Source organism: Schistocerca piceifrons, chromosome 3, assembly GCF_021461385.2.
Source record: "Schistocerca piceifrons isolate TAMUIC-IGC-003096 chromosome 3, iqSchPice1.1, whole genome shotgun sequence".
NCBI classification, from domain to species: domain Eukaryota; kingdom Metazoa; phylum Arthropoda; class Insecta; order Orthoptera; family Acrididae; genus Schistocerca; species Schistocerca piceifrons.
This window is the reverse complement of record NC_060140.1, coordinates 431,847,202-431,919,290: the sequence shown is the minus strand read 5'-3', so window position 1 is coordinate 431,919,290 and position 72,089 is coordinate 431,847,202.

Sequence of the window (72,089 nt, the reverse complement as noted above, 5' to 3'; positions counted from 1 at the left end):
ACATTCTCCAGATCTCTCACCAATTGAAAACGTCTGGTCAATGGTGGCCGAGCAACTGGCTCGTCACATTAGGCCAGTCACTACTCTTGATGAACTGTGGTATCGTGTTGAAGCTGCATGGGCAGCTGTACCCGTACACGCCATCCAAGCTCTGTTTGACTGAATGCCCAGGCGTATCAAGGCCGTTATTACGGCCAGAGGTGGTTGTTCTGAGTACTGATTTCTCAGGATCTATGCACCCAAATTGCGTGAAAATGCAATCACATGTCAGTTCTAGTATAATATATTTGTCCAATGAATACCCGTTTTATCATCTGCATTTCTTCTTGGTGTAGCAATTTTAATGGCCAGTAGTGTAATTTCCAATCGTATATCTGGCCTTTCCCAGTGAAGTCGGACATTCGTTGCTGATCGGCCTGCCCAGAAACAGAACCCCCATCCTGACCTTCGTTCTCCTGCCAACTGAGCAAGCTACTCTCGAGTTGCAAGAAGATGCTCTTATCACGCAGTTCTTCAATTGCATCCTTCTGTTTAGGGTCTGTATTTATTAATGTGTAATCTTGCACTCGATTACCTAAATAATTGAGCTGAAACTGGATTCTGCACAACTGAGCACTGGTGGGGACACTACGCTGCAAGGAGGCTGCCACAAACTTAACAGTTGTCACCTTCCTCGCTCTCACTATTACGTGTAACAATAAGACTGCAACCCAGCGTGCCTCGCAAGTGCCGTCCCAGCACTGCAACACTGCTCTCTGTTTCCTCGCCGCAGATAGCCAGCTCATACGGTGGGTAGGCTTTCGTGAGGTACAATATCCCCAAAACATCTTGTAATACGCCCGCGAAGAAAGGGGGTAGATATGCAGTACTAATAAGAGCTAGTCTTTAGCACTCGAGACTGTACAACATTATCGAGACACAGGAACTATGGTGGATATTTAACTACCGAGTGTCTAAACCCATGTACCTGGTCCTTCCTGCGGCAGTTGATCTGCTGCTCTCTGCAATGCTTGCTATGATGTGCCCTGTAATAACTACTGTCTAGCAGGGAGAGGAGCCAATCGCACCAACAATACCAAGTTGTTCTGGCAGAATTCACTGTATTCTGTTAAACATTCGCCCAGGGTGGATCTGCACTGTTCACAATTAACATTATTGCACAATGGACGTGATGAGTTTTGTACTCCAAGTAAGTGTTCGTTGTGACGTATAAGGTTACTGTCTAAATGATGGCATCCAATGCAAAAACACGGTGCATAGAATACAAAATAATCACTGTTTCACTCCCTGACAAAACATTTGGGGCCTAAGTTTACATGAACTTTTCTCTTTAGTTTTACTTGTAGAATAACATATTAAAATATTTGCATACCTTCTTGAGTCGCCGTCTATAATATACCCTATGGGAAGACATACACCACTATATGGCAGTTAACCACTATAAACAGGATCGCAGGAAATGTCAGCAGTTTAATTGCCTTAGTGTTTTATAATGAAGTGGACAAATACCCAAAATCATACTATTTAGAGTCATTTGTAAGCCACCGAATTGCGCCCTATTGAATATTCCAGAGTCCCATCGTCTTAGCAGCGTGCATTCTGGCTTTCCTTGAGTGGTGAGAGCAGTAACTGGTTCCTGTAGAACTCCAACACACTTGTCCCCCATTATTTTTTCTCACAGAGATCGTACCAAATCTCTGGGATGCTGCTACACGTTCGTCAGACGTATAATAGGTCCACCATTATCCTTTTCTTCCACGAGATAGCACTGTATATATGGGCTCATCTGAGTGGCCCTTTAAGGTAGCGGCCCTGGATATTTTCCTACGGATTCAGAAAGAGTCCATATCATAGATATGAATGGTGATTGTTCTGTCCCACATATCCAATAAAACAAGCACCACTCATAACTATAATTCTGTGGGCGCAATGGCTGTATGATGTACAGCCAACGTCCGAAATCCTACGGGAATAAGAAATCGGAGAAGAGAATAGTTGCACCAGTGGTCTAGGGGTAGCCTTTTTGGAACATAATCAAAACGTCTTCGGTCCCGGGTTCGAATCACGCAGTTGATTGAATTTTGATAAGTAATCAGCATTAATGGCCGAAGACTTCCGGCATAAGAAGTCACCTTCATTCTGCCAACGGCCTTGTCAAAGAGGGCGGAGGAGCGGACAGAGGTTCAGAGAACTCTTGTCCTTGGGGTGGGAAACTGCCCATAAAGGCAAAAGAATCAGCAATGATCAACGGCATGAGGATGCAGAAGGCAAAGGAAACCACTGCATTAAAGACACGTAACGTGTATCCACAGGACATGTGGGCTGGAACTAAAGAAGTGCCATGGTGATCTCTTCATTGGCAAAAGATTCCGGAATAGTCCCCCATTCGGATCTCCGGGAGGGGACTGCTAAGAGGGAGGTTACCATGAGAAAAAGGATGAATAATCAACGCAAGGATAACGTTCTATGTGTCGGGGCGTGTAATGTCAGAAGCTTGAACGTGGTACGGAAACTAGAAAATCTGAAAAGGGAGACACAAAGGCTCAATCCAGTATAGTAGGGGCTAGTGAAGTTAACTGCAAAGAAGACAAGGATTTCTGGTCAGACGAGTATAGGATAATATCAACAGCAGCAGTAAATGGTATACCGGGAGTAGGATTAGTAATGAATAGGAAGGTAGGGCAGAGAGAGTGTTACTGTGAACAGTTCAGTGATAGGGTTATTTTTATCAGAATCGACAGCAAACCAACACCGACAACGATAGTTCACGTATACATGCCGACGTCGCAAGCTGAAGATGAAGAGGCAGAGACAGTGTATGAGGACATTGAAAGGGTAATACAGAATGTAAAGGGGGATGAAAATCTAATAGTCATGGGGAATGGAATGCAGTTGTAGGGGAAGGAGCAGAAGAAAAGGTTACAGGAGAATATGGGCTTGGGACAAGAAATGAGACAGGAGAAATACTATTTGAGTTCTGTAACAAGTTTCAGCTAGTAACACCGAATACCCAGTTCAAGAATAACAAGAGGAGGAGGTATACTTGCAAAAGGCCAGGAGATACGGGAAGACTTCAGTTAGATTACGTCACGGTCAGACAGAGATTCCGAAATCAGATACTGGATTCTAAGACGTACCCAGGAGTAGCTGTAGGCTCAGATCACAGTATAGTAGTGATGAAGAGTAGGCTGAAGTTTAAGAAATAAGTCAGGAAGAATCAATATGCAAAGAAGTGGGATACGGAAGTACTAAGGAACAATGAGGTACGCTTGAAGTTCTCTAAGGCTATAGATACAGCAATAACTAATAGCTCAGTAGGTAGTACAGTTGAAGAGGAATGGACATCTTCAAAAATTATCATCACAGTTGTTGAGAAGGAAAACATAGGTACAAGGAAGGTAACTATGAAGAAATCATGGGTAACAGAAGAAATACTTCAGTTGATTGATGAATGGAGGAAGCACAAAAATGTTTCGAGAAACTCAGGAATAGAGAAATACAAGCCGCTGAGAAATGAAAATAAATAGGAAGTGCAGGGAAGCTAAGAGGAAATGGCTGCGGGAAAAGTGTGAAGACATCGAAAAATAAATGGATTGTCGGAAGGACGGAATCAGCAAACAGGAAAGTCAAAACAACCTTCGGTGACTTTAAAAGCAAGGGCGGTAACAATAAGAATGCAACTGGAGTTCCACTTTTAAATGCAGAGGAGAGAGTGGATAGGTGGAAAGATTACATTGAAAGCCTCTATGGGGGGGAAGATTTGTCTGATGTGATAGAAGCAGAAACAGGAGTCGATTTAGAATCAGAATTTAAAAGAGCTTTGGAGGACTTAAGGTCAAATAAGGCAGAAGGGATAGATAACATTCCATCAGAATTTTTAAAATCATTGGGGGAAGTGGCAACGAAAGGACTATTCACGTTGGTGTGTAGAATATCTGAGTCTGGCAACGTACCATCTGACTTTCGGAAAGCATCATCCACACAATTGCGAAGACGGCAAGAGCTGACAATTGCGAGCATTATCGCATAATCAGCTTAACAGGTCAAGCATCAAGTTGCTTACAAGAATAATAATACAGAAGAATGAAAAAGAAAATTAAGGATGCGTTAGGCGACGATCAGTTTGGCTTTAGGAAAAGTAAAGGCACGAGAGAGGCAATTCTGATATTGCATTTAATAATGGAAGCAAGACTAAAGAAAAATCAAGCAACGTTCATATGATTTGTCGACCTGGAAAAAGCGTTCGACAAAGTAAAATGGTGCAAGATGTTCGAAATTCTGAAAAAAAAGTAGGTGTAAGGTATAGGGAGAGACGGGTTATATACAATATGTACAACAACCAAGAGGGAATAATAAGAGTGGACGATCAAGAACGAAGTGCTTGTATTAAAAAGGGTGTAAGACAAGGACGTAGCCTTTCGCCATTGCTGTTCAATCTCTGTGTCGAGGAAGCAATGATGGAAATAAAAGAAAGCTTCAGGAGTGGAACTAAAATTCAAGGTGAAAGGATATCAGTGATACGATTCGCTGATGACATTGCTATCCTGAGTGAAAGTGCATAAGAATTACATGATCTGCTGAACGAAAAGAACAGTCTAATGAGTACACAGTATGGATTGAGAGTAAATCTAGGAAATATGGTAATGCGAAGTAGTAGAAGTGAGAACAGCGAGAAATTTAACATCAGGATTGATGGTCACGAAGTCGATGAAGTTAAGAAATTCTGCTACCTAGACAGTAAAATAACCAATGACGGACGGAGCAAGGAGGACATCAAAAGCAGACTAGCTATGGCAAAAAAGGCATTCCTGGCCAATAAAAGACTACTAATATCAAATATCGGCCTTAATTTGAGGAACAAATTTCTGAGAATGAACGTCTGGAGTACAGCATTGTTTGGTAGTGAAATATGGACTGTGGGGAAACCGGAACAGAAGAGAATCGAAGCATTTGAGATGTGGTGCTACAGACGAATGTTGAAAATAAGGTAAGGAAGGAGGAGGTTCTACGCAGAATCGGAGAGGAAAGGAACATGTGGAAAATACTGATAAGCAGAAGGGACAGGATGATAGGACATCTGTTAAGACAAGAGGGAATGGCTTTCATGGTACTAGAGGGAGCTGTAGAGGGCAAAAACTGTAGAGGAAGACAGAGATTGGAATGCATCCAACAAATAATTGAGGACGTAGGTTGCAAGTGCTGCTCTGAGATGAAGAAATTAAAAAAAAATACAAAAAACAAAAAAAGGGGATTAATGGGTGGGAGTCGTTGCGGTGCGACAAGCGGGAATTCAGGTCTGAAGGAAACTGTATCCGAATGGCATTGCCGCTTCACGCTGCTGTCGTTGAGCTGCGAGAGTTGCCTTGTTGCCCCTCAGTGTCATGTGAGTACTCGTGTGCGTCGCATCGTTGTTTGTCCCTCGGCGTGACTCAGTTTTGACGCGGCGTTGTGTTGCGCCGTGATGTCGTCCATTGTTCCCAGGAACATTCCGTGCATAGATACCGCCAGTTTTAGTTTCGACTTGTCCACACGGCATGTGCGGCTAAGTTCGTTAGAAATTCATGATTGGCTTGTAGTTACAATCAGGGCTACTTCAGAAAAGGTTCATACTGTTTCCTTCCCTCGACGCGGAATCGTATAAGTTTTATGTTAAATTTCTACATCCGCTTCAGACTGACACAGTCCTTTTGTTGCATGAACAGTAAGTCTCTTTCACTCATTGTGATGGTTCTAATGTTGTTGTTGTGGTCTTCAGTCCTGAGACTGGTTTGATGCAGCTCTCCATGCTACTCTATCCTGCGCAAGCTTCTTCATCTCCCAGTACCTACTGCAACCTACATCCTTCTGAATCTGCTTAGTGTATTCATCTCTTGGTCTCCCTCTACGATTTTTACCCTCCACGCTGCCCTCCAATGCTAAATTTGTGATCCCTTGATGCCTCAAAACATGCCCTACCAACCGATCCCTTCTTCTAGTCAAGTTGTGCCACAAACTTCTCTTCTCCCCAATCCTATTCAATACCTCCTCATTAGTTACGTGATCCACCCACCTTATCTTCAGCATTCTTCTGTAGCACCACATTTCGAAAGCTTCTATTCTCTTCTTGTCCAAACTAGTTATCGTCCATGTTTCACTTCCATACATGGCTACACTCCATACAAACACTTTCAGAAACGACTTCCTGACACTTAAATCTATACTCGATGTTAACAAATTTCTCTTCTTCAGAAACGATTTCCTTGCCATTGCCAGTCTACATTTTATATCCTCTCTACTTCGACCATCATCAGTTATTTTACTCCCTAAATAGCAAAACTCCTTTAATACTTTAAGTGTCTCATTTCCTAATCTAATTCCCTCAGCATCACCCGATTTAATTTGACTACATTCCATTATCCTCGTTTTGCTTTTGTTGATATTCATCTTATATCCTCCTTTCAAGACACTGTCCATTCCGTTCAACTGCTCTTCCAAGTCCTTTGCTGTCCCTGACAGAATTACAGTGTCATCGCGAACCTCCAAGTTTTTACTTCTTCTCCATGAATTTTAATACCTACTCCGAATTTTTCTTTTGTTTCCTTTACTGCTTGCTCAATATACAGATTGAATAACATCGGGGAGAGGCTAAAACCCTGTCTCACTCCTTTCCCAACCACTGCTCCCCTTTCATGCCGTTGGTGGGGAGGCTTGCGTGCCTCAGCGATACAGATGGCCGTACCGTAGGTGCAACCACAACGGAGGGGTATCTGTTGAGAGGCCAGACAAACATGTGGTTCCTGAAGAGGGGCAGCAGCCTTTTCAGTAGTTGCAGGGGCAACAGTCTGGATGATTGACTGATCTGGCCTTGTAACATTAACCAAAACGGCCTTGCTGTGCTGGTACTGCGAACGGCTGAAAGCAAGGGGAAACTACAGCCGTATTTTTTCCCGAGGACATGCAGCTTTACTGTATGATTAAATGATGATGGCGTCCTCTTGGGTAAAATAGTCCCCCATTCGGATCTCCGGGCAGGGACTACTCAAGAGGACGTCGTTATCAGGAGAAAGAAAACTGGCGTTCTACGGATCGGAGCGTGGAATGTCAGATCCCTTAATCGGGCAGGTAGGTTAGAAAATTTAAAAAGGGAAATGGATAGGTTGAAGTTATATATAGTGGGAATTAGTGAAGTTCGGTGGCAGGAGGAACAAGACTTTTGGTCAGGTGAATACAGGGTTATAAATACAAAATCAAATAGGGGTAATGCAGGAGTAGGTTTAATAATGAATAAAAAAATAGGAGTGCGGGTTAGCTACTACAAACAGCATAGTGAACGCATTATTGTGGCCAAGATAGACACAAAGCCCATGCCTACTACAGTAGTACAAGTTTATATGCCAACTAGCTCTGCAGATGATGAAGAAATAGGTGAAATGTATGACGAGATAAAAGAAATTATTCAGGTAGTGAAGGGAGACGAAAATTTAATAGTCATGGGTGACTGGAATTCGTCAGTAGGAAAAGGGAGAGAAGGAAACATAGTAGGTGAATATGGATTGGGGGGAAGAAATGAAAGAGGAAGCCGCCTTGTAGAATTTTGCACAGAGCATAACTTAATCATAGCTAACACTTGGTTCAAGAATCATAAAAGAAGGTTGTATACCTGGAAGAATCCTGGCGATACTAAAAGGTATCAGATAGATTATATAATGGTAAGACAGAGATTTAGGAACCAGGTTTTAAACTGTAAGACATTTCCAGGGGCAGATGTGGATTCTGACCACAATCTATTGGTTATGAACTGCAGATTGAAACTGAAGAAACTGCAAAAAGGTGGGAATCTAAGGAGATGGGACCTGGATAAACTGAAAGAACCAGAGGTTGTAGAGAGTTTCAGGGAGAGCATAAGGGAACAACTGACAGGAATGGGGGAAAGAAATACAGTAGAAGAAGAATGGGTAGCTTTGAGGGATGAAGTAGTAAAGGCAGCAGAGGATCAAATAGGTAAAAAGACGAGGGCTAGTAGAAATCATTGGGTAACAGAAGAAATATTGAATTTAATTGATGAAAGGAGAAAATATAAAAATGCAGTAAATGAAGCAGGCAAAAAGGAATACAAACGTCTCAAAAATGAGATCGACAGGAAGTGCAAAATGGCTAAGCAGGGATGGCTGGAGTACAAATGTAAGGATGTAGAGGCTTGTCTCACTAGGGGTAAGATAGATACTGCCTACAGGAAAATTAAAGAGACCTTTGGAGAGAAGAGAACCACTTGTACGAATATCAAGAGCTCAGATGGCAACCCAGTTCTAAGAAAGAAGGGAAGGCAGAAAGGTGGAAGGAGTATATAGAGGGTTTATACAAGAGCGATGTACTTGAGGTCAATATTATGGAAATGGAAGAGGATGTAGATGAAGACGAAATGGGAGATAAGATACTGCGTGAAGAGTCTGACAGAGCACTGAAAGACCTGAGTCGAAACAAGGCCCCGGGAGTAGACAACATTCCATTAGAACTACAGATGGCCTTGGGAGAGCCAGTCATGACAAAACTCTACCATCTGGTGAGCAAGATGTATGAGACAGGCGAAATACCCTCAGACTTCAAGAAGAATATAATAATTCCAATCCCAAAGAAAGGAGGTGCTGACAGATGTGAAAATTACCGAACTATCAGTTTAATAAGTCACAGCTGCAAAATACTAACACGAATTCTTTACAGACGAACGGAAAAACTGGTAGAAGCGGACCTCGGGGAAGATCAGTTTGGATTCCGTAGAAATGTTGGAACACGTGAGGCAATACTAACCTTACGACTTATCTTAGAAGAAAGTTAAGAAAAGGCAAACCTACGTTTCTAGCATTTGTAGACTTAGAGAAAGCTTTTAACAATGTTAACTGGAATACTCTCTTTCAAATTCTGAAGGTGGCAGGTATAAAATACAGGGAGCGAAAGGCTATTTACAATTTGTACAGTAATCAGATGGCAAATGGTTCTAATAAGATGGTAATTCTGGTGAATGTGGTGGTGGAATATACGAATGGTAGGGTGTTTAACCTTTCGCCCGAAGCTGATGACAGTTTGCTCAAGACCGTCCTGCTTCCATTTGAGGACATGAGGAATATGCGGCGGGAACGCTGGTCCACTCAACTTTGTTTGCAGGTTTGGTAAAACGGAGTTGACCTCTCATTTGCACGTGTGTGGATACTGGGTACGTACAATTTACACGGGATAAGAAGGGACCTGTTTCACATGTAATGAGAGTGATCACCTCCATGAAAATTGCACGGGTCGTGTCACGGTCAAAAAAATCCACTTACGAACAACATAAAAAGCGAAGCTGGTTCCCCAAGTGACAGACATTGTGTCTACCGAAGTTACAGCGGGGCAGCACGAGCCATTACCTGATGGTCCTAGCGCATTTCCGTTAACCTCGCGTAGGGACTTTCCCATGTAGCTATCGCCCCGTCGCCACCTCCACTTCAGAACAAACATAGATGGACCCAAGATAGTGAGCAGTCAGATGATTCCTCTTCTCTTCTCCACTCTACTGAATAGGTTTAGTTGGAGGAGGCCTCACCCCTCCCCAGGATGATACCAGAAGCTGTTCGAAGTTCGAAAGCCGCCATCACCCGTCCGAAGTATCTCCCGAGACCTGGACCGCCTCTTCGGAATTGTGTGAGGATAAACCTGTTTCAGAGCTCCATTCTGTATCGAGTGGAACACGTGGTGATGGTAAACGACGAACCGTCAGTGTGTTGCCTCCTGTCGCCTTCCCGCAAAGCCGCAACAAACAGCATTTCAACCTGAGCGTGCAACATCGCGAAAAAAGAAAAAAAAAACCATAAGAGTGTGGAAGAAAGGTATCCTATCCTTTACATTCGGATTTATCAATTAACTCTGTTATGGACTGTGATGGACAAGTCATTTTGATTCAAATGGTTCAAATGGCTCTGAGCACTATGGGACTTAACATCTTAGGTCATCAGTCCCCTAGAACTTAGAACTACTTAAACCTAACTAACCTAAGGACATCACACACATCCATGCCCGAGGCAGGATTCGAACCTGCGACCGTAGCAGTCCTGCGGTTCCGGACTGAAGCGCCTAGAACCGTACGGCCACCGCGGCCGGCAAGTCATTTTGATTTATGTAAGTTATCGAAGTGCTCGTCAGAGAGAGAGAGAGAGAGAGAGAGAGAGAGAGAGAGAGCAAGTTATTCTTGTGTTAAACTTTGGTCTTGCCGTGGCACAGTCTTTGCCTCTGCGCAGTCTGATAGACTCTTAATTGAAGTGTGGTAGATGATGGATGTATTTAGTAGTGTTGAGTTGATTTGTGGTCGTATTTGGTAGCTGAAGAAGGATTTATTGTAAAGGGCACTAAAGATGAATAAGATGAATGTATTGGAAAGCGAAGAGAATATAAATTTTGTTTAATGTTATTATTTCTGACGGGAAGAAGTTTGAGGTAAGATTGCAGCACTGCGCTGCAAATTTTTAAAATAATTAATGTTAGGTAGTTAACTTGCTTAGAGAAAGACCATCTCACTTCGCTGAGTCGTGCATTAAGACATCAAATATTAAGCTGAGTGGTTTTTATAGAAATTTTCTGTTCACGTTGTATCCTTTTTAAATTATCATTCACTTTGTTAAGCATAGTATTGTTCATATCGATGTTATATGTCAAGATCACGTGTAATTGTACTCAGTCGTTTTTAATACATACTTCACTCTAAAGTCGTTGTCTTTGAATATCGTTCCACAGGGACAGATAGTCTCCCCACCTAGCTTTTTACCATTACGCATTACCACATTGCACAATGTGGTAAGCAACAGTTTGAATATTTATTTAGCAATAAAAATCCATCTTAGTCGCTGCCTGCTTGCTGTTTACTGTTGTGCTTTCGAGAAGCGTGCAATAATGTTGTCAAGACGTGAGGTAAGTGGAAATTCTGATTAGGGTCAGATACTTGTTTTAATTCAATTTCTCATTTAATATAAAGACAAATTGTATTCAGACTAGTTACAGTTCATTTCAAACTAGGTTCTGTTTAGCCAAAAGTTTGTGTACGAGTCTAATATGGATAACAGTTTGTAGATGCATAGCTTTGGTAATAAGTAGAATTTTATAGAATGGCAGGTAATGTTAGGCTAAATTTCATACAGAAACGCATAGTGAGCAGGTTTCAACACGACTTTAAAGGTCACTTGCGAGTTTGGTAGTAACTCGCAGCACGCGTACCCTGTTGCGACGGCCTAGCGCCGAACCAAGTCGGGCGGGTTGCGTCACCGACTCGCTAGGCGCTCAGTGGGCAGTGTGGCACTACGTTTTCGAATTTTTTCACACTGTTGCATCCTTGAGCTTTCTTTCATTGAATGTGAAAAAAATTATCTCCGATGTTAGACTTGCGGCGCTGTGACAGTTTATTTACGATTCATGTGCAGACGTGATATTTTTACAGGGAGTGTTGTTTGACTGGCCTTTCTACTTTTTTATTGTGACCCGTGAATTATCTACTTGTACTGCGTTATATTACGGAGAAGGTATACCTCTGGTTGATTTCGAAGTTTTTTATAATGGACGTGAGATAGGCTGCACTTCTTATGACCTTACTTTAATTCTTCTTTACGCCCCTTCAGGATCTGCCCGTTCCTCAGTTCGAGCGCGCTTTTACGAAGAGGATATAGTTATTTATTTCGTCAAACTCGGCAGAAACTTCAGTTAGGCGGATATTTTATCGCATCCTGTGGCTCAGTCCCCCTTCCCAGTTTTTCAGTAAGGAACTAGACGATGTGGTGCGCTCTTTGCAAATACGCGATGCATGGATCTCACACTATCCCACTCTCTTCAGGTATACGCGTTTGACAGCTATTTTCAGCAGCAGATTCGATCGTTTTTATCCTTCTGACTCTTTATGTCGACGACTCTTAATGATACACGTGCTATCCTCTTGTTTCACTAATCACTGTGCCCAGCTGTGTTCTTAAACCATATGCCACAACCTTGACAACTGCATCGCCTCCCCTGGATGTTGAACACATCTCACTTAAAGCAACCTTCCCTAAAGATTATCGTTACAGAGATTTGGGCCTGTAGTTTGCGTTTGCACCCTCTTTATCCTTCTCTTGTGGAATGATTGTCAGGGCATGCAAAACCATTGATCCGGAAAGCTTGAATGGATTACGGCGCTGAGAGGGCGAGAGATCTCCAGCAGAGCCAGGAATTTTATTATTCCATCTTGAGACAACTTTATGCATGTGCCAGACAAGCTCGCTTATGGTTAATGGATTCTTCAGTCGAAGAGACAACAAATGGAAGAACTCAGGCTACTATCAAAATCCTGCGCCTTCCTACATGATTAACTGATCTCCTTGTATCACCTGATCTGGTTGCGGGCCCGTAGAGCGTGTATCGCGTCCCTGACTCACAACGATTGCCATATGCTGATGTCCCTACGTGACATCTTCAGAGCGATCTGTAATTACTTTACCGACCATTATGACATTCGTGTTACAGATACAACTGTAAATGATGCATTTACTACTCTCCAGGATTGCGTAGTTACTCCTGGAAAGTTGCACAAGTCACACCAATATTAAAGGGAGGTAGTAGGAGTAATCCACTAAATTATAGGCCGATATCATTAATGCAGGTACGCAGCAGGATTTTGGTGCATATATTGTGCTAAAAAATTAGGAATTACCTCGAAGAGAACGGTCTATTGACACACGGTTGTAAGACGTGTATATTTCTATTGTCTATTGTCAAACCACAATTTATGAAAGATGTTTACATTTTATTAATAGGATTAATATTTGTCGTTTTGGAAATAATTGTGGTAGCAGGGAATGTCTGCACCAAAGAATTGTTGGCGGGAGAGACCGCACATTGATATAATTTTAAAAAGGGAGGGAGAGACCGCGTATGGATACATTTTAAGAAGATTGCGGGAAAGACCGCACATTGATACATTTTGTAGTGGTAGCAGGGATTGTTTGCACCTTAAAGTATTTTTGGCGGGAGAGACCGCACTTTAGCGTTCGTAGGAAGTCAGTAGTAAGCGAGATATGAAGCGAGTCGGTAGCATGTCTGAAGCGAGAGATTGAGAGGAGCGGTGTGCCTGCCAGCCACTAGCTATGATTTACAAGAGATTATAAACGGATGTACAGAGACATCAGCTAACTATTATCATAAGAGCAACTAATATTATTATTGAACTCACGACTACTGAAGGTATGTTTGCGCAATGCTAGTTGTAAGGTTATTGTAAAAAGTAAGTCCCATTCGAACGTTTGTAAAATCATTTCATTACCAAAAGTAAATATTTGAAGAATCGTTTTCAGAATATAATTAACTTTTGCCAGCAGTATTGCATACTGATTATAATCCATTCCAAAAACCATCAACGTAAAACTTTGCAAAATTTTATTGTTGTCAAGAAAAAGTTTAACTATGACTTACGTAACTTCAGTCAAATTAATTAAAGAATAACGTCAGCTTTGCTATTAAAGAATAACGTCAGCTTTGGTAATAAATTCAGCCACTTATTATGACAGCCCACCAGCAGCTAATAGACTATAGTAAAACAGAGTAAGTATATTCATGTCGCATTTCGATGTAGTAGTCAGATGGCGATCCAGTAACAGTAAAAAAGGTAAGGAACAGTTTTGAGTTATCGCAAGTAACGACTGAGGGCCACGACGACGACACATTCTATGTTTCGTCGAAATAATCAGCAAATTACTTTTAATAAGCAGCATTTAAATTTGTATGCGAAGATTGCACTTATTATAATTGAGAAAGAGAATTAATTTCAAAGGGAAGATTTCATTTGTCATTACTAAGCAAGAAATAGAAATTCTAAGGGAAGGTCTCATAGGTTATTGTAGAAGGGAAGGTTGCGTAACAATATAGAGGAGACGGGAAGGTTTCACGGTCAACACGGATTTAGAAAACATCGTTCCTGTGAACCACAATTATCCCTTTATTCACATGAAGTTTGAGTGCTATTGACAAGGGATTTCAAATTGATTCCGTATTTCTTGATTTCCAGAAGGCCTTGACACTGTACCACACAAGCGGCTTGTAGTGAAATTGTGTGCTTATAGAATATCTTCTCAGTTATGTGAATAGATTCGTGATTTCGTGTCAGAGATGTCACAGTTCGTAGTAATTCACGGAAGTCATCGAGTTCCCTAAGGTAGTGTTATAGGCCCTTTACTGTTCCTTATCTACATAAACGATTTAGGAGACAATCTGAGCAGCCGTCTTAGGTTGTTTGCAGATGCTGCTGTCGTTTATCGATTAGTAAAGTCACCAGAAGATCAAAACAAATTGTAAAATGATTTAGAATAGATATTTCCATGGAATAAAAATTAGCAATTGACCATAAATAACGAAAAGTGTGAGGTCATCCACATGAGTGCTAAAAGGAATCCATTAAAATTCGATTACACTACAAATCAGTCAAATCTGAAGGCCATCAATTCAGCTAAATACCTACTAATTACAATTACGAACAACTTAAATTGGAAGGAATACAAAGAAAATATTGAGGGGAACGCTACGACTGCGTCTAATTGGCATGGCACTTAGAAAATGTAGCAGAGCTACTAAAGAGACTGCCTACACTACGCTTGTCCGTCCTCTTGTAGAATGCTGCTGTGCAGTGTGTGATCCTTACCAGATAGGATTGACTGAGTACATCGAGAAAGTTCAAAGGAGGCAGCACGTTTTGTATTATCGCGAAATTGGGGAGAGTGTCACTGAAATGATACGGGTTTGGGGTGGACATCATTAAAATAAGGGCGTTCTTCGTTGGGGCAGAATCTTCTCACTAAATTTCAATCAGAAATGTTCTCCTCCGAACGTGAAAATATTTTGTTGACAACGAGCTACGTAGGGAGAAACGATCATCATAGTAAAAAAAGGGAAATCAGAGCTCACACTGAAATATATAGGTGTACGTTTTCTCCGCTCGCTCTACGAGATTGGAATAACAGAGAGTTATTGTGAAGGTGGTTCTATGAACCCTCTGCCAGGCACTTAAAAGTGATTTAAATAGTATCCAGATAGATGCAGACATTAAATGGTGAATTTCTAAGCGGCTTTACGATAAATGATACATATCGCCTTATGGTTGGTTCACCATTTCAGAAATTCCTAAGGGATTTTATGTACATTTTCGGCCTCTCATAGGTGATACAATTACATCACTGGAAGGATTTGTTTACTAACCCTTTCAAGGCTGATGAAGTAGTTTTAATTCCGATGACAACCGGATGTCCAGACTTTGATAAATTCCGACTGGTCACGCTATTTCATTTCGATTACAAAACTATCGTCTGGGCTGTTAGTAGCCGTTTGTCGATATTGCTAGATAAAATTCTTGCTGTTAACCAGAACTGTGTGCGGGAGGAGGGAAGGTTCCTGATTTCTGTACTCGAATGCCGGGACGTCGTCTCGGTGGCTGCAGCGACTTCTTTTTCTGGAGCCTTACTTTTTATTGACCGTAATAAGGCATTTGACCGGGTCAGTCACAGCTTCTTGAGGCGACTTATCTCAGTCATATATAGTGTCACATATTATACAACCTCTTCACTGGTATTCAGGCATCTGTCGTAGTCAATGGACAGCTTATTCAAATGGTTCAAATGGCTCTGAGCACTATGGGACTTAACATCTGAGCTCATCAGTCCCCTGGACTTAGAACTACTTAAACCTAACTAATCTAAGGACATCACACACATCCATGCCCGAGGCAGGATTCGAACCTGCGGCCGTAGCAGCAGCACAGTTCCGGACTCAAGCGCCTAGAACCGCTCGGCCACACTGCTTAGTCCCGAGGTCACCATCCGGCTGGACTTATGGCATGGAAGTCCCCTCTTCATTTCGCTGTTTCTCTTTTCCCTAGAACCTCTGCTTCACCGTATTGATCAGTTAGTGGCTGGAAGATACTGGACAGACGCTTCTCGGTACGAGCGTACATGGATGACGTTATGGTATTGCTACGTCATATCCGTGATACAGTCTTGCTCAAGGATATACTCGATTTCTTTGGTCCTCTCTCTGGAACCTGCATTAATTAACGGAAGTGTACCCTGTATAATAGCGGGGTTTGCATCAAATTATCATTACATGGGCAACGATGGTTGATTGCCACAAATCGTTGGGGATTACCGTGGACAGATGTCCAATGAAAATGGCTGCACTCAACTGGCGAGAGGTGACCGTTCGAATTCAAGAGCCAGTTCGTGAACAGGAATACCGTTTCCTTAGCCTTCTTCACGGAGTACGGATCGCAGATTTCTACATTTTCAGTAAGGTGCACTATGTTGCAGAATATTCTCGTTCCCCGTGATGATGGTGCGCAAACTGATGCAATTATCCGGTCGTTTACTTGCGAAAAGTAATATTTTTCGACTTAGGTATGAAGTGGTAGCGAGGACCCACCTCCTTAGAGGGCTGGGACTTTTCAATATCAATGTCTTGTTTATGCTGCACCACGTTTTAACATGCACTAGAGATTCTCATTCCATTACATCTCGCTTATTTACTTGTTCTCGTCCTGCCGATGTTGGCCAGGTCAACTCTATAAATTGCGGTAAATACGTGAATTTTGTTATAAATTTCTTGGAAGCCGAAAATTTGTCACTGACACACGTTACCATCAGATCTTTGCTTTTTCTTTGGGGAGTAAAATCATCCCTCTCCGCATCGGAAATGGCCGCCACGTTGATATCTTGAAAAATATGATGTTTTCACGTTAGTCTTCCTATCCTCCCGATGGAAGTCGCCTCATCGTGGTCTAGGGTCATTCATAATCTGATCCCGACCAACGAACACCACCATCTCACTGGTCTTAGTCCTGCTGGTGTTTGCGACACATGTCATCGACATGTCAGGAATACCGATACTGTATTCGCCGACAACTGGCTTTCCTTATCCGATCAGCTGAAGTTTCTTTCTCGGTTTTCCTTCGGATAATGATTAATTCGATCTTATGGCTCCTCCGATACTACGGCCACTTCGGAGTCGGGTGTGACAACGATCCCTAGCCCCGTGCTTTTGCGGATATACGATGAACGCACATTGCAAGTGGCAGAAGCTTCCACGCTGTGGTGCTTTAATTGCAACTGTGTTGCACCTTATCTTTAATCGTGAAGGTATTGGATAAATATGTTGGTTTTTTGTCCTCGTTCTGGAGCTTTGTCTCACTGTACTCTTCCTAGAGAAATCTGTTTTCTTTTGAGTCCCGGAATTGTGGTATTTATGTCTAGAATTTAAAAAATAAGTATAAAAAAAATCAACCCAGTAGGCCCTACCATGTCTGTTGTGACGGACCAGCATAGTGACTGGCTGGGGGGGTGGGGGGAGGGGTGGAGGTATCACGACCAAGCCTTGGGGATTGACGCCTGCCCACCTTGTCTCCACCCAGCCTGAAGCTGTCTGTGTCCGTATTTTTACCGTAATGAAAATAAAAAGCCTGAGACGGTTAAGGCAGCAGCCGTTCTAGAGATGCGGAGGATCAGAGTTCGGATTCCGGTCCAGGACAAATTTTCAACTCTCGCCATTGCATTGCCGCAGTGTCCTGTGTATCGTCACCTGGAAAAATTATGTCAAAAGTATGTCCTATGAACAAAGCGTAAGAACGAAAGAGGAGAAAAACTGCGTGTCAATTTTAAAACACCGATTAGTCACAGTTGTGAATAAATATAAAGCTGCGGAAAGAGAAACACTGCTGAAACATAGTTATTGTTGTGCAGGGAAAAATAAATGTAGTTACGTGTTATCTATGTATCGTAATAGTACAAGGAAGCCATATTTAAAAAAAAAAAGTCTTTTATAGTGAGCTATGTCTCTGATGTGAAAAAAGAATGCTTTTACTTTTCTTCTGGAAGCGAAAAGGTACGGTCGTATTTTCTTGCAGAGGGCAATACATGTAAGTGTCTTTTCACAATATATATATATATATATATATATATATATATATATATATATATATATATTGAACGTAACTGTGTGTTCCTCCATTGCATCTCCCTCCATGTGAAATAATTAAGAAAATAATAATATAAGAATCTGGTAGGGAGATTCTTTCGGCACACAGGCGACCATTACTTTAAACTCGGAAACATAAATTATTTATGGGCTTCCCTGTAGCAAAGCGTTAGTGCACCATTACAGTTCTCTCGTGACTGCTGTTAATGCCGTTAAACCCGGGTCACGTGGTGCTGCTGGCTGGTGAACGCACACGATCTACCGGGCTGGAGTTAACTTGATAGTTTCAATCAGTTTCGCGTAATATTTGAAGGTCATTAGATTAAAGTCAGGCTGATTACAATTGCATTTAAGAGGGAATAAATTTCAAAGGTGTGACCTGTATCAATAATAATATCTTTGCTCAACAACAGTGAAATAAAAGCTATCATTAAAAAAGTGAAATTAATACCTAATGAAACACTTAAATGCATTCCACTGTTAAAACCAGGTCGGAACAGGATATTATTGTTATTATCGTTGCCAGAATATTGCTACGCAAGTGATTGTATCGTCGCTCTCCGTACCATTGTTTTGTACTGGGCGTTATTGATACGATTTTTTAATAAGTTACGTGTATCGTATAGCTGAGAGCATATTTGTATTGGGAAACGAAGTTTCACCATGAACTGATTTAATCTGTTTTTACTTACGTAGCGAATTTCATTGCTAGCAGCTAATAAAACCAGCCGTTCAAGCGAACGTGCGGAAACCCATACGGAAACAGCGACACCATTAAAGGAGAGAGGGAGGCTACACCTGTGCGGCAGGAAGTCATTATTTCCATCCTATCTATTTCCCAGCTCGTTTCCTTTCAATTCCTTTCACCCCAATTATTCATGCTTATCACATACGTTTGAAATTAATGACATTTTACACCGCATTAACACGAAGTGAATCGGTAACTTGTCGTCCGCATCTAACGAATCACACGCGGCAAAAGCTTTGCACCCATTGAGAAGTATAGCACCATGCGCGACCTAGAGCTGTAGACGTTGCAGCACGGCACCATCACTACTTCAACATTTACTATTCCAGAGATCGGACTTGCGCAAGAGCGTCCCCTCCAAACAGTGCGTTCCAAGTGCGTGAACTGTCAGGGACGTTCTTTCAGCGGCCTGACTGCAGCTGGAACTGCAACAGACACGGCCGACTTTGCTTGGTGGTGACGAATGTGAAGATCATGGCGGATAATTGTGGGCGGCTGTCGATGGCTTGCAGTGGACGTGCAGTGGCTGACTGCGTGCCAGTTAATTCGCTCTCGGCCTGGCTAGATTCTTTCTGCCAAATGGAAAATGTTGCCATGAAATTATTTCCCCCCTTGTGGACCGAAAGGTGGGAGCTCCCACTCCTGGCATCAATTTGTGAAGGGTCAGAGTGGATCTCGGCTAGGATAGTTAAGGATGTGGACATCAGAAAGGAGTCCTGTAAATATAAGAGTTAATTTGACGTATTCTTTAGACGGAAAACAAACGGACCTGCCCAGATGGCCTATGATGCTGTCTGTCAGTCGGAGGAATTAGAAAAGAGAGGAGATGGTTTATGTCATTGCTCGCTGAAAGCCAATGCCAGAGTGAGTTTTGCATGGATACCAAATGTTCGGTGGCAGCCAGTGGTCAATATGTGGCTTTATACTGGCCACCGACACACATACACTGCTGGCCATTAAAATTGCTACACCACGAAGGTGACGTGCTACAGACACGAAATTTAACCGACAGGAAGAAGATACTGTGATATGTAAATGATTAGCTTTTCAGAGCATTCACACAAGGTTGGTGCCGGTGGCGATGCCTACAACGTGCTGACATGAGGAAAGTTTCCAACCGATTTCTCATACACAAACAGCAGTTGACCGGGCTTGCCTGGTGAAACGTTGTTGTGATGCCTCGTGTAAGGAGGAGAAATGCGTATCATCACGTTTCCGACTTTGATAAAGGTCGGATTGTAGCCAATCGCGGTTGCGGTTTATCGTATCGTTACATTGCTGCTCGCGTTGGTCGAGATCCAATGACTGTTAGCAGAATATGGAATCAGTGGGTTCAGGAGGGTAATATAGAACGCCGTGTTGGATCCCAACAGCCTCGTATCACTATCAGTCGAGATGACAGCCATCTTATCCGCATGGCTGTAACGGATCGTGCAGGCACGTCTCGATCCCTGAGTCAACAGATGGGGACGTTTGCAAGACAACAACCATATGCACGAACAGTTCGACGACGTTTACAGCAGCATGGACTATCAGCTCGGAGACCATGGCTGCGGTCATCCTTGACGCTGCATCACAGACAGGAGCGTCTGCGATGGTGTACTCAACGACGAACCTGGGTGTACGAAGGCAAAACGTCATTTTTTCGGATGTATCCAGGTTCTGTTTACAGCAATATGATGGTCGCATCCGTGTTTGGCGACATCGCGGTGAACGCACATTGGAAGCGTGTATTCATCATCGTCATACTGGCGTATCACCAGGCGTGATGGTATGGGGTGCCATTGGTTACACGTCTCGGTCACCTCTTGTTCGCATTGACGGCACATTGAACGTTACATTTCAGATGTGTTACGACCCGTGGCTCTACCCTTAATTCGATCCCTGCGAAACCCTACATTTCAGCAGGATAATGCACGACCGCATGTTACAGGTCCTGTACGTGCTTTTCTGGATACAGAAAATGTTCGACTGCTGCCCAGACCAGCAAATTCTCCAGTTCTCTCATCAATTGAAAACGTCTGGTCAATGGTGGCCGAGCAACTGGCTCGTCAGAATACGCCAGTCACTGCTCTTGATGAAATGTGGTATCGTGTTGAAGCTGCCTGGGCAGCTGCACCTGTACACGCCATCCAAGCTCTGTTTGACTCAATGCCCAGGCGTATCAAGGCCGTTATTACTGTCACAGGTGGTTGTTCTGGGTACTGATTTCTGAGGATCTATGCACCCAAATTGCATGAAAATGTAATCACATGTCAGTTCTAATATAATATATTTGTCCAATGAATACCCGTTTATCATTCATTTCTTCTTGGTGTAGCGATTTTAATGGCCAGTAGTGTAGTTTATCCGCACGTCCCTTAGAAAGAAAGGAACTTTTGCTGAAGCAGCGATCCTACTTGCCTTATCATTGGATGGAGAAAAATACGGAAACACCATGAGAAGTGCACGCTTGAACGTGAATGCTGATGCTAGGCAAGCCTGGACATTGCGCTGCTGTATCTGACCACGATCGGCACCTGTGCAATATCCTCAATAGATTGCAATATCAGTCGCGGTCAGAATAGTGTTCTGCGTAGCTGTGAGTACATTATCTCGAAGCTGAGGAAATTCGAGTGTGGGAAACTAGTTGGTGCTCTTATGGTGGGTGCCTACACCGCTAAGGTAACCGAAGTGTTTGGTGTTTCAAGCGGCACCCTATCAAAGATTCACACTGCGTGTGGGGAAAGTGGGAAAGCACTTTCGCTAAGACACAATGCAGACTAAAGTGTATGTTTAGTGGTCGTGACAGTCATTAAAGAGCATTGTGTAGAATAATTACTTAACGATGGCTCTAAAAGTCATTGCAGAATTGCGTGCACGCTCGCGAAACCAATTAACACCAAAACACTACGAAAGGAGTTCTATAAAAAGGGAATTGCAGAACGAGCTTGAATTCCAAAACCAGTCATCAGTGACACAAATGCCTATAACAAGGAAATGTGGGACCGAAGCCATAAAACCTGCAATGTGGAGCCATGGGAGAAAGTCGTTTCCTCGGATGAGTTTTGTTGTACACTGTTCCCATATTCTGGCCGAGTATACAGTCAAGGAATGGAACATGGCGGGGGTTTTATGGCGATTTTGCCAGTCATATCGTGGTATTTCATGGTCCCCACGGCTAGATCGCATGGTCATATGCTGCCAAGGATTATCTGACCTTTTTGGCTTATCAGGCCCATTCCATCGTGGAAAGTTTGCTCCCCAATTATGATGCTGTGTTCAAAGAAGGCAGGACCCCTGATCACACAGCTCGCAACGTCCAGGATTGCTTTTGTGAGCACGAGGCTGAGATGTCGCTTCTGCCTGGCCGCCACAGTCACCAGATCTCAGTGTTGTTGACCCTTTGTGGCCTGATTTAGAGAGAACTGTGCATGATCGCTATCCACCTCCACCATCGTTACCTGAACTTGCCATAATTTTGCGGTAAGAATGGTATAAGAATCCCTCGAGAAACACACAGTAACCGTATTTGCCCATTTCGAAACGACTGTGAGCTGTTTGGAATGCCAATGATTTTCTTAGTATCATGAGGTGGGGTAATGTGTTGTGTTTTCGCTGTTTCCTCATTTTTGTCCACCCCCTGCATGCCACACTGAATTGTGCTTGAACATTGCGGACGAAAATTTAAGAGGAAAATTACGAACAAAAATAAAAGTTCATAATACCCCTTAGACTGGCTAGGAGACTTCCGCAAAACGAAAATAAACAATATTGGTCTTTGGATCTACGCATCTATTCTTTCACCCTTTCTGTGGGTAGAATAGACGTTTTCCACTCATGTTGGAGTATTCACAATACGTGCGAGAGTTCTCGACAAATACAGATTACAATAAGGCAGAATTTCATGGAGTATTCGATGAAAATCTCAACGGCAGCTTCGTCAGAGACGTTTTTTTTTTTTTTTGCTTTGAGTAATTAATTGTTTTTTCAATATATGGAGGTCTTAGCACCCTCCAGTATCTCTTATCTAGGTTGTTCACGGATGTCAAACGGTGGTCCGGTAATATTTTCGGAAGTGAATGTCCTTTAAATGCAGAATGTAGTATTTCAATTTGTGTCTATTGTCTTCGCTTACTTACTTCGTCAAATAATTCACGAGAGAGTGGATGACCGTTTTGAATCTGTCGACTGATTACTTTACATACCGCCAGAACCTCCTAGACTTTGCTGACAGATCTGTTGCCTGAATCTGAGCATGGGCGTTATTGAAGACTAACCACATAGTTCTTCTTGTAGGTGCACGTGTCGTGATTATCTTGATCACTTTTCTTGCAATCTCTTTGGTAGTGAGAGTGTAGCAGTCTGTTTTCGCAAAATTCTCTGAATTGTATACCAGTACACCGTTCTGAGTACGTATTTAACTAAATCGCGATGTATTGTGTCTTTGGGCAGAGCAACTCTACAGAGAATGATACCCTTACACGCGCCCACCTTTCCGACGGATGTTTTCTCTTCTTTTTGTGACGCTTCAGGAAAAGGGATGTTTCAGCCCAAGCCAACGTAGTAGTCGAAGAATTAGCTCACAAGCATACCTCCCAATAATCGAACATTTGTAATTTTTGAAATTTAATTCCCCAAACCCGAGGCAGTTTCTACAGAGGATCGCATAGTTGTCTTGTGTCGTCCAATATTTCGCTCCTTCTTACGCTTCACACGACTTTCTAATACACGAATATTTTTTCTAGATGTTATTACTTTTCCTTCAAATGTAGATGTGTTGCAGATTTTTGCCGTCTGTGGCTCGGATTTAGCAACCATTGTGAAATTGGTTTCTCCTGTGTTGGAAAACGGCCTCATTGCTTTTGAGGATTTATTATGCCCTCTGTATGGTTTTCCCTTAGGCTACAGTTGTGGTGGCTTGTTTGATACGTTGAATAAAGTAGGTATTACGTTTGGTAAAGACTGAAGCGCCAAAGAAACTGGTGTAGGCATGCGTATTCAAATACAGAGATGTGTAATCAGGAAGAATACGACACTGCGGTCGGCAACGCCTACATAAGACGACACTAACAAGTGTCTGCCTCAGTTGTTAGATCGGTTATTGCTGCTACAATGACAGTTTATCTGGGTTTAAGTGAGTCTGAACGTGATGTTAATAGTCGGCGCACGAGCGATGGCACTCAGCATCTCCGAGGTAGCGATGAAGTGGGGATTTTTTCACGTACGACCATTTCACGAGTGTACGGTGAATATCAGGAATATGGTAAAACATCAGATCTCCGACATCGCTACGCCGGAAAACGATCCTGCAAGAACGAGACCAACGACTACTGAAGAGAATCGTTCAACTAGACAGAAGTGCGACCCTTCAGCAAATTGCTGCAGATTTCAATGCTGGAACATCGACAAGTGTCAGCGTGCGAACCATTCAACGAAGGCCCACTCGCGTACCATTGATAACTGCACGACACAAAGCTTTACGCCTCGCCTGGGCCTGCCAACACCGACATTGGACTGTTGATGACAGGGAACATGTTGCCTGGTCGGACGAGTCTCGTTTCGGATTTTATCGAGAGGATGGATGTTTACGGGTATGGAGACAACGTCATGAATCCATGGACCCTGCCTATCAGCAGGGGATTTTTCAAGCTGTTGCAGGCACTACAATGGCGTGGCGCGTGTGCAGTTGGAGAGATATGTGACTCCTGATACGTCTAGATTCGACTCGACTCTGAGAGCTGACACATACGTAGGCATCCTGTCTGATCACCTGCATCCATTCATGTCCATTGTGCATTCCGACGGACTTAGGCAATTATAGAATTCCTACAGAGTGGCTCCAGGAACACTGTTCCGAGTTTATTCACTTCCGCTGGCCACCAAAGTCCCCTGACATGAACATTATTGAGCATGTCTGAGATGCTTGCAATGTGCTGTTTAGAAGAGATCACCACCCCTTGGTACTCATACGGATTTATGAACAGCCCTGCAGGATTCATGGTGTCAGTTCCCTCCCGCACTACTTCAGACATTATTCGAGTACGTGCCATGTCGTGTTGCGATACTTCTGAGTGCCCGCGGGGGCGTACCAGTCTCTTTGGCTCTTCAGTGTAGGTTCCACATTTCACTGCTTCGGCTGAAAATGTAGCGAACAAAATTCTGGTTTGTTGAATAGATATACGACGTCTGCATGTAGAAGGTCAGTTCCTCTGGTGTTTACTAAAAATTTTTGTCATTAAAGGGAAAAGACTTTATTCAGTCAACATCTGTACGGTACAGGCGAATCGTAAATAATCGTTCTAACAGGGTGGTTAAGACACTAAGTAATTACGAATTTTTTATTTTATTACTCTCTTTCGTGTAATAAACTAAATTCTGGCATCGGTTATATCGAAGTAGGTGGTTATTTAAGAATTTAAGCAAGTACACCATTACCGTATCACTTTTCAAAGCGTCCTTGCAGCTTCGCGATAGACATTGTCGTTGCACGTAGGACAGTTTGCACTAGCATCAGTATTAGTAAGTGTAAAATTCAGTAAGCATCCAAAAACACTGAATGATCATGAGGAATAACTTGCACACCTACTCCGCTCTTCGTGGTAATAGATATATAATCAACAACTTTATACACTGTAAGGCGCATACGCCTTCTCCTCCTAAAATAACGCGGCATAACTAGTCTGTGTCGATGCTGCTGCACGTGCGGCTGCTCGAAGACTGACGCTGTCTTACCAGAAAGTTTTAACAGCCGTTATTGCTTATCATACATTTCAGACACATGAAGTGTATAACAGAGATCGTGGCTCATCTTACTACATGCCTACAATGCCGTTGGTTCTTAGGACAAGGAATAGTCGCAAAGTAAATGAATCAGAGTCTGTGTCGGTATGGGTTAAAGTTGCACTGAATTGTGCTAACAAGGGAACCTCCCCATCGTACCCCCCTCAGATTTAGTTATAAGTTGGCACAGTGGGTAGGCCTTGAAAAACTGAACACAGATCAATCGAGAAAGCAGGAAGAAATTGTATAGAACTATGAAAAAAATTAGTAAAATATACAAACTGAGTAGTCCATGCGCAAGATACGCAACATCAAGGAGAACGTGAACTCAGGAACGCCGTGGTCCTGTGGTTAGCGTGAGTAGCTGCGGACTGAGAGGTCCTTGGTTCAAGTCCTCCCTGAATTGAAAATTTTACTTTCTTTATTTTCGTAAAGTTATGATCTGTCCGTTCGTTCATTGACGTCTCTGTTCACTGTAATAAGTTTAGTGTCTGTGTTTTGCGACCGCACCGCAAAACCGTGCGATTAGTAGACGAAAGGACGTGCCTCTCCAATGGGAACCGAAAACATTTGATCGCAAGGTCATAGGTCAACCGATTCCTCCATAGGAAAACACATCTGATATATTCTATACCACACTGGTGACGGCATCTGCGTCACATGACAGGAACATGTTGTCGACCCACCTCACTTGTACACTTAGCGAATGGGTAAAAAGATTCTTCTACCTTGCCCGATTTAGGTTTTCTTGTGGATGTGATAATCACTCCCAAAAAAGTGATGAAAACATAAGAGTTTGTCACATATACTGAAAATAAAAAATGGAACTTTTCACTCGAGGGAAGACTTGAACCTAGGACCTTTCGTACCGTAGCTGCTCTCGCTAACCACGGGACCACGGCGCTCCTTGACTCCCATTGTCCTTGATGTTGCCAATCTTGCGCATGTACTACTCAGTTTGTATATTTTGCTTATTTTTTTCATAGTTCCACACAACTTCTTCCTGTTTTCTCGATTGATCTGTGTTCAGTTTTTCAAGGCCTATCCAATGTGGCAACTTATAACTAAATCTGAGGGGGGTACGATGGGGAGGTTCCCTTGTAAGACTAAAGTTGTTGGTGATGTGACACATTACTATAGAAACTGAAATAAACTGACTGCCACAGTTTTCGTATTCCAAGCGGCCTGAATGAAAAGAGCTTGCCCCAGTTAGAGGGCGAGATAAATACTGATAGGCCATTGGGATCTCATGATAGTATTCTACCCAGTAGCAGAACTTGGAAAGATTAAGGACTACAACCCTACCTGCAGGGAGTCACTGATTTGAATCGATACTGAGGGAAGGTGGTGGAAATCGCAGGAGATATATTCTGAAATTAGCACAGAACAACATACTCTTAACCGAGGGCAGCCTGCACTGACATACACACATTCACAGAATGACATGTAGAGGTAGCAGTCACATACAACTACACAAGTTAAACTGAGAAAACTTCGGAGTGTGACTCCTGAACCATGAGAGAACTATGTTTCGGCAACAAAAGGGGGGTGAGAGAATTCGGTGAACCTTACCTTAAAGCTGGCACTGCTGCCCTCCCGTAGTATCTCGAAATATTCGCGATCACCAGACGACCGAAACGAATCCGAGCATCTTTATTAGCTTGATCCTGGAGATACGAGCCATTATCGTAGCTTGGCGGAGCGTACCTAAGGGCAATCGACGGTTGCGGGCGAGACGGCAGCTAGTGGACCTTCAAGAAGACGTTCCAGAAATGGGTGAAGTGGTGGTGCTCAGGGCTTTTGTTAGCTGGTGGGCACCTCACACTTATGTGTCTATGGCTGAAAAAAGTAGTTCCGGTGCCAGCTTCCCAACTTTCTGGGTGTCAAGCACGTAGCTGCCGCCTGCTGGGCCATAGACCTGGCCGCTTCTTATTTACCCCAGGAGTTTCCTAACCTGGCGTAGCCTTGGCCGTTGGGGCGGCGGGATGTTCTGTGTTCATGCACTCCTCAAGACGAAGAAGACGCGTCGTTTAAGATGGAATATTTTTAGCGGCTGCCGTCATTTTGAACAATTTATTAAGTTCTCCCAAAATGACGTCAGTCGAGATTGGTTTACAGATCTTGGTTCCTCTGAACGTAAGAAATTATTGTAACAAGGTTTCTTTCGGTTCTATAATTATTTAGATGCTTTAATTCGCGGTTGGATCTTTAGATAACTCGAAATTAAATTTATGTGCAAATTACGCATAGAACAGCGGTTTGTTCCTGTCAATAGGTCCCTAATCTGTCCCGTGATTTCGTATTAATTAATTACTTCTCGATTCATCTTCAGTTTCCGGCCTTGTGCGGCCATCCACGTACTCGTCACCGCACGTGGCGTTCTTGCAAGGATTCGTAACACGACGTGTTACAGGTCTAGTGAGAGCTGATTCACTTTTCTTCCATGACTACGTCGTTAATGGGCTCATAACTATTTCTCTCAGTGCAAGTAAGTTCGAGCCTCTTCTGGCTACGGAGCGTACGGAAGACATACGGTCTACTCCTGATAGAGGCTATGACATGGGCTCTTATCTGGCGTTTTACCTTCGTACGCACATTATTTGAGCAGAACCTAGTTCCTTCACACACAACATCGCAGCTAACGGTCAGTGTTCATTTGTCACCATTCAGCTTGCAGGCTACGGTACTACTTTGTTCAGTTCACACTTCAATGACTGCCCAGTTGTTTCTTTAAACATATATGCGTTACGTATATAGCAGTCTGTGTAGTCAATATTCTCATTTGATACATGTTTTAAATGCCATCGAAGCTCGATTAGCTTACTATCGCTTATATTTCCTTAACTAGTTTGCACCAGAGAATCTTTATACTTTGAAGAATAATAAATTTCTTCAGCACTTTGTTACTTTGTATTTAAGGAATGTACCCTTGTCTCAAATCTCTCATCGTTTAATTTCAAGGCGTGGGTAGACCATGGAGTGCTTTTTCTTGCTCAGAAAGAGCTGTCTGTACCAAGACTGAAGCTCATGTGAGGAGAATAGTTAACTCAGATTGAAACGTAATCATCAAGACAATCAAGAGGACAACTTGTTCCTCAACTGTTAGTTGTCATACAATGTCTGACAGCTTGATACCATACTATCTCGAGAGCTTGCATGTCATTTGCAGTTAGGCTGTGGGTCACTACTTTCCTCTAATCGTTAATCCCAGTGAAAGGAAATTCTATATATGACCTTGTTTGTGATCAGTACAAACACCTTCACGTATATTTATCATTCGTTTTATTCCATTATACTAACTAGTCCACCCCGATAGCTGAGTGGTCAGCGTGACGAATTGCCGTACTATTCATCCCCATCCGGCGCGCAGGTCGCCCAATGTGGCGTCGACTGTAATAAGACCTGCACCAAGGCGGCCGGACCTGCCCCGCAAGGGGCCTCCCGGCCAATGATGCCAAACGCTCATCTCCATACTAACTAGAAACAGAATGAACAGTTGGCACTGGGCTAGGGTAGTCTGTGGCGCAGTGTTAGCCACAATGACCTGTTGGTGTGGTGGATAGCACATCTACCTAGGGAACAAGCCCTCAAGTCCCGGTCATGGCAAAAATTTTAATTCATTACTTCAGCCTCTTCTTGTTCATTTTGTTCTCTCATTTTTCTCCAGAAGTACATTTCGATGTGTTCCAAGTCTGTCACTTTCGTTTTGGCACATCGTGCAAGTTCCTGAGCCTTAAACAGCGTATTATTTCACAAGGTTACTTTTGTCAAACCAGACTCAAACTTCTTTACGAATGCCGTCTTTGCAATGACACTTTGGTAATAATGTCCTAACTGCTGACATCACTTATCGGTATCCCCTTTTGTATGTTTCAGACGAGATCCTCATTCACCAGTGCTTGACCTTCCATTATATCTGCAGTGTCTGTCACTCACAGATATTCTGAGTAAATTCGATTTTTCCAAGCTGACACATGCTACAACTAGTTTATCTTCTTTGGAGTACTGTAACGTCTTTCAGACGTTCCTCTCCAGCAGCTTTCTGTAAGGTGTGTACTAAATTGTAAAAGTAATTACGTACGTAGCTACGCTTCCATTGGTTGGAAGTATAAGCGGACATGTTGCTTTCTGAATATTTTTCAGCTGGAAAATTCTTTGCTTTACGTGTCGTGCAGAGTCAGGACGCCTTTCAGCGACGAACGTACGCATTAAAAGAAGCACGAATGTAACTTGGTGTCCAGTGGCTTATTTCACACGCTTTTCCCTCCATTTTTCCGCCTGTTTCCACTATTTATTCTGACGCACGACGTGCCGTGGCTGAGGCGTGCATTGGTGTCCTGTATTCCAGGGCAGAGAAGCAAACGGTAGCTGCAATTAAAAATTTAAATTAACAGCGCTCCGGGCTTTTAGCATACCAGAATTGAGGGTGCCTTTACACGTCGTTTTCTATTGTATTTCTTCGGCGTTGAAAAATGAATAAGGTTACTACACGCGAGAGTTATTTGCTCGTACATTCCTTTTCGTACTTCAGCTTAGAGACCTCGTTCACTCATCACATTGATACGAGTATAAGAAATCATACCACATTCATCCCATGTGATTGGGAAGTAATATGAACTACATCATTCTTTCACGACAGAATGTTTTCTGTCCTTCATAGAAAACTACCCAGTGATAAGAAATATTGTCTCGTGTTTGTCGCACTGAAAGTTCTGACATCGGTCATACCTTCCACAAATAGATACGTGTTCATTGATATAACTTTTTGATGATATCTCATCCATTGTGAACTTGGAAGGATATTGCTGTTTATTTTCTTCCTGCTTCGAATAATTAGTGATTTTGATGAAAACATTCTATCACACACTTGTCATTAGTTTTTTTTTGCATCCTTCTCTCAGCTATTCCCACGAACGTACAAATGAGTATTTTCTACACGTGTAAACTTTCTGTTTAATTTATTTGTATATGAAACTCTAAATATTCTTTTTCAAAAACTTTCTCCTCGCGTAACGTATCCTTAAGATATCGTCTTCAACTGTTGTGCAATACTGACTGTTGGTTTGCCCTGTGTTGTGCTTGAGAACAGTGTCGTGAAACAAAACTTTAATCTTAGTGAAATGCTGCATTTTAAATGATGAAAATGAATCTCATTAAATCTCCAAAGAAACTAATTGTGTACTCAGTGAGAACTATTTAACTGAAACTTAATAGTGAAGCACATTATGAAAGTTACGTAACATGTAGTGCAATATCTAAGTTGAAATTTCCGCAAAATAAAAAAATACTCAATTTGAAAGAAAATAACTGCTTAAGAAAACCTTCATAATTCACTGAAAACTAATGTGCTTAGTTAGCACAACATTTGAAAATTCTGACTATTCACTCTTTGTTCTCAAGAATGCAAAGTGCCATCGGGTCACAAAGAAAAGTAACTTACCCCTTGCTCAACATGGTATTTGTCTTTGGTGTACTAACGTTCTCGAAAGCAAATTGAAATCAGCGGAGTAATCTACTCACTATCAAATTTTTCTTTCCTTGTTAGAAACAGTCTGTGGCTGTGTGTGGCGAAAGATGCAATGCACACACGACAAAATATTTAAAACTATACTAATAATGATGGGGGAAGGTTTTACTTTTAAAAAAAAGTGTTCCTGAAAATTTAAACTCTGATTATTTTCAGAGAAAGACTGTACAACGTAAGAACACGCTAACAATTACGAAATTCATTCATTACAGAAGTTGGGCAGACATTTAAACAAATTACGTTATTTGTAGTGGTAAGAAAGAGAACAAATTAACTCGAATCATGACTATTATTAGTTATCTAAGGGACAAAGAGTTCCTTCAGTTAATAGTTCTAACATAGAAACATTTCATTCTTGAGCGTGCATTGGTTACCTTGAAACATTCCTCCAGAAATCTCCAACTCAACTGCTCGCTACTATCCCTCTAATAAGAATCCCCTGGCGCTGCATAACTTACGGGGGACCAGGCGCACCACAGATTACATTAAACAGAGAGTCAAGGCTCTTACCCATTACTCGTGCAGCGCGCTCGTGCGTCTTTGGCTTAGTACAATCAAGGTGAAATATTTATAACGGCAGAAAACATATGAAAACCATACACACGCTTCATGATATTTTCACAATCTTTCTTTCTCTTTATTGGTATCGATTTGCTGTTTTCTGCTGTAGTACGTGGAAGTATTTTTTCCCTATTTCATTATTACTTTATCTGTATCACACCCTCTCTACATTATCGAAGCATCATATACTCCTCCAGATCCTGAATTCTTCTGCAACTCACCTGGGTGCTTGTGTCTCCTGTATTGTTTCCTCAACACACATTTCGGTGCTCAACATCCCTAGTGATTTCTCAGTGTTTAATTATCCCTGGTGCATATTGCCAACGCATGCCAATCACGAGCACCTAAACAATTTCCTTTTTTTCTGGAAAGGGGGGGGGGGGTTGGTAGTGCCACGAAAAATCCTTAATTCCTTCAAGGCTGTAATGTAATAAATATTGACTTTTACAACAACGTTTACTGCTTGATAATACGTAATTAAGTAATTTGTGTCACCTTTTGTGTGCAGTTTACACAAAACCTCAAATTTTTATTTTATTCGAAGCAGTTATTCAGGAAACATATAACAAAGTAGAAATTCTAAGTGATAATTTTACTTTAGCAGTAGATACTAGATAGCAGATGAAGTATATATTAGGGTTATTTAAAGTTCTCTGCCTCGTTTCCTTTGGTGATGTACAAACTATACCTTAGATGGAAAATTAAAGATTTAATCCGTTTTTCGTTACGGGGAACGATAATTACACTAAGATATCAAATGCCTACAACAAATAGCAAACTGCTATTTTCTCTGTGAGCACTTAATAACTTTGGGAGAAAAATATAATTTCGGAAATAAATTTCTTACATTCTCGTTACAGCCCTTGTTTTTTTTTATTGTACACCAGCTTCTACTTTCCGTTTCAAGATTTTCAGTGGCACAAACCACAGCCATTTCCCTTACAGCTCTGACGAAAGTGCGTCATTTATGTCCTTTATAACATTGGGAGTAAGGACTACTACTTTTGGCGCTCGTACCTTTTCTGTAAACGATTCAGTAATCATAATTAGAGAGTCTAAATCAGGAATAAAAAGTTATATTCACACTGGTTAATAAATGTGATCAGATTGAAGCAGTTGTCCCAGCAACTCGTCTGTGTCATAACTTCATAGAGTACTGTATGAGTTTCAGATACAGACAAAAGGGTTGCTGAAGCAACAGTTAGATCTGAAGATGACCCAGAGAGATCGAAGCATGTCATGTAATTAAAAATGTGCAGCTGGGACTGGAATATAAAAGAGAATTTTTTTAAAAAGCAATACAGTTGCCGATTCTCTCGAAGCCAAAATGTCGGTTTTAGTGATCCTCCTATAGTACCAAATCTCAAATGCTTTGGCCTGGATTCACTTCTTTTCTAGTATCCTACTGTCCATGATTCACTACCGTAAGATGCTTTGCTCAGAACGTACAGTCTCAGCAAGTTTGGAAGATTTCTTTTGCGTAGGAATGCCCTCTTTACCTGTTCTAGTCTGCTTTTTATCTGCAGCTTTCATCGTCCATCATGTGTCAGTTTGTTTGCAAGGTAGCACAACTCGTTCACTTTGTCTACTTCGTGGTCCCAACGTTTGATGTTCAGATAATTTCATTTCTGCACTTTTCATTGCTTTTTTTTTTCTTTCTTCAGTTTACTTTCATTCCCTAGTCTTTGCTCATTAGATCTCTGAATCTGTTTAACATGTCCTGTAATTCTCCCTCACATTAACTAAGGGTACCAATCTAATCAATGAATCTTATCCTTTCATCTTGAATTTTAATCCCGCTCCTAAGCATTTCGTTTACGTCCGTCACTGCCTCTTAGATGTATAGATTAATTAGTAACGGAAAAGACTATTTGGAATTTTGTGATAAGGACTATGGGAGCAAACTGCTGAGGTGATCGGTCCCTAGGCTTACATAATACTTAATATAACTTAAACTAACTTACGCAAACGACACAACACACACACACACATGCCAGAGAGAGGACTCGAATCTCCGATGGGGGGAGTCGCGCCAAGTCAACCGTGACAAAGCTTCGCAGACCGCGCGGTTACCCCACGCGGCGGAAAAAAAACTACATCCCAGTCTCACCCCCTTTATAATCCGAGTGCTTAGTTCTTGGACTTCCATTCTTATTTTTTCCTAGTGCTTCTTGTACATATAAACGTCTTTCCTTATAGCTTTCGCCAATTCGCTGAGAACTCTTTTCCTGTGTCAAATATTCCTGTGAACGTTTCTTTATTTTTTTAAGTCTAGTTTCCATTATCGAGCGCAATGTTAGAAGTGCCTTTCTGGTGCGTTAACCTTTCCTAAAGCCACACAGACTCCCATTTAACAAACCGATAATTTTCTTTTCGATTCTTCTGTATATTATTCTTGTCAACATCTTGGCTGCATAAAATCAAAAATAGTTCAAATGGCTCTGAGCACTATGGGACTTAACTTCTGAGGTCATCAGTCCCCTAGAACTTAGAACTACTTAAACCTAACTAACCTAAGGACATCACACACATCCATGCCCGAAGCAGGATTCGAACCTGCGACCGCAGCGGTCGCGCGGTTCCAGACTGTAGCGCCAGAACCGCTCGGCCATCCCGGCCGGCGCATAAAATCTTAAGTTGATTGTGTGATAGTTCTAGCATTTACCTTTTTCTGTTAGCAGAAGAGCCAACACCGTGTTACGAGTGGAGGCCAAAATGCACGCGTTTTAGCTCACGCAGGCTGGCGTGAAGAGGGAAGAACTATACTGACGTGAGGTCTGGAACATGACAAGGAATGAGAATTCAGAAAGCGGACGTAATTAGTTTGATACTTAACTTTAATCCATTAATGATGAACGTCACTCTTGACGGTACATGATTCACAATATTATCTGTTCAGAATACATTCTTGAAGATATTTCTTATAGTAACTGAATATGGCGCCTTGCTAAGTCGTAGCAAATGACGTAGCTGAAGGCTATGCTAAACTGTCGTCTCTGCAAATGAGAGCGTATGTAGACAGTGAACCATCGCTAGCAAAGTCGGCTGTACAACTGGGCGAGTACTAGGGAGTCTCTCTAGACTAGACCTGCCGTGTGGCGGCGCTCGGTCTGCAATCACTGATAGTGGCGACACGCGGGACCGGCGTATACTAACGGACCACGGCCGATTTAAAGGCTACCACCTAGCAAGTGTGGTGTCTGGTGGTGACATCACATACCTGCCATCGGTATTTCGTAAATTTATGGATGATATTTTTCCAGAAGTCAGATGTCTCAGTCTCACAGCTTCTACAGATTAGCTTGAATAATCTTTTGGTCGCCATATCGCCAAATATTTAGAGAAATTCAGTAGGAATGTGATCTTTTCCTTCTGCTTTGCTAGAAAGCAAATTTTCCAGTGTTTCGTGAATCTCTAGTGTTAAATTTATGTCCTCCAAAATAATACCAATTGCTTTTACTGTGACATCTCTGACATAAGCCCCTCTTCGTAAAGGTCAGCGTGTAAACCAGGTTCAGAATGTTGTATGAACACTCAGGTTAGTTTGAAAAGGAGTGGGAGGCTTACAGTGTAGTGATTTAAATTGCAGTTACCAAATTTGTGACTAGATCAAAGAATAAAGAGATCTGTGATATTTTCAAGTGCCACGTTTTTTTCTTTTTTTAAAGTAAAACTCAGGGCAGTGGTATAGATTGGAGTACAACTTCCTAACACAAATGTGGAAACCATGTTTCTAGCACATATTTGACATACTCCTTGATACGGTGAAATTTGCTGAAGACGGCTCCGTAAACGTTTCCTGCTTTATAAGAAGCAAAGTGGATAACAGGGAGAAGAACAAAATAAATGTCTTTAAAAACTGAAACAAGTGGTGCATCAGCTGGAACACAAGCGAAGAATGAAGATATCGGCAAAAGGAGTTTGGAGAGCTAATGTTAGGAAACAAGGTAATTTCTTTTCTGTAGAAGAAATGTATAGTAAGTATAACTGTGTAAGCTCCAAAGACACAAACTAACAACATGAAGAGAGAAGTATGGTTGTAAGTAGGACGTGAGGACCAAGAAGAAGAGACAAAAGAGAATACTTAACTTTCATTTTGGTAAAGGTTGGCAGGACGTGGACTTTCGTTGGCTGGCGAGCAACACGTAGGGTCAAAAATCGATGATTCGCTGCTGTCCAGCGGAGGCGTGGCAGGTAATTAATGACGTCAGAGCGGGCAGTAATCCTTAGAGGGCACCTGTCTTGTCCGAGCTATGCTGTTAATTAACGTCGCGCTACTTAGCGCCGCTCGCGTTTAATTGCAGGACTTGTTAGAACGATAATGCCATTGGTTTCCGGTCCTCGTCTTGCAGAGTCGGAGTCACCGTAGTTTCCGTTGGTAGTCTTGAGTGACGAGGAGACTAATTCTCGTTACATTCCGAGCAATAACCCTATACGTAAAAACAATTATTTTTAATATTATTCCTAAATATGTATTAATTAAAAATATGTGTTATGTTAGAATAGATAATAGACTACCTGAGTGAATATATTCAACCATGAAACTAATCATCGTGGGGTGAGCGGGCACGATGCGACAGCAACACAGCAGTACTTTCTGTCAGGATAAGACACCAAGACACCAAGCAGGGCCGTCCAATTCTTAAGGCAGTGGCTACACATCTGGAAGAAGCGAGATTAAGATCCAGGTATGGGCTTCGAGATTCAGAATTTTCGTGACTCTCCAAAAAGATATTAAGCGGATGCTGTGGTGCTTTCAATGAAGCACTGACGATTTGCGTTGCTGTATCTTCCACTGTAAGCGCTGTAACTGCGGAATAGAAACACCAGAAAAGTGTCAAACACGATCTCCGATACATCTAACACATAGACTGACAGACTGCTCAACTCTGAAGCAAACTGTACATCAGATACGTGAGCTTTTGCAAAGAACTCCCGCTGCAACTAAGATTCGGGGTCAGATGAAGAAGACCAATCAGTGGAAATACAAATGCAATGCAGGTTTTCACGACCGGTATTGTCTTCACTTAAAACTTCGGGGATGATAGGCCGTGGTCAGTGTATAAAACTCTTCTCTGACGTTTCGTCTCCTCCGGGGTAAAGCGGCGAACTGCAAAGAGAACTCGAGGAAGCGCTGATTATATAGGCAGTACAGAGGGCGCCACTGTCCATCACGTGGCGTCGGCTATGAGATTGTCCTTGGTAATGCCAACATTCTCGACTGAAAGTAATCGATCGTCGCGCTTGCGGTGCAACGCTGACATCCAAATTTTGTCCAGTTTAACACCTTCGTCTTTCCTGTTAAAATTATTACGGTGTTTATCAATCTCGATAGCCTCTCTATACATGCGAGCATAATATGCGAGGTTTCAGATATGACGCTCGTCTCGCTGAATTTTATTTCATGATCGCCTTCCTAGTAAACAGTTTCTGTTACGGCCGATTTATCTGTGTGACCCAGGCAGCAATTCCCCTTGTGTTCGACAAGACAGGTGTTCACACTTCTCTTTGTGGTACCAATATAAACCTCTTCACAACTGCAAGGAATTTTATATACCCCCCCGTGTACCCAAAGGGTGTCGTGCATCTTTTGCCTTTCTATACACCTTATGGCACAACGTTCCGTCCCGTCGTTTAATCACATTCACATAGTAAATTGGATTTTCGGATTAATGCTGTTTAAATGTGTCAGGAAGGCATCCAACTCCTCTGCTCTGTGTGTCCATACCACAAACATGTCATCGACATAGCGATACGATCTGGCTGGCCTCTTACTGGCAGTCTGCAACGCCCGTTGTTCAAAAGTCTCCATAAACAAGTTAGCCACAGCAGGACTAAGAGGACTGCCCACAGCCACCCAGTCAATTTGTTTATAAAATTCACTATTGTATTGAAAGTAGGTTGTGGTGAAGCAGTGTCAGAATACTGCCACACTATCGGTAGGAAAAATATCCGCTATGCATAAGATACCTTCATTTATCGGAATCATAGAAAATAACGACACAATATCAAAACTGACGAGGATATCATCCGGGCTCATGCTTATTTCCTTTAACTTGTCATTGAAATGAGCTGAATTTTTTATATGACTGTACGTGCTACCAACATAAGGTTGCAGCAATGAGGCAAGGTGTCTACCTAACTTGTGTGTTGGTCTCCCTATAGCTCTGACAATTGGCCTCAACAGGGCCTCAGGTTTATGCACTTTGGATAATCCATAAAGTCTAGGTGGGTGCGCTTCTGTTTTACAAAGCAGCTTCTTATCGTCGGAGGAGAATGAAGACGCTTTCACCAGTTGATTGGTCATTCTTAAAATGCTTCTGAAGTTTCTTGTAATTGGAAGAATCCAAAGTATCATTGATCTTTCCATGATAATCCCCACTGTTCAATATAACGGTGGCATTATCCTTATCTACATTAAGAACAATAATGTTTTTAACTACATTTATATCCCTTAGCGCCTTCCTTTGTGCCTGCGACAAATTACTGTTAGGTGGCTTACATGTACGTAAAATCCTAGCTGTTTCCATCCTAATTACGTCAGGGGATTGCTGTGGAAGTTGACGGATACCTGCCTCAATATTTGCAACAACATCCTCTGTAGGTATGTTTTGGGGCGTCACTGCACTGTTGCATTGTCGTGTTGCTGGTTAGAAGCAACTGTCTTCAAAGCTGTTTAGAAAGATCGTCACTGGTCTCCGAGGAAACGGGAGAGCCTTCTTTTAAATAATGAGTACACAATGTGGCATGTGAAGCAGATAGATTTCTGGCGATCAGTGTTTTCCTGTGTGTGTTGCGGCAATGCTATATTGTTAGCAAAATCTTCTCAAGCTTTTAGCTTAGTCAACTGGTTACATTTCAACGAGTTTTCGACGAGTAATCCTCGGCCATAGTGAAATGCTAACTTAACTATAGTCACTGACCGCATTCTTATAGTTGAACTATTGACTGTAACGCAAATGATGGTAGGTCCATCACCAAAAGAGTCAGGGTTTTTGTTCTGCTACCGCGATGGATTGATTCCAACGATGCAGACCGACTTGTTTACTGAGGTATTGTCCGATGATATATTTCCACTGGCTGTTACTCCAGAATCGGTTTCGCAGTGTGACGACGGAGTTATAGTCGACTACAGTTTTGCTTTTTAAAGCATGTTGTGTCACAGTTGATTATTCGCGATAGTATAGGCGAAAAATCTGTTGTGTTCTATCAAAGCCCTTTAGAGTTCTATTTGGCGTCGCCCCTACGTAATAGCAACCACACTGTAACCTCCCTTCGTTTGCTTTTATATTTTAATGTTGTGGCGATTGGACATGGGTATGGGATGATTAACGGAGACAGCGCGTTTCGTTGTTGAAGACAAATTTGTACTGTGTTGCCTCATACCAAGATGTGTCTCTTTGAAAAATGTTGCTTTGAAAGGCTAACAGAACATTTTTTACTTTTTGCAGGTCATTTTACTTTTTGCAAGTATCACACTTCCTTCAATGCCGAGATCCAACCACGCTCATATTAATAGTTAAATGTATTCCACTTTTACACATCAGTTTGTCATTGCTCTATTGCTTTTCGAAATTAATGTTTTTGTTTGTAATTGTCCACGATGGGCTTTTTATAACTGTTAAATAGGAACATGTTCTACCAACAGAAGCTATTGTCTAGTAACAATGATATTGAAACTTCCTGGTAGATTAAAACTTTGTGGCGGACCGGGACTCGAACTGGAACCGTAGCTGTGAGAGCCTATCGTGAGTTGTTCAAGAATAACCAAGTCGGTAAAACACTTGCCTGGGAAAGGCAGACGTACCGGGTTCGAGTTATGCCCTGGCACGCAGTTTTATTCTACCAGTAATTTTCAATTAGGCGCACATTCCACTGCATAGAGAAAATTGATTCTGAAAACAATGATAACATTTCGTCCACTGATTTCACACATAATTACGTGCACTGTCTGCGAATATTTATTTCGAGTGTACTGTACGTTGCTACCAATCGCCGTAATACTTCCCTTCAATACGTGACATGTAGTGACGCACCTTGTGGTCATTTTGTTATCTTCGACGCCTTGTAATGCATTGTACTGGCCAGTAATATCTCGGAATTGGTAACATGCACATGAGACCATACAGCTCGTATTAAGTTGATATACGTTCCATGAGTACTTTGATTTGTACTTCTACTTATTTGTTTTTGCTTGTATATTAACAGCTCCATTGCGCTACTCTTGTGTTCTCTGTACCTTTTCAGATTTGCTGATGATTGTAATCGAAACGCTTCAATGAACCAGTTGCCTTACGTCCAGTGATTACTTTACAGAAAACAATAAATTTTGAATCAGCGTCCATTCCAGAACTGTTCCCTCACGACAGACTCATAACTCATCACTTTAGCAAACTATTCAAATAATTTTGATGCGACGTACCTACACGCAGCCGTTGCGCTCAAAACCCGAACAATGACACTCCTCCTTGCATACTGGTGCGTAAACAGTAGCGCTTGGGCACTGTTTAACAAACTAAGAAAAAAGTGCACCAGCCGGAAGAAAAGGTGTCCTCAGTTCCGAAAGTTCCAGAGAACCAGAGATGCGAAAGGGGTGCGATTTACTACGTCGTACTGCAACCTCCGTACTTCATTCTGTTTCTGTATGAAATTTAGCCAAAATTTACCTCCCACTCTATAAAAAGTCTACGTTTTACCACAAACTGTTATCCACCTTAAAAGTCGTATGCTAACCTTTGACTAAACAGAAACTAAGATGAACTGAACTGTAACTGATGTGAATACAACTTGACTTTATATTAAATGCGCACATGAAGTAAAACCATTATCTCGACCTAATCAAAATTTCCACTTACCTTGCCCCTTGCCAACAATGTTGCAGATTTTTCGAAAGCACGACAGCAAACAGCAAGCAGGCATTGGCTAATCTAGATTCCTATTTCTAAATAAGCATTCAAACTATTGCATACCACATGGTGCAATGTGGTAATACGTAATGCTAGACAGTAGCATGGGGAGAGTAGCTGTTCCTATGAAATGATATTCCAAGACAACAATTTTCGAATGAAGTATGTATTCGAAAAGACAGAGTAAAACTCCACCCAAACTTTACACGTAACATTGGCCTGAAGAGTACTACTCTTAACAAAAAGAACATTGATTTAAAAGAGTACTATGTCAACAGAGAATTTCTATAAAAATCAGCTTAATCAGCTGATATCATAATGCATGTCTCAGGGAAGTGGGATGGTCCTTCTCTCAGTTCTGAGGAAGCCAATAATCATTTCTACTAATTAGGTGCGCAGTGCTGCTGTCTTACCTCAAACTTCTTGTCTTAAAGAAAATAACATTATTCAAAATTTATATTCCTTTCGTCTTTCAACATATACATCATATTCATCCTTGCTATCCATTACAATAAATCTTTCTTCATCAAACAGATACAATTACGAGTGAACACAGCACTACTAAATACGTCCATCGCCTACCACACTTCAACTAACAATGTATCAGACTGTGCAGAGGCAAAGACTGTGCCACAAGACCAAAGATTGTTTAACAATAACATAACTTGCTCTCTTTCTGACATGCACATCAGTAACATACAAAAATCAAAATGACGGGTCCATCTTATAGTACGATTTTCGATAGTAGTACGTCTTAAACACGCAGGGGGTTCTGAGCCCTATGTTGTCATTCACAAGCCTTATGAGTTTCTGTAATCATCCTGCAGAGAGAAAAAAAACTGGTTTAACATCATGTCACTTCAAGAACCAGACAACGGTCCTCATGATCGAACCATAACCGACAAAAACGCCTAGTGTTTAAAGTCTTTCCAGAGGGTGTATCATCTTCGTTGCACCATCCCGGAAGGTATGCGGAATTCCCAACTCTGGCTAGCATAACCACTTTATTTTACGCGAAAAAATTTTTCCCGAGAATTCTGTAGATATGGGAACAGATGGAAGGCAAATCGTTGTCCTTATCCGTTGTTAGATATGACGATGTGGCTGACTGGCTATATACAACTTGAAGGCTAAAATGACCGCTCAGATGGACATAATACAGAAATGAGTCAATTACATGCATTTAGGAGATGCATGCCTTCATTATCATCAGAAATATCTTAACACAAGAATGTACATGACATCGAAAACAGTGACAAATGTTAATCCATCCAAAATCGACATAATAGAGCACACGTAAAACGCTTTAACGTGAAAATCAACACTGTTCGACTGTGTGTGGTGCTCGTCCTTATAGCTGGAATGAGAGCTCAGAATGGCTTCCAGAGAAGAAAGATGTGTAGACAGCGCAAACTGACAGTGAAGTCGTTACAGACGAAGCACAAGCTCGGAATGGGAAAGCTTAGGGAAGCAAATTACAAATTACGCATGTTTTCTCAAAAAAATAAAAGGCCGTGACGACATTCCGAGTTTCCGAAATCCGTGTGGGAATGTGGAACTCGGACCACCCGAGTGCTAGACCGTTGTGCTAACAAGTAGTCCACTCCTCTCACAATAGTCAATGGTAGTGTTTTATTCCATTCCTGGCTCAGTTTTAAGAAAAAGCATAAAATATAATTCACAGCCAGCATACCTGCTGCATGGTATGAAAATGCATGTATGACGGTGCGCACTTAACTTGCACATCAGTGCATGAGATGGTTTGTGATACTCAATCCTCTCCACACAGAACTAGGGAACAGCGCATCCCCTGAACCTAATCCCTTCACAGTGGACTCGCTGCACCTGTCCCAGTACCCTGTGAGTAACAGACGTTAATACGTTCAAAGTATTGGCAAATGCTAACTTAAGACACCTCTAATGCGACAACCAGTTGATTTATTTAACCCAGAATGAGGTCCTGAAACATTACAAAATCTTTAAATGCTGGTAGTTTGTCTCATTTTCGGTACAGTTATAAAGAATGTACTGATTATTACAAGAACGCACCCTGAGTCACGGAAAAACCATGTTTGCTCTCGGTAGCGCTACTGGCCGCATCAAGGCAACGCTCTGTAACCGCTCTGCAAGCAGTAAACAGCAAGTGCGGCACTGCTACAGAGGAGCCTTGAGACACCTGAGCTGTCTGCTTGTGGACTGGCTTGACCCTGGGGCGTGTAAGTACTAGAAGTGTGGTGTCACCGCCAGACACCACACTTGCTAGGTGGTAGCTTTAAATCGGCCGCGGTCCATTAGTATACGCCGGACCCGCGTGTCGCCACTGTCAGTAATTGCAGACCGAGCGCCACCACACGGCAGGTCTAGAGAGACGTACTAGCACTCGCCCCAGTTGTACGGACGACTTAGCTAGCGAGGCAACACTGACGAAGCCTCGTTTATTTGCAGAGAAGATAGAATAGCCTTCAGCTAAGTCAATGGCTACGACCTAGCAAGGCGCCATAGCAATTGATAGTTATCGTATGAAGCATGTCTCATCAAGAACGATGTATACAAATGATGGATTAAAGTTAAGTATTCCAGAAACTACGTACTTTTCTTTATAGCATTCATTAAGTATCCTGTTTCAGACCTCACGCCATCGTGCGTGAGTTTAAGTGCGTGCCTTTCGGTTACCCGTCACTGTGGACTGGCTGTCTTGTCAGTCCACAACAAGAAGCACAGGCAGCAACAGGCAGCGGAACGGCGTCTGCGGCGGAGCGGGCTACCGTCATGTGGCCGGGAAAAGCTTCGTCGCTCTGCCACCGACAGCTTGTGCAGCCGTAATTGCTTGTTGCTTGTCACTCTACGGGACCACTCACCTAAGTTTAAAATATACGAGACCGCACTGAAAAGTAATACCTCAGAATTTCTTATGTGAAAATTCTGTAAATAAAACGAATGTTCTTCACGTCTACATATTTATTTCTCAACATACTCTGCCGACAAAGCCATTTCTCCCAACGGGAGACCAGTGTGCTGATCCCGTCACTACAGAATGTTTGACTTCGTTGACGGAGCCACAAACCCTGCTCTGCTTGCACCGTTTCGTCTCGTCACTATCAAAGTTATGTCCTGGAGGTGTTCTTTAAGTTTTGGTGACAAATGGAAATCGGCTGAGGCCAAACCGTGACTGTGTGGAAGATGACAAATGTCGGTGAACCCAGTGCGTCGGATTGCTGCATATGTCGCAGCGCTCGTGTGTGGTCTGGGATGTCATGCTGAAGGAGAGGGCGCTCCACGTGTGGAGGCACTCTTCGAATTTGAAACTCGATTACAACAGGCTGTTTCTCATTGTTACACATCGCCATGTAACACGCTACAACTCGAAGCCCTCCAGTGGCTAAAGGCTGCAAATATGCAGACATGAGGAATTGAAGAACAAAGGTACAGAATGTTAATAACTTTTGTTTTATTTAGAAAGCTTTAAGAGGTTTCACGTAAAAAGGGAGGGACCATTACTCTTCAGCACACCGTCATAAAAACAAATATATCTGAAACAGCAAAAAGGTATACCACAGATTCAAATATAAGAAGTACCAACGCTCCTAAAATTAATTTCAAAACAATCGTACTTGCAGTTTCATTATTAATTTTTCTCATGACATTATGCGTTCCCCTTGAGGTTAAAAGTACGTGCTCCATTGGTTAATGTCCTTCTGAACTACAGTAAAATCGAAATCCTTAAGAAGAACGTGAACCATGAAAAGTACAAAGTAATGGTGCTGCTATGTCCACAGTACAGTTTTTTGTCTTGTAGATCAATCACACATCTGCAAACAACAGAATCGCAGTTCATTCGAACATCCATTTGACACTTGAAACAGAAGCAAATGCGAAATCACAATTCGTAAATCTAAAATAAGTCTAATATGTTGAAAAATCCGCCTCAGTTGCGAAAATTTTCTAGTCTTTACCAAGGTTTGGGCTAGATTAATCTAGCCTTCTTTAGAAGCATAAAATCACTATAACATGCCAGAGAAAGGCACAGTCAACTTTAAAAATTAAAACCTATAGTACCGTGGTACCATGTCGAATTAAAACTACTTAACTGAAGTCCAGGCCCGGCATCACTTCACCACGCAGTCCGTTGGCAGTTTTAATTCGACATCGTACCACGGTACTAGATGTTTTAATTTTTAGTATTGACTGTGCCTTACTCTGGCATGTTATAGTAATTTTATGCTTCTGAAAAAGGCTAGATTACTCTAGCAGAAACCTGGGTAAAGACCAGAAAATATTCGCAACTGAGACGGATTTTTCAATATATTAGTCTATCTCAGTTGCTGACGGGACTGTAATACGCTAAAAATTCTTAAAATATGTCTGTGCCAGCTCTCAATATACAGGAGACCAACAACAACCAGCACGAACAACCAAAACATGTTCACCCACCGTACAACACATAAATAATCAAGTTTTAGACACGTGGTACACGATTAACGAAAATCCATTAAAATAGGCAGTTAAGAATAAGATCTAACACAGTTACATAAGAAGTATGACGCATGACATAACACAAATCTTCACACGACTGAAAACAACTACGCACAAAAGACACGAGAGCTAGAACCCATAAAAAGAGCCTGTCGAACATTGTGAGATGAGACAGTGAAGTAATCATTGCGAGAACAAGTGAATCAAGTATCGTACAGAAAACTTAAACTACGATCGCCTATGTCAACTTCTTTAAACTCAGAAAAGCACGTTCGCTAATGACATTGCTGTTTAGCGCCTTCCGCCATAAATCATAAAGCACGTTGTTGAACTGCAATGTAAGTCAGTGTATGTGAGGCAAATATACGGGAATTTTCGATTAAAAAAGTGTAAGCATACACAATACGCTTGCAGACCACCTCATAGCAAGCAAGTATCACTTTAATGACACAGGTATACGCCATCAGTTCCAGTTTTTAACAACGTAACTGCTGGATTCAGAAAGCAACTATACAGCGCAACATCTCATGAATGACCAAATAATTCTTTCAGATAGAGACATACTCACCACCTTAGCGAATTGCCAAACTATATACACTCCTGGAAATTGAAATAAGAACACCGTGAATTCATTGTCTCAGGAAGGGGAAACTTTATTGACACTTTTCTGGGGTCAGATACATCACATGATCACACTGACAGAACCACAGGCACATAGACACAGGCAACAGAGCATGCACAATGTCGGCACTAGTACAGTGTATATCCACCTTTCGCAGCAATGCAGGCTGCTATTCTCCCATGGAGACGATCGTAGAGATGCTGGATGTAGTCCTGTGGAACGGCTTGCCATGCCATTTCCACCTGGCGCCTCAGTTGGACCAGCGTTCGTGCTGGACGTGCAGACCGCGTGAGACGACGCTTCATCCAGTCCCAAACATGCTCAATGGGGGACAGATCCGGAGATCTTGCTGGCCAGGGTAGTTGACTTACACCTTCTAGAGCACGTTGGGTGGCACGGGATACATGCGGACGTGCATTGTCCTGTTGGAACAGCAAGTTCCCTTGCCGGTCTAGGAATGGTAGAACGATGGGTTCGATGACGGTTTGGATGTACCGTGCACTATTCAGTGTCCCCTCGACAATCACCAGTGGTGTACGGCCAGTGTAGGAGACTGCTCCCCACACCATGATGCCGGGTGTTGGCCCTGTGTGCCTCGGTCGTATGCAGTCCTGATTGTGGCGCTCACCTGCACGGCGCCAAACACGCATACGACCATCATTGGCACCAAGGCAGAAGCGACTCTCATCGCTGAAGACGACACGTCTCCATTCGTCCCTCCATTCACGCCTGTCGCGACACCACTGGAGGCGGGCTGCACGCTGTTGGGGCGTGAGCGGAAGACGGCCTAACGGTGTGCGGGACCGTAGCCCAGCTTCATGGAGACGGTTGCGAATGGTCCTCGCCGATACCCCAGGAGCAACAGTGTCCCTAATTTGCTGGGAAGTGGCGGTGCGGTCCCCTACGGCACTGCGTAGGATCCTACGGTCTTGGCGTGCATCTGTGCGTCGCTGCGGTCCGGTCCCAGGTCGACGGGCACGTGCACCTTCCGCCGACCACTGGCGACAACATCGATGTACTGTGGAGACCTCACGCCCCACGTGTTGAGCAATTCGGCGGTACGTCCACCCGGCCTCCCGCATGCCCACTATACGCCCTCGCTCAAAGTCCGTCAACTGCACGTACGGTTCACGTCCACGCTGTCGCGGCATGCTACCAGTGTTAAAGACTGCGATGGAGCTCCGTATGCCACGGCAAACTGGCTGACACTGACGGCGGTGGTGCACAAATGCTGCGCAGCTAGCGCCATTCGACGGCCAACACCGCGGTTCCTGGTGTGTCCGCTGTGCCATGCGTGTGATCATTGCTTGTACAGCCCTCTCGCAGTGTCCGGAGCAAGTATGGTGGGTCTGACACACCGGTGTCAATGTGTTCTTTTTTCCATTTCCAGGAGTGTACAATGAGAGCAAGACACACACACAAACAAACACACACACACAACAAACGAGTGTGCACGTGCACGCACACACGCTCAATACACGTACGCATTCACCTCCCAAATCGTCTCCTCTTCCAAAGTTAATGTACGAATCCTTAAAAGATCACCAAACGCAGCCAAATATGGCATTTATGGACGAGCACTTAAAAGGCCAACAAAGGCAGTCAAATATGGCAAGAATCGTGACGTATGACTACTAACAAAATGGCCTACTAACTATTACCATACACTGTAACGTGAAGTGCACTGAAGTGAGTCTGAAAACAGTGTTACTTTTGCACCAGCTAAAAATCACCAGTGGGACATCGCAATTTTTACACAGCTATGAAAAGGTGACGTGTAGTTGGCTGAAAGATCCCGAAAGGCAGTTTCAGAGGCCTAATTGGATAGGCTTTCCTGTTCTTCGCGCACAATAGCGTTTTCCTTCGCCAAGCGGGAGAGAGTTGTGTATTTTAAGTAATATATGATAATTGTAGATGGATGCAATGGATGTGCGGAGTGTGGTGCCATGTTCGTGTTGTAGATGACGAGAGAAGGGAGAGGGTGGAACCCGGTGCCAGGACATAGGCTACTCCTGTCGTGTAGCACCAAGGGGGCCACCGAGCTGAAGGTGTGTATCCGATGGCCGGGTCTCCATCAGCAGTGTCACGTACCCTCACTTCATGAGACGCTGCGGAAAGGTTTGGAATTTATTCGAAGACATTGGCGCAAAGTCTTGTGATCAGGAACTTTACATCACCACTCATCCTCCCCTTTACGGTAAAGGCAAAGGGAAAGCAACCATCAGCAGGTGACAGTGTACCCGAGTGGTTACCCATACAAGTACTGACCTTGCCCAACGTTACGGTATATTGCTAAATTTTACTTATGGACCGTCTGACAGCAACTGAATAAAACACAATTTTAGTGCCATACGCGTTTCGCCTTTATTTTCTGCAAGGCATCATCAGTGGCCTGGAATATGTACATTTGTTAGCTATTTTATTTACATTTTTGTCACTGTCCCTAGAGGTTATAAACCGTTCTGGTGGTTGGTATTTGCTATTAAGTAGTAATGTTTTGAACTGTCAGACGGTCCATAAGTAAAATTTATCAATATACCGTAATATTACATGCAACTGAGGAAGACAGGACTACAAAAGTTGAAGATTGCCCAACGTTGTTTTACTTCAGTGAACTGACGACAACCGCTATATTAAACGGCCAAGACACTCGTCAAGTTTTAAAAATGAATGACGTCAAATGGATGAAACACGTCTGAAACATCTCTGACTTGAAACATATACCAAAAATGGTCTGACACTCGAATTTCAGTTAACACCGATAGGCGATAGCCACATAACCGGAGGACACACAAAGCTGAAACATCTTCATACAGCTACAGTGATATTCCGAGAAGAGAAACGAACAACTAGTGTCAAATGGTCGGATGAACAAAGTGCTAGACACAGTGATCTGGAACGTCTGGCTTAGAAGAAAAGTGAACAATAAATGAGAACAACTATCATAATAGTCGCAGGCCCACACCATATGGTTGACTAACGAAACAAGTGAATGAAATGTATGTTGGTGTTATGATCAAAGTGAACAAGCTAGCGTTGCAGATAGCACCTTTGGCACCCTGCATTTAGTACAACCCTGTGTCTGAAATAGACAGCCAGTTGCAGATAACATTAACTGCAATCTGATGGAACGTACGAGAGATAAAAGTACTGTGTCGTGGTAGAGTGTACTGTTAGAGCCCATAGATTCCATGTTCACACGTTTACTACATCCGTATTTTGTGAAAAAAGTCATTTAAGTGCTACGTATTTTTCTACAACAGTTTGTTAAGGGGGTTGTTCGATATGAAAATTTATATTTAAGAAAAAAATCGTGGATTACTTTTGACATCAATCTGGATGAAACCTCGGATGGAACTTTGTGCGAGAAAGCTGCGTGGAAATTTTCCTTGACTACTAACATACCGTCAGTTTTTATAGAAAAGCGGGTATAGATCGACAATGGCCTTGTAGAAGAAATTATCTAAACACTAGCCATGGCTGTTTGAGGGAGCGAAATTCGAAATAGGAAGGGGGCGAGGTGGCCTAGTAATTAAAACTGTGGAGCTGTAAACCTTCAGCCGTAAATTTTGAACTCTTTATTTTGCTGCCGGCTTAATAAATAATTCAAAATTTACGGTTGAAGATACACTGTTATTTATTTGAAATTGGAGCAGCCGGCGTCTCAACCATCTACAAAGATGGACATACAAAAATATACAGATTTAGGCTCTCTCTGATTTCCCTGAACCACTTCACCATGGATTCGATAAAAGGTATCAACCGGTTCCCTCTCCCTACATTGTCCAATGGATCTAGTTCTCCGTTTGTAAATCACCTTCGTGCCGATCGTACTTCATACTCTAACAATCTCTCGTCCCCTTCTGAAATGTAGCCTGAAACGAGTCCTTACAAATTGTGACTCAAATGTTTCACTGCTGTGCCATCCCACTTTACAAGAGGAGTTGTTAGTAATGAGCACGATGTTTACATATTATGCACTGCTTTCATTAAGCTTTACTTTGGTGTTCATATTCTTTGCGCTTAATGTTAAAGTACGTGGTGCTCTAGCGCGTGGGTGCTCATATCCGCTCAACTGTCGAATTTTCTTCGTAACGTAACAAAATCTATTATAACATGTATTTCTAGGTTAATCATTTATCACTATAAATAAAGTAAGTACCATCGCTTCAAGAGTTAAACTCTTAAGGCATTTTTACAGTTATTTCTGTTTCTGTTTGCAGTGTACGACCCAACATATAAAAATCAGTGAATTTTTTATTTGAGAGAAGCCTCATCGTTTTACTTATTCTATAGAGTTTCTTGAGCATACTTTACCATCTATAGTAACTGATCAGCAACAGAGGAGCATAATTAAATGGCGGACAAGTACTCAGCTATTTTTGACTCTGCAAAGTACACAAGATAATAGTGGCACGAACGACAGCGTCAACAGACGCAGCTACAGCAAGAAAAACTTATTTTTTTTCCTACGATAAAATTTCTTAATAAATTCTTTAACTGCAAGAGAAAACGTAAAACATTTAATGTAATTGATATTAGCGTCACAGTTTACTGAGGACATTAATCACGTAACAAATAAAAAATCTACAACCGATGCAAATGAGGAATAAATGAGTAATTCATTGTAATCGTTTGCCCTTACGAAGCCTAAACAGAAGCGTAATCGTTTGCCCTTACGAAGCCTAAACAGAAGCGTATCATCTGTATCATTTGATTGTTTTCTGTCAGAATTTATTATAATGACTTATATATAGGAAAGATAAGCAGAACGAACTTAATTCGATTTACTAGTGTCCGTTCTAACCCGTTTTTGTTTCGGGGTAGAAGAAGCACTGACGCCATGGAATTGGGTCCCTCTATTGCTCAATATCAGTTGGACACGAAATAACTTGGCAATCATGGTAAGCCTCTGGAGAACTTGGAAAGCAGTACTGCAGACTGTCTACCGTCGTCAGTCGAATGTCAGCACAATTTCTGAGCTCGCCTGAGCGACAATGCTTATCGTGAGGGGCAAAGTTGTGCGTTGTAGAGAACGAATACACACACAAAACACATCGCGAGAAACGAAAGCAAAAGAAGCTACAAACATTAAAACTGATTAATACCACGGCAGACTGGATTTCTATCGAGATGAATACTTGCCTCATACAGTCACGTCAACCTAAACTTCAGGCGTCACGAGGCTTTTTTTTGGTCTGCATTAAAGTTTGTGAAAATTTAGCCACTGATACAGAACTTTAAAATAATACTAAAAGATCAAAATTAATATTTAATTAAGCTGTCACTCGAGAGCTTCTATGCTGTGGAATAGAACAGGTTGTTATCATTTGTTGCAGACACATACGCGCTGTATGACACAAACGGAGTATCGCAGATAGGTCGTGGTGTGCGCAATATATATTTTGATAGTCTGATTTACTTGGGTCATCTGACAGCTTACGTTAAACAAGCAACGTAAATTGCATTATAGCGTAAAAATTTCGACAGAGGTAAGGTGTACAGGATCTGTAGGGCATGGGACACTTTGGAAACCGATCAGGAAGGTTGAATGGTAACAGGCGAACTTAAAATTCTGAAACGCCATTGCAGAAAAAGTGATGCCGGCCTCTAGAGCACTACAACGTCAGACGATCCTGCGACCGGTTGCATCCGGCGTGCAGTGCTTGCTTAACTTCGCCCATGTGTCTAGAAAGTGGAAGAACTCCCTCAAAGAATGTTATGAATCACAAGTTCACCGTTTTTGAGGAAGTAAAAGTAATTGTTGTTAACTTTGGTATTATTTATTTATACGTTTTGTTATGTATTATCAAATGATACAGTATGTACTGTAGATATGTATTTAGTATGTACAACATTTAGGAAGTTACCTTAATTTCTATGTAGTTTTCCGTGTGAGAAAGCTGTACAGCCTATAAAAGTAAATTGTAAAATAATGTTGGATACCAAAAAAATGTTTATTTTCTTTTATGGCGGCAAAATAATGGAAACTGTTAACAGAACGACTCTATATACTGAAATAATACAATGTATTTATTTAATTAACCTCCAAACTAAAAAGAAAGTAGTTCAATATAGGACATAAAACAATAAAAAAGGAAAAAATTAACGTAGTAAAATAAATTTAACTGCTTACAGAGGTGAATTCACATAAAACTCCCTGTGTTTTACGTCGAGGTATTTACACATCTCCAACAATTCTTCTTTTTCTCTTCCGACAGAGAAAGAAGCTCTTTATAGAACAAAGGAAACCTCGTGACTGATACAGGGATGTTAACTTGAGGTTGAGTTTCTAACAACCCTACCACAACAAAGGTCAAAATTTAATAATGATTGTGGTGTTGCTCACGCTGCTAAGTACTGCATTTTCGGGCAACAACAAAGTTATTATGTGGCAGGTGTCATTAGAGCACAGTTAATAAGGTCATTTCATGTAATAATGAATGAACTAGGCACTCATCTTTTCATGTTTCCCACGCTGGTCTCGTTGTAAAATCATGGCTCAATCGTCGAAAAACTAGGTGGTGATGATTCCAAGCTCGGATGCAAAGAGGCCTAGGTTTTATTCTGTTATATTCAAAAGTTTTATAGATGTACTTCACAAACCATTCTTGAAGATTACTCCGAATTTAAGTTACACTTCCTTTTTATTCCTTTTGTTTCAATATCACGTAACACACAAAACATCACTTCACAACACAAAACATACTTGAAAACATCTTCCTCACTGTTAAAATTCACATTTTATAAGCTGACTACGTTATGCGTCTTTCCAACATGACATCCAAGACTTGACCTTCTCAAGGTCCGACTCTCTAACTCCAACTAACTAATAATCGCTTACGCGCCCAAAAATCAGAGTTACAAGTACGTCAAAGATCATAGTGACAAAAGAAAGAATACACATAAGAATAATATCATTGCAACATAAACATATCGATGTATCAAAGTACCTCTACATTAATGAAATCAAATCTGAATGTTGTCTCAGAAATATGTCAACTACTTTACAGAAACACAGTAGAATATTGCTGGTATCGAGAGGTTGAGTTGAGGTGCCGTAATGGTTACGTAATTCAAGTACCATTAGAAGTTCCTCGTCGTTTTTAGCTAGAGAAAGACGTATCCACGGCTGAATGACATAACTAAGCCACACATACGCTGTATTTGAATCATCTTCATTGACCGTCAACCATGTAACTGTACTCATTCTTAAGTTTGTGTCACTCTGGTTCATTTCATTTATAATAAAAATTATACTTAAACATGCCTCACATATTACATAATTCCAATCGGAGTGAATCGTGGCATCCATTAGTCTTCTTTTTTTCTCGATCAATGCAAAAGCAGGGCAGAGAGCTATGCTCCAGAAACAAAACAAAATTACTCTACTATCGTAAAATATCCTGTCAGCTCAAGGTAGCTGTAGAAACGTGTTATTCTCCAGTAGTCAATTTGCCCAATATATCTGTCAGACTAAACAATTAGCCGTGTTCGTATACCATTTGATAGTATGTCATACTTATCTGTAACATACTGAAATAAACATGAGGAAAATTCAGATGATCCCCCTTTTGCTTGGGATTCATACCGCAAGTGCATTGTAATTTCCCCTTTTCCTGCTATGAAGATAGCAAAGTAAATGTACAAGTTGCCTCTGATAATATGTTGTATACTTGAGTGTCCTAATGTGGGGCAAGATAAAACTTGCTGCATGTCTACATATAAGATAATACAATCTTTGTTGATTTTTGTTTTCTCAATACCAGTGTGCAATGTTTTATATATTAATTCAGCTTTCGAAAGGTGGAAAATACCTTCTGTCCGAATGTGTTGTTTTTTTTCCCTCATTATCCACATAAATAAGCAGGACCAAAACAACCCATAACGATATTTACATGTATTTGATCTTGGAGCACCAAACTTTAAATTAATTCGGATTCTGTGCTGGTATCCAGTCGTTGGACTGCATGGATACATCTCCTTGAAAAGCCTTTTTGCTTCACTTAACAGTTGCGTCAAGTGGCAGAGAAGGTAGTCGGTCTGAGTCTAACGCCTACTCTAGTGGCTTGGCGGCTTCGGCAGACTTTTATTTTATGTTTTAATTTCGTCCTTCAGTGCAACGGCTATGGCGTGAGGGAGATTTGAATGTTTATTGCTGTTAGCACATGGCTTGCTAATTCCAGATTGCAGTTTATTATGAAGAACCTGACTGTGTTGCGGTGTAGCCGCAAGTGCATCACAGAACGCTTTTAGGCAAACATCCTTACCTACATTGGAAAAGTAATAACGAAATGTACACTATCTCTTTCACGAGGCTTACTAGTTCCAACAATTCAGTGAAGTTGTCGAGACTGTCATGGCCATCCACTGACCAAGACATGCTGAATCGTGCGGATGCCGTTATTCATTGGTCTGCATTGGAAGTGCGTCTGCAATGATCGAGACTCTCAGATATTCAAAGAGGTGCTCACGATGGGTTCCACGAATGCTCACACCGGACCACAAGATTCAAAGAAAGCCATTTTATTTGAATTGTTGGAACGTTTTGTGACCAACAGAGAGGCCTTCCTGTCACCGATAGTTACAGAGGACGAAAACTGAGTGCACCACTTTGCGCCGGAATCAAAAAGGCAGTCCATGGAGTTGCATCATCCTCGCACAAAACAAAAGAAGAAATTCAAGACAACCCCCTCTAACGGAAAAGTCATGGTGACAGTCTTCTGGGATTGGGATGGCGCCATTCTCATGGATGTGATTCCAACCATCAGTTCAGAGGTATACGTGAAGACTCTGAATAAACTCAAGAACCGCGTCCGACGTTTTCTATTCGACAAGTATCCAGTAGAAATGTTGCTCTAACACCATAATGCACGCCCACGCACAGGTCTGAGAACCCGGGAACACGTCGACAAATTAGGTTGGACATCATTGTCTCATTCCCCCTACAGTCCCGACCTGGCACCTTTGGGCCGCTTAAAGATTCTCTGCAGAGAACACGCTTTGAAGATGATGAGCGTGTCAGCCATGCAGTGGAAACGTGGCTACGCCTATAAGACAAGAGCTTTTACCAGCTGGGAATACATGCTCTTCCACAATGTTGGCGTATGGCCGTGATGGAGACTACGTCAATAAACAGGACATGGACAAGATATGTTGACGTATATTGTCACCAAAGTCTGACTCTTAACAATAAATATATTCTGAGAAAAAAAGTGGGGCATTACATACAGAACGACCCTCGTACATTTCAAATAGGTCTCCGTCTGGGTGGACTCCTGGTTCCCTCCTGGGAATTCTATGGAACCCAACGGCCAACCATTTAACACAGCGACGGATTTATGAGTCGTCTGACTGGTGCCCACCACGAATTCCTCCCTTGCGCCAACCTCTTCATCTCAGTGTAGCACGTGCACTCTCCATTCTTTATTTCTGTTAGTTGTATTGTCTGTCTTGTTCTACAATTTGCACCGTGGAAGGTATTCACTGATGTCCTAACATCTATATCATCATCCTATGCCTTCTTGTCAGTTTTTTCCATAATGTCCCTTTTAATGATCCTTTCTTCGCCGATTCTGCGGAGCACCTGCTCATCCCTTATCTTATCAGTTTACCTTAATTTTCAACATCCTTCAATAGCACCACATCTCAAACGCTTTTGTTCTCTTCTTTTCCGGTTTTCCCACAGTCCATGATTTACTAGCAGACAATACTGTGCTCCAAACGTACATTCTCGGAAATTTCGCACCAAGACCACTGTCACATTCTCTTGGGACCATTCCTATTTCAGTTTTTCGTGCCTAAATGCCCTTGGGTGATCCCATTCTCATCCTATTACGTGCTGCTTCGCCAAAGCTCCTGTGTTCGATCTCGATCTCAAGCATCATCAGATCTTGTTCCTTAACCACAACCCTTGCAATAATACCTATTCCATTTCGTTATCATAATCTCTATATCAGTTTCTCACCTACGTCACACTCCCACTTCTCTCCCCATCTCATAACGCCAATCCATGCACCCTTCTACCCAGATATCGTCATCAAGCCTCCAAATGTCTCACTCCAGATGGGCAATGGAAGCACCAACATTATGATCACTACATTCATGCTTAAAATCATCATCTGTTCAATTAATATTACCAGCAAGTTTTTCATATTTCAGCTCCATTATATTTTGAAAATGCAGTCATACCCAGGTGCCAGGCCTCCGCCCACTTAACCCTCCTCCCGTAACCTTTTAGGAAAAAAGGAGAAATTTTGTGCAATCCGAGTCAAAACAGTTCACTGAAGAACAATATAAAACATAATCACAATATTATGTTTTATATTGTTCTTCAGTGAACTGTACACCTTTTATTAAACCCCATAAAAGAAGATGTTCACGTGTAGCTTTTTCCTGCACCAACCAACAATGGGTAATGGAAGCACCAACATTATGATCACTACATTCATGCTTAAAATCATCATCTGTTCGATTAATATTACCAGCAAGTTTTTCATATTTCAGCTCCATTATATTTTGAAAATGCAGTCATACCCAGGTGCCAGGCCTCCGCCCACTTAACCCTCCTCCCGTAACCTTTTAGGAAAAAAGGAGAAATTTTGTGCAATCCGAGTCAAAACAGTTCACTGAAGAACAATATAAAACATAATCACAATATTATGTTTTATATTGTTCTTCAGTGAACTGTACACCTTTTATTAAACCCCATAAAAGAAGATGTTCACGTGTACCTTTTTCCTGCACCAACCAACAATACCAGTGAATGAATTTGACTGAGTCACCCGAGTTGCTATTAAAAAGCACTCCGTGAGACAAGTGTAATTTCCTAAATACGAATCATCCTGCGCCTCTGACTGCGTAATTCTCGATGACACATCATCAGGGATATGAATGCCCAAAGACTGACAGCAATTAATATATCTACGTGAATGCAATTAGTAACTGACACGGAATGGTAAGCATGATCCTTCCTGTTCGCTTATTCCTTCCGTGTAAATAAAATTACAACACGCACCGGTACCTAATAATGGGACAACACACCCGAAAACACACAAAAGAGGAAAAGAATAGCTAATTACAAGCACATGCTAATAGACATCAAAACTTATAGAGGATGTCAGAGTATAAAAGACGGCGTGTGTCTGGGATGTACCATCTTTACTCCCAAATGGACTAATAATTGCTTGACGATGGTTTGCAGAAATCCTCCTGGAAACGCGAGCGACGGACAAGGTGGATCTGTAGAGAAAGGTAATGTTTCCGATTTGAGAAACTGCACTATGACAAGCTATGATTGGCAGAGAGTACTCGTCGCCAGGGGGTTTCTGCTCCACGAAAACACATTTTTTTGCTAACCTAAGGTTCCATGAGAAGCAAATTAGTGGAACCAGGCTTCCTTGCAAACGTGCAACCACCCTGAAGCCACCTGAAGTTTCCTCGAGGGAGTAAACTAGTTTGACACTCCACTAGCCATCATCCTGCGGGACAAGCCCTTAAAAACACTTGCCAAGCTCGTGATCGTGGAAGTCCGTCTGTAGCAACCTGAAATTGTAACCCTGGGACGAGGGATGAAGAGGAGGGTAATTTCCCAGTAGTAATCGTGTATTGGCTGGCACTGGTGTAACGTCAGCTACTGATAAGGCGTGACGAAAATATTTCAGCGTTCTGGAAGCGCAGGAAATGGAGAACTGGATCGAAACCGGTGAGATGAGCTGGAGAGGTTCCCTTCAGTAGAGTTGCTCACATTTGGACGATCTTCTTCAGTAGAGTGATGACTAAGACTTTTTGAAGATTCTTTCGAGATGTTTGGGACACCTTCTCAGAGCTTGGTATGCATGACTTAGTGAACAGTTGCCCTTGGTGATTATCAAAAACTGACTTCCGTTTCCATTTAAACTATGCTGTTCCTTTCTGGTCTGGATTTTATTCCAGCCTAAGCCTATTCTCACAAGCATTCGATTTTGTTTTCTTTTCTCAAGCTAACCTCTCACTGGACACTGCTTTTACAGTCTGATTCCAATTCTGATCCGAAATTGGATTCTGCTGCCAACGAGTCATTCTTATGATCACCCTCATTCAGTTGGAATAGGTGCCACCTCTGTAATCTGGGGGCATGCAAAACTTCATCTCAATAAGAAATGTAACTAATGAAGGGCGAGCGTCTGGCTTTGTAGCCATCGCCACAGGACCCCAGCTCTAAAGGCCGACTCGACTACCAAGCGGGTCTGCCTCAACCCATTCGCTTGTTTTTGGGCGATGAGTTTGCTGTCGGGTCTGTTATTCAGGTCCGTCGATTCAACACCGATCCTCTACCTGCCTACCCCCACCAGTATCTACACTTCGTCAGTGCAGGCAGGTAGGGCCGCCAAGCAGTCGCCAGAATCAACAGACACTTGCAAGGGTTGGTGATTGGATCAGTGGACGGGTGATGGTCTAGTCAGGCTGTGAATGGGCGCCTTTCTCTCAGTCTGCACAAAGGGAACAGGCCATTCAACTGTCGCCAGCTGTCATCCTCTGCCACGCATTGACCACTCACAAAGATGAAGGACAAGAGGCCAGCTCAAGACACAGGCTATTAGAGATCGATGCCCGATTGACAACTCTGTGAGATCTGATTGATAAGCCAGCTCATCAGAGAATCCAGTTTCCTCGTATCTGCCCAGTAAGAGCGTCCTGAAACCCTATATTTAATGACTGTTGTTGTTTTAATATATTGTGTTGATTTTACTATGTTCACCTCCCAGTCATTGCAATGTTTTTCACACATCCAGTGAAGGGGTAACTTCTGGTATCATCAGTGAGGATCAAGCCTATCTCCTAGCAAACAAGAAATAAAATTTTACACTGTGCCCCCAAAGACTCATAAGTAACAGTTAGCGTTCATCATGGACTCGATATTACGTGAGTGACCATATTTTTGGCACTCACTGTAGGGCACAGTATCACGCGTGTTACACAAAGTGAAGCCCTGTTATTAATCTCCAATACTTCCTGATAACGTTCCTTCACTCACACTGATGCTTAAGAGTTATCTAAGTCTCAGTAACAAATCCTTTTCAACGTTGGCCAACTCTGTGAAATTAGGAACAGCAAAAGAAAACTACAGGTACTCTAGTTCCCACAGACAAAAATTAACTTCTCTCGCACTTAAGTTAATTACAGTCACTTCACTTCGGCCTTTTTACCTTACGGTGCTTTGACTGCTCGTATGAGCTTTTAATCCGCTCCAGCTAGAACTGCCAGCTCCTTCCTGCTTGTCGCATAAGCGCTCTTGTGCTCTCTACTAATGCAGTCCCCTCCCGCCTCCTCTCTCTGGCCGCCCCCACCTGCCTAACACCGTCTGCTGACGCTCCTCACGCGTTACCACACTCCAACATACTTTTGCCTTCTGTGGATGGATTAACATTTCTGTTCAAGGGGCTCTTGCACCCGAGCAAAACATTCATAAAAACATTCATGCACTGGGAGACGTTGTTCTCTCAACACCCGAGACGCGGCCGCTGTCCAGTGCCGGTTTACCCAATGGCCGTTAACCAAACAATTAAATACACTGAGTTGAAATATACCATCTGATAAAGTCCCCACCAAATGAAACAGCACAAAATAAGATAAAATACCTTTAGTGACCTCTACAGTAACCTATTTAAGGTCTAAACAGATTTGTGCTGACGTAATAAAGCAAACAGACTCCGAGTAAATGTTCATTTTATAATCAATAGAACCATTAATTTCATATGTCTCTGAATGTTCGCAATTACTCTTTGTTGCATGACTTTCTACTAATCACGGCGGATCAGGATGTGGGGTGCCGTCAGAAGTAGTTTTGCTATCCACAATTAGCTCACACCTTCTGCGAATTTGCTCTGACGTGGTATATGTCTCTTTTCCGGTTTTTCGTAGTTACTAACAAAACTTGACGTTCACGTCTTTCACCGCTGCAAGAAATCTCATTCTTTACTTTTAACTCGACAGATCAGGAAGACCTGCTTGAGGAAGGAGTGAATTAACGACACTGTCGGTTAGAAACGTAACTTCTAGTGCTCTATAAAACTGACACTTGGGTGTGTATAATACCCCTCTCGTAATGTGTCATCAGGCCCGTAAGCATGGATATACATTCTAAAGTCCGCATCCTTAGCTGAGTGATCAGAGCGTCTGACTGCCGTGCAGTGGGCTGGGGTTCGATACCCTGACAGGTCTGAAATTTTCTCCGCTCGGTGACTAAATGTTGTGTTGTCTTCATCGTCATCCATCATCGTCGACACGCAAGTCACCCAAAGTGGCGACAACGGAAAAGACTTGCAACTCATTGGTCGAACTTCCCAAGATGGCGATTTACGACCATCAATGCCTAACGATCATTTCATTTCATTTCACACTCTAAGACACAAAAAACGACGCACCACTAATAGGCAGATGTGACCTACGTGATTACAGTTTTAGAAAAATCGGATGATTCATTCAAGAGAAAGAGCTTTACAAACTGAGCAGTTCAATAACCCGTTGGTCCACCTCTGCTCCTTATGAAAACATTTATTCGGTTTGGCATTGATTGAGAGAGTTCTCACATGTCCTTCCAGGAATATCGTCCCGCATTCTGTCCATTAAACGCGTTACATCGTCAAAATACCGATCTGGTTGAAGAGCCCTGCCATAATGTTTCAGACGTTCTCAGTGACACTCCAGGAAATCACTCCTGGTTGTAGGACTGAATGACGGACAAGTGTCAGGTTGGTATACCACCTCTGTCTGGGGCTTCTCCAGATATGCATTCGGTATGACGGGTTAGAACAGTGCTTAGTGATGAGTTCTACTTCTAACCGAGCCCCAGTGACCAGCCTGGGGTGCCATTTCTTTTTACCGTAAGAACCCTTGGCTGTCGCCTTTGAACCCGTACAGCAATACGTGAACAATATTCAACGCCTGTTTTTGTTGCCCTTCAAGGCAATTTGTCCTGTGCTTACATTTCAGCAAGATAATGCCCGCTCGCACTCGGCGAGAGTTTGTACTGCGTGTCTTGCCCACCGGATCTCTCACCAATTGAGAACGTTTGGAGAATTATGTTCGAGGCCCTCCAACCTGCTCGGGATTTTGACGATCATTAGATGCCAGAATTTGGTATGGTATCCCTTAGGAGAACAGCTTTATCAATTAATTCCAAACTTGGTTAAGGGCCAGTGGTGGACCAGCTCTTTATTACCTGCTCAAGTCGTCAAGCTCTTTTGTCTGACTAAACAGTCCGTCCACTTACGTTAGGGATCAGCACTTCTGACTGCCATGCAGCGGGCCCTGTTCGATTCCTGGCGGGTTCGGAGATTTTCTCCGCTCGTGGACTGCGTGTTGTGTTCTCCTCATCATTTCATCGTCATCGACACACAAGTAGACCAGCGTGGAGTCACCTGAGAAGACTTGTGACATGGTGGCCGAACTCCCGGCCATCAGTTTTCTTTTTCATTTTCTTGAATAAGTTATCCAGTTCTTTCTGAAATTGTAATCAATTCTTTCTCTGAAGATATACGTCACATTTGTCACATTTACCAATTTCCGTCCAATTCGAATAATTCCTTCGTGATCTTTTACGTATATTTTAACTCTCGTTTTATTTTGTGTTATTCTTAAAAGAGATACACTTTATTGCACAATTTGGATTGCTAACAATTAACACGGACTGCCGGGTCGTCGTGAGGTTGTAGATGGTAACTCAATATATTTACCCAGAGTCCTTGAACATGTAAACTGCGACTGCCGGGTCGTCGTGAGGTTGTAGATGGTAACTCAATATATCTACCCAGAGTCCTTGAACATGTAAACTGCCAGTTTCCACCCACTTTCAGAGCCACCCAACCTTTACAGCGGCTCCGTACTAGGTTATTAACTTCATACTGCATTACACAACTGTACCATATTCTGCTGAAAGCAATCTTGATGGTATCGAAAGAGTGATCCACATGAACAGCCACATTATGTAAGCGCAAAGAGAATAATAATAGCGCATAGCGGATGCGAAATGTCAGTCTCTTCCAGATCGACCCGTTATATGTTCTGTATAATGTCAGCGGTCATGCGCAGGTGCCAGTCCTTAGCAGAGATGATCGTTGGTTACCGACACCGCTATGTGAGGACAAAGATATAGCAGTTTGTATTACCAGCGTACCCACTAAGTTATTTAGATACACCTCTGGACAATGGAGAGCTGATTTCCAGCGTCAATTATGAAGCAGGGAAGGTACTTAACAGAACTTGGATTAGTTCCAACCCGTGAGAATGCTACACTCCTCCGCGGTGTGCTCGTGTGGGCGCTGTGGCCTGCACTCTCGGGGAGAGCGGGTGGACGTGCTGATGGACGGCTGGGCGGCCCACAGGTGGCGGGAGTCAATTACCTGCTGGCCGCGCTTATTCCCCTCATCTGTTACGTCGCCGCCAGTTCACCGCCGAGGCGCGTGTTTGCACTGCAGACCACCGTTGTGTACGCCATTACTGCCTCCGATTATGTTGCAGACAAATCTCCCGCTCTGAATAAAGTTTGTTTGTGTTATTTATTAATTATAACGTAATCAAGGACTTTGGAACAGAGGGAAAACTGTAAAATTCCTATACCATGTAGTGATAAATTGCGTTTTTAGTCGAAAAGCCACTCTTCTTCTTGCATACACTGAGGCCATAGAAGTCACAGAACACTTCCTTTTGCCCTGTGTAGTGCAGCAACTCGGCGTGGCATGGTCTCAACACGTCGCTGAAAGTCCCCTGCAGAAATATTGAGAAATGCTGCCTCTATAGCCGTCCACAATTGCGCCGGTGTTGCCCGTGCAGGATTTTGTGCACGAAATGAGCTCTAGATTATGTCCCACAAATGTTCGATGGGATTCATACCTGGCCAATTTGGTGGCTAAGTCATACACTCGAATTGTCCAGAATTTTCTTCAAACCAGTCGCGACCAGTTGTGGTCTGGCGACATGGCGCATCCTTGTTTCGGAACATATCGTCCACGAATGACTACAAGTGGTTTAAACGTAGCCGAACATAACCATTTACAATGATTGGGTCAATTTTACCAGGAGACCTTGTCCATCCCACGTAAACACAGCCCACACCATTGTGGAGCCACCACTAGCCTACACGGTGTCTTTTTGACAACTTGGCTCCTTGGATTCGTGGGGTCTTCGCCACACTCGAATCCTGCCATCAGCTTAAACAACTGAAATCGTGACTCGTCTGCGCGGGCCACAGTTTTCCAGTCGCCCGAGGTCCAACCGATATGGTCATGAGAGGAGCAGAGGCGTTGCAGGTCATGTGCTGTTAGCAAAGGCACTCATGTAAGTCGTCTGCTGCCATAACTAATTAACACCAAATTTCGCCGCACTTTCCTAGAAAACACGTTTGTCATACATCCCACATTGATTTCTGCGGTTATTTCACCCATTATTGCTTGTCTGTTAGTACTGACGACTGTAGGCAATTGCCGCTGTTCTCGGTCACTCAGTGAAGGTTCAAATGGCTCTAAGCACTATGGGATTTAACAGCTGAGGTCATCAGCCTCTAGACTTACAACTACTAACCTAAGGACATCACACACATCCATGCCCGAGGCAGGATTCGAACCTGCGACCGTAGCAGCAGCGCGGTTCCGGACTGAAGCGCCTAGAACCGCTCGGCCACCGCGGCCGGCCTGAGTGAAGGCTGTCCGCCACCGCGTTGCCCGTGCTGAGAGGTACACTTTGACGCTGTCGATCGTGGGGTACTGAATTCCCCAAATATTTCCGAAATGGAATATCCCATGCGTCTAGCTCCAACTACCATGCCCTATCAATGTCTGTTAATTCCCGTCGTGCGACCATAATCACATGGGAAGCCTTTTCAGATGAATCACCGAACACAAATGACTGCTTCGCCAATTCACGACCCTTTTATACCTCGTGTACGCGATATTACCGGCGTCTTGTACATGTGCATATCGCTATCCCACGACTTTTCTCACCTTAGTGTAGTTCAAGCATAGTTGACACGGATGTTACTATTAACCGTTTCTATTTATTACGAAATCGTCATCAGATGATATGTTTAAAAAAAGTAAGAACGAGGAAACAAGTCATATATATTAGGTAAGAATGGTTGTATATGTGTATATGTAAAGGGTGATCAAAATGTGTCCGTTTTGGGTGTTGCTGCAGCGTATATGCAATGTAGCGCGGCTCAAATAATAAAAATATGACTGACGTACTCTGTTTTGAATAATAAGACCTGTGCAGAAGTCATAATTAATCATAATAGACGAACTGTCGTAATGAGAAGGCAAGCCTTTAATACTGGTAAAGTGGATAATATGACTGAAAGCATTTTGAACGGTATAAAATGCCTGAATAATGAACTTTGAGATAAAATCTACGATAATTAGTTTTGCAAAACTAATCACAGATCCCAGAATTAAAACTGATACACAACACAGAAAAATGTGTCTCTGAATGACGAATGACATAAGTTGGTCCTGATTGAATAAAAGTAAGCATCAAAATATTTAGTCCTTACCTCTATTACGAGAAAATCTGGATAACACGTTGCAGTACTGCTCTGTCTTGCGCGGTGCTATGCTAAAGTTGCAAGTTACTATATCTATACAGAGACACTCGTGAGGGACAATGAGTTCTCTGTTAGTAGCAAATCGACGTATTTTCGCAACACACTTGGTTTCTTTTCTACTTTTGAAAATGGCGCTGCGATAATAAAAGAGTGATTTCAAAAAAGTTACCTTATAATTCCTCTTCACGTAAATAAAAGATTCCATGATCTTTCTCCTTCCCAGATCAGTTACCATCACATGATCATCTTAATTAAACACACCGATAAATTGAGACTTTACATTTGAAAAATCAACTTACAACTGCTTCCTCACTTTAACGCAGATAACCTCTATCTGCTAATGCACCTACTCGCACACGAAGATAACCTAACCCTGCGATACAGCTTACAGCATCACTGCTCGCTCACATGTAACAGCTCGAGAGCAAAGATATGACATTATTGTACAATCGACTAATATTCAAATGACACCTACCACACTGAGGTGCCATAAGTAATGGGATAGCGATAGACATATATACACATGACGGTAGTATCGCGTACACGAGGTATAAAAGGCCAAAGCACTGGTGGAGCTGTTATTTGTACGCGGGTGGGTCATGTCAAACGGTACTCGACATGATTACTTGCGCAAGACGGGAATTAACAGATTTGAACGAGGGATGGTAGTTTGAGCTAGATACACGGGACATTCCATTTCGGAAATCGTTAGAGAATTTAATATTCCGAGTCAAGAGTGTGCCCAGAATACTACATTTCAGGCATTACCTCGCACCACGAACAACGCAGTGTTCGGCGGCCTTTGGTCGACGGTCGTCACTCGATGACCTAGAGTACCAGCGTTTGCGGAGAGTTGTCAGTGCTAACAGACAAGCAACACTGCGTAAAATAACCGCAGAAATCAATGTGGGACGTACGACGAAAGTATCCATTACGATAGTGCCTCGAAATTTGTCGTTAATGACTTGTGACAGCGGACGACTGGTGCGGGTGCCTTTGCTAACGGGACGACATCGCCTGCAACGCCTCTCCTCGGCTCGTGGCAGTATCTGTTGGACCCTAGACGATTGGAAAACCGTGGTCTGGTCAGATGAGTCAAATGGCAGTGTTCGAGTGTGGTGCAGATCACCATGAAGCCATCGACCAAAGTTGTTGACAACGCACTGGGCAAGCTGGTGGTGGCTCCACAATGGTGTGGATTGTGTTTACATGGAATGGACTGGGTCCTATGTTCAAACTGAACTGATAAGTGACTGGAAATGGTTATGTTTGGCTACTGGGAGAGCATTTTCAGCCATTCATGGGCTTCATGTTCCGAATCAACGTTTGAATTCTTATGGAAGACAGTACGCCATGTCATCGAGTCACAACTGTTCGCGCTTGATTTGAAGAACATTATGGACAATCCGAGCGAATGTTTTGGTCACAGCACCCGACATGAATCCCATCTAAAATTTATGGGACATAATCGAGAGGTCAGTCGCGCCCAAACTCCTGCACAGGCAATACGGGGTCAATATTTCTGCAAGATACCTCCAATGACTTGTTGGGTCCATGCCACGTTTAGTTGCTGCACTAATCAGGGCAAAAGAAGGGCCGACACAGAATTAAAAGGTCACCTCAGTGCACAAGCACCGACATGGAGGCAAGGGATTAGTGTGGTATTCCGGTCTTACTGCCGTGCGTGCGATAAATTCGGAAATGTGAAGCGTAGCGACGTTCTTACCAAATGCGTCCAAACAGGACATTGGTGCAGCGTATATGCAACGTAGCGCAAATCCAGTGCGGTTGTACAAGCACCGACATTGAAACAAGAGGTTAGTGTGGCAGTCTTGTCTTTCCATCGTGCATGTGGTAAGTTCGGAAACGTGAGCTGTAGCAATGTTGTTACCAAACGCGTCCACACTGGACCAACGTGCTGTTACTCTTTTCTTGACTGGCGAAACTAGCACTGGTAGACATCCACCGAAGACTGAAGAATATGTATGAGGCAGCATTTCTGTCGGAAACCACCATTGTGGAGTAGCGCACCAAATTCCGTACTAGTCGACATTCGATATAAACGATCTCCCCCCTCCCGCACCGCAAATGTTGTAACGCAGAAGTTACCCCCACTCAAGTGGCAGGCACTCGAGCAACAGCCCTCTAGTCCTGATCCCTCTACATATGCTCATTACGTCTTCCGTCCCTGAAAAAAAGCCTTGAAGCGGCCACATTTTCTGTCCGACGACAATGTGAGTTACGGATTTCTTCAGGCAGCAGGACACGGTGTTTTAAAAATCCGGTATCTTCAACTTGGTGCGTCGGTGGGATGATTACCTCAATGCTCACGGTGATTTTCCCTGACTGGGATACCGATTCTGGACTGTAGGGCTCCTTATATATATGGTCCACATCTTCTCCTACACCACTGTACCGATCTCAACCAAACTTGGTACACATACCAGTTACTGCATGGAAAGAATCGGTGTGAGGTAATAACTACCCACCTATGTAGAGAGCGTGGCTGAAAAAGTAGTGTAGGCCATGACCTGCGAATATTCAGACTTCATTCCTTCAATATTTGAGAATGAGAGCACTCGGTGACTTGCAACAAATTTTACACATAATTTCAAATCTTTGCGAAACTTTTTCTCTTTGACAACCCCCAAAAGACATGACAGGAAAAAGGTTATCACTTACTACATTCACTCACAGTGAAATTGCCGCGTCAAGCATAACGTTTTAATTTAATACTTTCCTGCGACTTACTTTATTCGCGACACACAGACAGTACTCACATATGCCACTGAACGTATCTGCAAAATGCTATCATTGTAAGACGGTTAGTGCCGGAGATATTACCTCGTAAACAAGGAGATGCGTGAAGAACTGCAGATTATGCACGACGTCTAAATTTATTACTTGCGTGCTATTAACACTATGCACAACACATTTCGCAAGCAGCATTTACATACGCCGCTGAATGTACCTACAAAATTGTATCATTGTACGACAACTGTTAATGATAATGAGAAATGACATCATAAACATCGTGACGTGTGAAAGAGAGACTACATGACGAAATTCACCTTAGATAGAGGTGCAATGCGTGTACAAATATATGTGACTTATATATGACATGTGTATATAAAGAATACTGTTAAGGCACATGCTGAAGCATTGTCCGACCACTACCAAGAGTGGATTAAAAACAAAGACGGATTCATAGAAGACAAGGTCAAGAACGAACTCAGGGAAACTGTCAAAAACGTGACCTTTGAAATATTGGCAGCCCCTGGAAAAACAGGAGACACGGTGATGTCAGAAATAGGCCAGATAAGACGAACGTTAGCCCAAGATTTACTTGAATGGCGTCAACAGATAGTTGATGAAGTTCGTACACTAAAATGTCAAGTTGAAAATTCCCCACCTCCCGTGTCAGGAGAGTGGAATAATTCACCACGATGTAATGAACAACAGCAGGTACATTACCGTTCACCATTTGATAACGCTCAAACTCGTAGTTCTATAGAAGCGCAAGTTAACCAGAGTACCAGCCCACCCACTTTTGTCAGTTTTATGCAGGAGGAAAGCGTGATCAAACATCGTATTTTTCCGACCTTTCACCCACAGAAAAGAGAAATTCATCCTATAGTGTTCCTCCGAAATTTTTTAGGAATTTTCCCGAATAGCTGGAGTGACCGCCAGCGAATTCAATTTGTTAGTGGATTTATCGTAGGCGATGCTGCCTTATGGGGAACCGAAATGGTCGACTCTTGTAAAAGTTACAAAGAGTTTGAGCAGATGTTTTTAGCTAAATTCTGGAGTTCTGGTGTGCAACAGCGCCTGAGAAAAGAGGTTTACAACGCCGAAGTGTTTAACAGTAAGCGCGGTAGTTTGAGAAGATATTTTGAAAAGTATTTAGCGAAACTCAAGTTCTGGGATTCGCCGATCACCGCCAAAGACGTTATTATGATTCTAAAATCTAAGCTGCCGATTGCGATCAGAGAAAAGTTAGTAAACGTGTCTGAGGACGATACGGACACTTTCCTATCTGTGTTAGACTCGTTAGATCTGATTTACGAGGACGCTAGAGTTGATGTTGGCTTCGCCCACTTCAGTGCAGGCGGCCAGCACAATACAGAATACGCAGGCAACAATGGTGGCCGAGCGAAAGCGCGTCACAGCGACGGCCAGTACCAACCCCACAACGGTTTCAAAAATAAACACACTACGTACTCCAACAGTAAATACAAAGATAAGTACAATAACGGCCAGAGATACAATCCAATATATAATTCGTCACCACCTCAGTACGGAAATGCACTTTATAATACACAGCCCCAGCAATATGGAAACACGCAAACGATCAACGGTAATTATCAAAACGATCAGTCTTACGATTCAAATCGTCAGTGGAAAGGAAATAAATGGCATAATCAAGGTGGAGACCAACGTACATCTTTTAGTAACGGTTACAATCAACACAGGAAACAGCAAAATACCTTTCAGCCACAAAATATACACTTCACGCAACAAGCGAACGGACCTTCGGGAAGTCTGAAACCTAAACGCCCGCATAATACGTAAATTTATTATGCGCAAGCGAATACGCCAGGACAACAAGATCCATTTCCAACCGAGTTCGTACCACAAAACCAACACCAGTTCCAGACGGAAGAAACTTTAAGAAATAAAAATCAGCAGGAAAGTAAGCATCGATCGGAAAATTAAAAGCAGCACCTTTGAGCCTCTAGAGGATGCTGCAGGTTTGAATGGGGGCACCCTGTCCCTTAGTCCACACGAAATTAAAGCAATTAGGTATGACAAAGAGACAAACTTACGGGATGATCTAGTAGCAGACACTGAGACGAAAGACAATGATGACGTATGGGACGAACAAGTTCAAGCTTCCATAAGAGTATCAATTGCCAACATACCAGTAACAGCCATTGTAGATACAGGAGCTAATATAACTGTCTTGTCTTTATGTTTATTTAAGCAAATATCCTCTGTATGCATAGTTTTATCACTTCCAATTCAAGGTTGCACCGTATCGGGAGCAATTGGTCCACTAACACAACGTGTAAATCTTCAGACTCAGCTTCAAAGCCAGATAGAGTCTATTTCAGTAACGTGCATTTTTCTTATTGTTAAAAACGTATCAGTGCCATGTATCCTGAGTATGGAATTCTTGAGGCAGACGAAAGCTAAAATTGACATCGCGTGTGGAATCTGTACTCTAGTAGCGAGCCAGCAACAAGTAACTGTAAAATTGTTAAGAAGTAAGGTGAGGACAAACTTTGGGGTGCTTCAAATAGCAGTACGGCCATGAACTAAAAGACAACAGTACAGTCAGTCAGAAAACGTGACACATCCTGAAAGTGTTAATGACGATGAGTATAAAGACCTAATTCCCGGTCAGAATGAATTATACGGTAAAGCTAGTGAGTCCACTGAATTATCCAAACAACAGAAGAATGAGCTTTACAATTTGTTAACAGGTTACGTCCAACTATTTTCTAAGAAACCTGGACTAATAAAAGGCTTTGAATATCGAATGGATATCCTACCCCATTCAACCTACTGTAGAACAAGCTATTCCATTCCATATGCGAGACGCGAAGTTGTCTAGTGCGAGATCAGGAAAATGTTACGCTGGAGTGTGATAGAAGTATCTCATTCACCTTATTCAAGTCCTTTATTGTCTGTACTAAAATCAGATGGTAGCGTAAGGCTAATCCTAGATGCAAGATTAATCAATAAAATTATAGTACCCATAAGAACGAGACCAGAGGCTCTTGAAGAGCATCTGCAGAAGTTTCTTGGAGTTAGGTATTAGTCAGGACTCACTTTAAACCATCCCTGTTGTTAAAGAAGAAACGTAAGCGGCAACACATTTATGAAGGTCCCTTTGTGATAATGAGGAAACCACACATTTGTTATCTGACCCTGCCACGAATAAAATCAAAGGATTGTTCCACCATCATGGTTTAAGAAAATTTTATAACGCCAGGAATTAAGTTAATTTAAGTTGTAAGTAAATTCTAAGGTACTGGAGATCAGGATTAACCAATGAGTAACATGAACTGAACTGAACTGAACTGACTACGGACGTTAACCGGTGCTAAAAGGAAACCTTATGTATTATAACAACGCGTCTGGGAAATAAAATACAGAATAAGTTGTAGACAAGTATTTACATGAATAATCTTTATGTAAACAGGAGGGCATGTCCTAGAGGCGATTTTCAATTTTAGTTATAAGTTAGTAAGTAAGAAAAATGATGTACTCGAGAGGTATTAATTAGCCCCGAGGTACTAAAATGAGGAAAGAGGAAGGAGCGAATAATGCACTTCTCTCGCTAAATAGTAATTTGAGAATGAGCAGGAAGGAGCGAATAATGCACTTCTCTCCCTAAATAGTAATATGAAAATGATGATTATATGTGCTTAGTATTAGTAAGTGAAATTTAATCGAGGACAAATTAATGACTTGTTTTAAAAGGAAATACTTAAACGTCCAGACAAAAGAGGAAAGTTGTGTGAAAAGATTCGATTCCATGAGGTTATTCCCTATTTTCAAATGTGACGTAAATAAGGCACCACCTATTAGCGCAAAACAGTCGGTAGATTTAACTTGTAAGTTCCAGCACAATGCTGTGCCAGCGATGAAATACCATCTCTTTGAAGTAAAGTCTAACAAATGAGCAAAGAGTAGTAAGCAAACTGCAGCAAGATACATATTAGATATACATGCTTGAAGTGATAGATTTTATTTTAAGTGCGCATTGCAATATTTATTGTTTTCTCTGTGATTATGTGATTATTGAATCCCTTTCCTAAGTGCAAATCCTTTAAGATCCTTGATCCTATCCACTCCTCAGGATCAACTTGTAAAGATGCACGTGTGCTTGGGAAGTGAGGCACTACATATAAAAATGAGTAGGTTCGCGACGCGCAAATTGCTTTTGTAATGCGTAATGTAAATCAAATTTTCGACCTGGTTGAGGAGTAATTTAAATTCTGTCGACGATCTGCGAGTAGGCCCGCTTTGCCCACTTTTCTTTTTAAACTGTTTGTATTTCTACACGAAATCCCGAGGCGGAATTGCTATTTTCAAATCTGTCCTCGAACTTTCTTTAAAGACAAGCACATACGAGAAAAACTTTTGACATAAATGAAGCTCCCCTCACAAGTCACTAAATAAGACGAGCACTAAAAAAAAAAAAAAAAAAATATGTATTGGGCCTACAAAATGAATAAGCAAGCGTGATAAAGATTACTATGAATGAAATTAATTTGTAAAGGAGATTGGAATGAATTTGGTCAAAGAAAAAGGACTTATAATAGCCTACCTGTGACTGTAGGCATAAATAAAAAAAGGACTAATTAAGAAACAATTGTTCTGATTCAAAGTGGTCAATTAGATTATTTCTCGATTTAAATGAACTCTTGTAAATATTAGTATGTAAATCAACTTGTAAACACCGTGTGATGTTATGAAGCGAGAATTTCTATTAATACACCGTTCACGCAGACGCTCACCACAGTGCAAGTGAAGTTTTAAAGTTCGCCGATTTTCAGCGGCAGTATTCTACTGCACCATATGTGTGAAAAATTCATTGATGTGTGCAGTGTGTAATAATCAGTGTCATTCCACATATGCAGTTGCAGCGGTAGCTACCACTTACCTGTGAATTCGTAATTGGATAGTGGACAGGAAGTGATGTGAGGCAGTTTCGGTGGCAGAAGCTCCCTCCAGCAATCTAAAAAGCACAAAGCCACGAACCGCCGAACAAAAGCGACGCACGGCACCTCAAGCTCGAAATCAACGCTCTGCAAGAAAGCTCCGGTCACGTGCGCGTGCACAGACTGAATTTCAAGATTGCTCGCAACAGTGGAGGCGGACAGCCACCACGTGACGAAATAATGTAAACGTTCAACCGCCAACAC